We start from the raw sequence: 71,404 nt of genomic DNA on the forward strand, positions 1-71,404 counted from the left end.
GTGAGAAGAAACACAGAAGAAGAAATAGTCACTAACTTCAGAAAATTTTTAGGACATGAGTTTTCAGATTGAAGAAGTCAAGTGCCCAGGAAAGGGATGATTGTAGATCCACATCAGTACACTGCACTGTGGAGTCCAGAATGTGATAGAAAAGAAGCAAGGTCACATACAGAGGACCAGAGGACCAGAGCTTTCTCCACAGCAACCCAGGAAACTGGGTTGCATCACATCCTGAATGCAAGTGTTTCCTGTTAGACTTTCACATCTAGCCGAAATAGCAAACAAAAATGAGGTAAAATCAGGATTATTTTCAGACGTAACAGATTCTTCAAAAAATTTACCTCAAATATATACCTTATCAGAAAGCTACTGTAGGGAGCCCTCCAAAAAAGGAAGGGGTGAATCGGGAGAAAGGGAAAATGCAGCCCAGGAAATAAGAGAGGCAAAGAAATCCTCAGATCACAATGATGGGTGAGGCCAGGAGGCTCTCCAACCCCCTAACGTTCTGGAGAGATGCCAGGAGTTGACCTGAAATTCAGAGCATTAGAAAAGTAGAGAAGGGTCGGGCTGTAATTAGTTGTAAGTACATAGAAAATGAGGGTATACGAGGACAGCTGTGAACTCCAGGAGCCCTGGGCAGCCAGCGAAGGGAAAGCAGTCATGGCACAGTGCACAGTGCCCATGCTCAACACCCACGTAAGTCAAGCTGGTAGAAAGAGCTTCAGAGTCGGCACCGCCATGTCAGGAGGACATGCAAAGCAAGAACAAGCTGGTTCACATCTTCATGAAGGCGTTCAGCAAGTCAGGGCTAAGGTAAGACTCCAAGAAGGAGCAACCTAGACACTTTAATTTAGACACATGGAGATAAATACCTTTAGAATAAGAAGTTGAAAATGATCATGTCTGAGGAGGGTAAATGGGAGCAAGGGAGGCAGGGAGCCCTGTGCTTGGCACAAGTGCTGGAGGAGAGTGAATTCACACTTGGACTATACATACACCAAATATTTTATAAGAATTGGAAGTATAGAATTAATTGGAGTTTACCAAGAAAGTGAGAGAGGGATGCCACTCAAAACAGCAAGAAGGAGCAATGTGGTGTGGAGAGGGGATTTTATGGGAGTGGGAGTGTGTGTGTGTGGAGGTGAGAAAAGGCTGTGAGGGACAGGACTGTGGGGCTGGACAGAGGCCCTCTAGAGGATCTTGGATTCTATTCTCAGGAATCTGGACCCCATCCACGAAGACTGGGAAAGTGACTGCACATGGAACCACAGTGCCATCTTAGTTACCAGGGCCGTCCTGCTGGTAGTATGGGGCAGGCACTGAAGACAAGAGGCAAGGTAGGTGGGAGGCTGAGGGGTTTAGTTCTGGGCAGAGAAGACAGTTGGAATAGCTATCGGGAGGAGTATACACTGAACTTGATGCCCATCTTGATTGGGAGTCTGGCTGGGTATGAAAATCACAACTGGAAATTGGGTAGAGAAAAAGCAAGAGAAAAGTGGGCCTAACTCAGTCAGATGATCAACTATATGAGGGCAGGGCTGCACCCCTCCTGTTCCAACTGCGTCTCCTGTAGCTGCGCTGGGGCCTTGCACAGAGAAGGAGCCAGGGAACGCAGAAGGGCTTCACCTCCTCCCTGTTCTCCACTCTCCAGAAGGGAGACATCCTGGTGTCTTTGGGAGCGAGCTTGTGAGGCAGCAGAGCACGAGATGGAAAGGACTTGGGTGCTGCCCATCAGGCTGGCCACAGTGCACCGGCTGCCCCTGGAAGAGCACCCACAACCCAACCCAAGGAGGCTTCCCAGGAGAAGCCATCCTTCCAATCAGAGCACTTTGTTCATGGGGTTTATGGACAAGGCTAGAGCTTCAGTTCCTTTACTTCTCTGTCTACATGTCCCCAGAGGCAGCCAGCATGGAGGAACACCCATAGCACATCAGCTCCCACCCAGCTCCAAGCACCTGAGTCCCTCTTCTTCAAGCAGGACATTCCTGTGCTGCTAAGACAGCCCACACATCTGTCTCTGGCCACACCCACCCTCTGCATGCTCACAAGGCAGGGCCAGGTCCTGACCTCCTCTACCCTTGAGGCCCAGGCTCACTCAGGGCCTGTCTGTCCTCAGCTCACCCACTGGGTTCCTCTCAATCTTTAGGGTGGGTCAGGCACAGCTTTGGCTCAAAATGCAAATACACTTCTGGAAAAGGCCAACCTAAGAGAGGCCTTTCTATGCCAGTGAGTGTGTTCAGATGCATCTTCAAACACGCAAAGGCTTACTTACATTTTAATATCACGGAGCTGAATGAGCAGAACAAATCAACTGCTCTGTTAGGGCCCGATCTCCCAAGGCCTCCTGTCCCTTTGCCTCCCAGGCCAGGTGGGGAAGGCTTTCCCAGCTTCTGCTGAGCACCACTGAGCCTCAGTGCCCTTCGCCGGCTGATAGTCTAACCAATGATTCATGGGCTTGAGAGGCCTGAATGCTTCTGAGTGCCGAGGCGACTCCAAGGGCACCTGTGCCAGACACTCTCCATACCAGCATCCCTTGCCCTCATCTCTGCATGGTGAAGGCAGCCTGTTGTGCTGTTTGTCCTGAGCTCCGTAGTCTCTGTCTTCTGCAAGAGGACTCCAGGCTGGGACATTGGTGACCTCTCCTCAGTCACCTGGTGCCTGAGACATGTGCTGCCAAGACCCACATGCTTTCACAGGACTGTGGAGGAACTGGTGGGAGAGAAACCACTGGAAGGTCCAGACGTCACTGCACCATGGAGTGCCAGTAGCTCAGGCCTCCAAGGCATCGCCCCCACTCAGTCTCCAGACCTCTGCCAGTCAGGTGTCACTACAGAACCACTCACCCACAAACCAGCCACTTAAGGATTTCATATTTCACCAGGCTATCTGGTGGGCCCCTGCTGCCCTGCCTGGGCTCCAGTGCAGCCCCTCTTCCTGGGTCTAGAGGCCACTGCCTGGTGCCTGCTGTCAGCTGAGCTGCTTTGTCATTCTCCATATGGAGCTCAGCCCCCAACAGCCAGTCCAGCTTTGGAGCAGTGCCCTAGGGACGCACACCCAGGGCACAGAGGCGGTGACATGGAGCCTCTCAGGGCACAGCCAGGAGCTGCAATGTCACTGCATGACATTCAATTGGTCAAAGGAGGCTAAGGCCAGCCAACATGCAGAGGCAGGACAGAGCCTGCCTCTCAAAAGCAAGACCTGGCTTTACAAAGGGGCAGTCAGCCCCGGGGACAAATGCAGCTTGGTCACCTCTCTGATCTCTGATCGAGTTCACACCTCCCTGAGACCCAACCATGCTCCAAGGGGAGAGTGGGTCTGTGATACAGAGGTGGAGGACCTTCCAGAGTGTCTGGGAGCAACCCAGAGGCCTCTTTCAGGAGCAGGGCCTCAGGAAGCCAGGGCACTATGGGCACAGAAGACATTCATCCTGGGCCCAGGACATTGTGGGGCTGGGCTGGGGCCACACTGTGTGCATTTGCACGGGGAAGAGGAACCCGTGGAGGGGTCTGCAGACATGGGAGGGAGAAGGCAGCAAGGCGCGTGTGCTCCAGGAGCAGGGAGAGCCTGCCTGGGGCTCCGTGTTCAGTGAATGATGGGCCCCACGAGGCTCCGCCATTCCCACCACCCAGACACTGTGCTTTGGGAGGGTGGAGATCCAGCACAGACCTGAGGCACTCTCAGAGCTGCCAGGGACACAGGGAGGAAGGAGCACTGGCCACTCGTTGATCAGACGCCCTGTGGGCAGTGGAGGGGCCCCTGCTGAGCCCAGGGAGCTTCCTCTGCCCTCGGGCCCTTCTCTTCACGGAGGCCCGTGGGCCCAGCTCTTCTTACTCCACTGGCTAGAGTACCTCCTCTGATCCAGTCCTCTGGTTGCTCTGTCAGATACCACTGGAATAGGCGCCTGAGCCCAGGTTTGCCTCTGGATCCCTCTAGCAATGCAAGGTGGACCCCGAGAGGGCACGGCAGCATGGCATGTCAGGAAGGTCAGGCTCCGCCTGAGGGCCAGGTCCAGGGCTCAGGAGGGAGCGACTTCCTGCTGAGCAAGGACCTGCCAAGCCCCGTCCAGGACAGTTCAGGCCTTCACTCTCCCACTTCCGCTGGGCTTGACACAAACCGCCATCTTTCACTGTCCCCAGGAAGTCACCTTCCGTCTCTTCTCTCAGGCTGCAGCCTCCTCGTGTTCACTCATCTGCTGCACAGTAGCCCCAGTTGCCTTCTCCAAGAGGAGGACCTGACCATGGCCACTTGCTCTCCTGCTGTAATGGTTTCCCTTCAAAAACACATGCAACACACACACAAGAGCGGAACCCAGGAAGCGACTGCCGTGTTGCTTTGGGAGGTGAGAGTGACACCACACCTGTGATGATGGGGGCTGTCCAGGTGTGGAGACGCCCCAGCATGCCTGTTGCAGTGACCGCCAGGTCCTGGGCCTTTCCCTCCTCTGCTGGCCTCTGCCTCAGGGAGCTCATCTCGGCTTGGCTTGTCATAGCCTGTGGCAAAGCTCGAGTGCTCAGGCTGAGTCTTGAGCAGCTGGGAGCAAGGGCCAGGTGAGAGGCGGGCTGAGCAGAGGCTGGTGGTGGGTGTGCAGGTGCAGCCAGGGACTGAGCCACGCCCTGGGACCAGGGCAGAGCTGTGGACCACAGCTGCCCATGGCCAGGAGGCAGCCGGCCTGGGGCAGGTGGGCCAGCAGAGCACAGGAGCTCACAGTGGACTGGGAACAAACTCGCTTTGAAAAACAGGTTGCCTCTGAGGGTCAAGATGACCAGGCCCAGGACAGGACCTTGGATGGACAAGAGGATGGCAGGAAACACCTACATGGCCATAGAGACACCGAGGAGACCCGGTGTGAGGTCAGAGCTGCCCCTCCACCCTGAGCCAGCAAGGCCACAATCGGAGTTGCCGTTTTCTCTGCTAAAACCAAGGGGCATTCCGGAGGAACATGGCCACCTTATTTCAGAGAGTTTAATTTCCTCTACCAGTTGAAAACTTCTGCCTGCAGAGTAATTAGTAAAGGAGAGAAAAACAGAAAAGGGGTTAGACTGTGGCCCACAGGAGATGCCCCATCTGTGGGCACCAGGATCACTGTGAGGGTTGAGGAGGTAATGGGGTCTGGGAAGCACTTGGCTCCTCCCGTCCTTGGGTCACTGCTGACCAAGCCAAGGAGCAAGCACTCATGATGGACTGGTCTAGCATGAATAATGATGGGGGCTGGCGTGCAGCAGAGCACTGAGGTCAGGAAGGTCAGCAGTGCCCAGGGAAGACCCTCAAGAGCCCTCCCCTGCCACCTGCCACCTGCTACCCTGGGATCTTCTCAGAAGCAGGTTCTCTTGGTCTCTTTCTGCACCCCTCCCGGGTTCCCTGACCCAACAGTGGACTGGCCAGCAGTAGAAGGTGGTGGGTAGAGCCCAGGCTCCAGTGGCTGAGTGGTTACCACATCGTTTTAGGAAAGGGAAGAGGGACAGATGGCTTTCCAATGTATCCAGGAATGTACTTAGTGAGTGGTAGGCTAGCCTTGCACCTGCCACAGATCCAGCCAGCTGGACACCTGCCAGGGACAGCGTGTAACACCTGGCCACAGACCAAGAGAAGGGATGGGGTAAAGAGGAAGATTGCCAGAAGGCACCTGGGTAAGGACTGGCAAGGAACAGGAAGATGGGACATGGGAGGACACAGGGAAACCACAAAGCAAGCTGGGGACTGAGGTCTTCACAGAAGCAAGCAGAGCCCAGTGGTAGTAGGAAAGCTCGCTGCAGACCTGGGATCCCTTCCTGGGGCCTGCTGAAGGCCAGGGCAATTCAGAGAGAAGCTCAGTTAGACACGTGAAGAGCAGAAAGTGCAGAGAGCTCCCATGGTGACCAGAAGTCCTGCCACACTCACGCAGCATGGGTCCCTGGCAGGTGCTGGAGCATTCAGGGTAAACTGCATGTCAGCTGAAATGGAGGGTCCCCAGACTGTCACTGAGGCACAAGAACCAAAGCCTGAGACGAATGGACCCAGCTCTGAGGAGGTGAGTGTGGGTGCAGCCTTTGGTGCAGGACACTGTGCCAGACACGAAGCACTAAGAAAGACAGCAAGGCCTTTCTAAACAGGTACGGAGTGCCACCACAAACCCACGGGACCTGAGTGAGGGGCACAGCAGGGGTGCTCCTGGCATAGACGTGCAACCATACACGCAGTTTGACCACTGACAGAAAAGCTTCCCCAACGCCGAGGAATCCCCACTGGTTCTTTACTGCTATAAAGCCCCAGACCTCACTTGACATGTTCTAGAGCATTTCCGGTGAGGAAGGACGGTTCTCCCTGGTCTTGCACAGTGAGAGCTAGACCTGATGTTGGCAGAGAACTCCAGCAGAGCTCAGATCTTAGAAACACCAAGTACAGCCAACAGAGAAACTAGACTACAAATTTACACATTTCAAGTCCTAGAGTGAAAATACATATGCATTTAAAGATAGAGAAAGGCTGGAAGAATGTCGAGGAGTACTAGTGAGCCATGGCTGGAAAGTCCAGTGAAGATGGACAGAAAACAAATATGTATTTAAAACTTTACCACAGCTGGGTGTGGTGGCACATGCCTGCAATCCCAGCAACTTGGGAGGCTGAGGCAAGAGGATTGCAAGTTCAGGGAGACCCTGCCTCAAAATCAAAGGGCTGGGGATATGGCTCAGTGGTAGAGTATCCCCGGGTTCAATCCTGGTACCCAAACCACCAAACTTCACAAGGGACCTGTGTCCCAGATGGAGAATCAGTGGCCAGTGCTTTCCTAGCTTTGTGAGCACCTTGCGAAGAGCAAATTCAGCATGTGACCCTCATTCCTGTCACCCATCCTCATCTGGAATCAGAGGATTTGGAAGGCAGAGGCACAACTCCTGTTAATTTCAACAGGAAGGTTTTCTCCTCTGCCCCTCTCTCAAACAGCAAATCACAAAGAGCCAAGAAATGTGAACTGTGGTGTCAAGGTAGACAGTCAGCAACAAAATAATACTAATATGAATATAATGAATTTCTATACATCAGCAATAGTTAAAAAGCTGTTCAGAATAACCACATGACATAAAAACAAAAGTCAATAAACATGATGAAAAATACCCTTTATCCAGCAATATGTTTACTGAGGAAACAAATGAAATAAAAGCATTCTATTCCTAGATGAACAATCCGACATATACTGTAAGGATGTCAGTTCTCCCCAAATTGACTAGCAAACAAAAGGAAATTCCCACACACACAAAAATCTTCCTGCATAGTTTTGTGAACTTCATTAATGTATATGAAGCGGGATGTGGAAGTTCATATGGGTAAGGAAACAGGAAGGCTGATTTAGTGCCAGAGAAAAGGCAGAGTTCAACGGAGCAAAGAGAAAGCCAGATTGTCCTGCCCTTTAATGTAAGGCCACTTGCACCTTAAATTGGTGGAGACAGACTGAACCAGAATAACTGCTCAACTATAAACAGACAAATACATTGGACACATAGTACACTACATATCTATATACACTCCAGATGGATTACTACAACAGCAAAGTCATAAGAAACTATGGAAAGAATATTTTATACATACATATCTGGTGTGGAAACAGATTTCTGTAAACATGATATCAATGTTGAAACACTAAGGACAAATTTGATGAATTTGGCAACCTAAAATTTCCATACCATTTTCATGTTAAAAAATAGGAGAAAATGATAAATTGGGGAAAATACTTAAAACATGCAATATCAAAAGGCTGTTAATTATCTCAATATGTAAAGAGTACTTGTAAATCAATAGAAAAAAGGTATCTCCATGGAAGAAAGGACTATGGATACAAATAGGCAATTCAGAAAAGACTAAAGCATCCCATCACCGTATGAGAACTATTCAACCTCACCAGCTGCCAAGAGAACACAACCTAAACCAGGTGCCATTCTTTAAATGGTCAAAAAAGCAGATTTTCAAAAACAAAACACAACAGTTGTCAGCTGTTGCTAGGAATTAAATATCATTTCCTTACCTCTCTGATGAGTGTGTCCTTTTGTGTGAAATCTCAGAAGAGCAGATCTTCCATGGATCAGGTGTGTCCTAGACCTTTACCTCTTTTGGATCAGCAATTATAACTCCTGATTTTTCTCCTGAGGAAACAATCAAACAGACACACACTAAGATTTGGACCACCAAGAATGTGAATTGTAAGTTTTAAAATCAAACCTGGGGAAAACAATGTCATCAAGACAGTGATTTTAAGTGAGTCAATTTAAAAGTAGTGACTACATTTACATAAAGGGCCTCTGTATAAATCCAAAGTCCCTGTAGTAAAGCATCTAATAACATGGGGACATGCTCATGGCATAATGCTAAGTGGAAAAGATAGGACTCAAATTCACAGATATTGTGATCTCCATGTCATCTTGTAAAAATGAACTTTGTCTTAGAGCCACCCTGCACTTCTTCTTCCAAATAAAGTACTCATGTCTAACATAGTCTGAACAAAGAACATAACGGAGGCTGCACAGAAGCATCCGGACCAGGGACAGTCTGACAGGTGGCTTGGCTTAAGATCTAAGTTCAGAGGAAGCCTTCCCCTCCCAGCTGACCTTGCAGGTGTGGTGCTGGGCACCTGGGCCTCCACCTGTCTGTTCACCTGTATCTGCTAAAACTCACTCTTCAGAATAAGGCCTGAGATTTTGCCTAGCAAAGCAGCCCACAGAGGGTGATCAGAAAGTATCAGGCCGGATGTGCTTTGATGATGGCTGAACAGTGTTAAGATGCGTAGGCACAGAGAGGGAGCCCACACAGAGAGGAGGTGTCTGGGCAGTGGGGCCACAGGAGTCCCAGTGCCTGTGGGCAGGCAGGAGCTTCAGAGAGGGGCAGAGCACCTGCCAGAGATTGCTGGGCCCCTCTACTGAGCCAGTAGAAGCCCAAGGCAGTGCCCAGATGGCTTCTACTGAGCTGAGGCTGAGGTCCTGTGCTGAGTCCCCCTGGCATATCCCAGTGTTGGTGAACACAGGTCTCTCTACCTTCCCTGGTAGAGAGCTCACATGCTCACAGGTGGGAGTGACTGTGTGGCTATTGCTCCTCAGCAGTGAGGTCAGTGCTGATTTCCCTGGCACCACTGGGATCTGGAAGGGCATCTCCCAAGGCTATCACTGTGCGTACGTCATTTCTGATCTCAGTACAAACTCAGTGTTTTCCAGAGGCCCAGCCTCTTCTTTCACCCATGTAGAGGGTGCAGCTCAAGACTCTGGGGGACAGAGATGCCAGCTGCATCTGGGCCCAGGACAGGCACTCCCCAAGGTCCCTGGTGACACCCGCACCCTGCACCAGTGTCAGGCATGCTCTGTGCCTCCCTGACCAGCAGTTCTGAGGCTCTGTGTCCTTGGCAGGACTCGTCTTCTCTGGGCAGGAGGACTGGCCAACCCTCCTCCTCTCTTCTTCACCTGCCCATCTGATCTCCCATTTCCCACCTGGCCCCCTCTTGGGCCAGATCAGACCTGCGATACGTCCAGGTCCTGGCAGGGGATGGGGTCCAGTAGAGAGGGGTGCACCCCTGCCAAGGGCAGTCAGGACTCACTAAGGATGGTCGAGAGCCAGCACCAGGGCTTGGCCCTGGACTGCTTCATGCCTCCATCAACAGAGGCCTCCAGACATGGCAACAGGGCCCCAGCATCCCTAGTGTGCTTCTGTGGGCTTGGGTCCCTGGCTCCGTGCTCCAGGGCAGCAACTGGACAGCATGCCCAGTGAGGGACAGAGCATGGTGGGACTGGGGCACACTGTACATTTTCAGCTCACAAAGGCACATCCAGCTCACTCAGGATGTGCTCACAGAGGCAGTTCTCACAGAGGCCATGCTCACAGAGGCTGTTCTCATAGAGGCCATGCTCACAAAGACCTAGCTAACAGAGGGTGGGCTCATACAGGCCTTGCTCACAAAGGTCGATCTCACAGAGGCTGAACTCACAGAGGCCTTGCTCACAGAGGTCTTGCTCACAACATCCCAGCTCGCAGAGGCGGTGCTCACAGTGGGCTAGCTCACAGAGGCCTAGCACACAGCAGGCTTGCTCACATAGGCAGGGTCACAGAGGCCGAGCTCACACAGGCCGTTCTCCCACAGGCCATGCTCACAGAGGCTATTCTCATAGAGACCTTGCTCACAGAGGCTCTTTTCCCATAGGCCTTTCTCACAGAGACCTTCCTCACATAGACAGTGCTCACAGAGACAGAACTCACATAGGCAGTGCTCACAGAGTCTGTGCTCACAGAGGCAGTGCTCACAGAGGCCTTTCTCACAGAGTCCTTGCTTAAAGAGACCTTGCTCATAGAGGCCTTGCCACAGTGTCCGAGCTCACAACGGCTGTGTTCAAATAGGCCTAACTCACAGAGGTCTAGGAACAGAGGACTTGCTCACATAGGAAGCGCTCACAGCGGCAAAGCTCAAAGAGGCCATTCTCACAGAGGCCATTGTCACAGAGGGCTTGCTCATATTGGTGGTGCTCACAGAGGCTGAGCTCAAAGAAGCTGTACTCACAGAGGACCAGCTCACAGAGTCTGACCTCGCAGGGGCTGAACACAAAAGACGCCTTCCTCACACAGGCTGTGCTCACAGCAACCTTGCTCACAGAGGCAATGGTCACACAGGCCATGCTCACAGAGGTGCTGCTCACAGAGGCTGTGCTCACAGAGGCGTTTCTCACAGAGAACTTGCTCACAGAGACCTTGCTTACATAGGCCTTGGCCACAGAGTCTGAGCTCACAGAGGCCATGTTCATAGAGGCCTAGCTCACAGAGGCCTAGGAACAGAGGGCTTGCTCATATACACAGTGCTCATAGAGGCCATTCTCACAGAGGCCGTGCTAACAAAGGCCATAGTCACAGAGACATTGCTCACAGAGGCTGTGCTCACAGAGGTCAAGTTCACAGAGACCTTGGTCACAGAGGCCATGCTCACAGAGTCCTCCTCACAGAGGCCTTGGTCACAGAGGCCTTGCTCACAGAGGCCTTGCTCACAGAGGCCTTGCTCACATAGGCCTTGGCCACAGTCTGAGCTCACAGAGTCCTGCTCACAGAGTCCTGCTCACAGAGGCCTTGCTCACAAAGGCCATACTCACAGAGGGCTTGCTCACAGAGTCTGAGCTCACAGGGGCCGAACTCACATACGCCTTCCTCACACAGGTCATGCTCACAGAGGCCATGGTCACAGAGGCCATGTTCACAGAGGCCAAATCACAGGGTCTTTCTCACACAGGCCGTGCTCACAGAGGCCTTTCTCACAGAGTCCTTGCTCAAAGAGACCTTGTGCATAGAGGCCTTGCCACAGTGTCCGAGCTCACAGCGGCTGTGTTCAAATAGGCCTAACTCACAGAGGTCTAGGAACAGAGGGCTTGCTCACATAAGAAGTGCTCACAGCAGCCAAGCTCAAAGAGGTCATTCTCACAGAGGCCTTGCTCACAGAGGCCATGCTCATAGGGGCCGAGCTCACAGAGGCCTTGCTCACAAAGGTCATGCTCAACGAGTCCTGCTCACAGATACCTACTCACAGAGGCCTTGCTCACAGAGTCCGTGCTCACAGAGGGCTTGCTCACATAGGTGGTGTGCACAGAGACTGTGCTCACAGAGGCCTTTCTCACAGAGACCTTGCTCACAGAGACCTTGTTCTCATAGACCTTGGCCACAGAGTCCAAGCTCACAGGGGCCATGTTCATAGAAGCCTAGCTCACAGAGGCCTAGGAACAGAGGGCTTGCTCACATAGGCAGTGCTCACAGAGGCCGAGTTCAAAGAGGCCATTCTCACAGAGGCTGAGCTCACAGAGGCTGTGCTTACAGATATCTGCTCAGAGAGTCCGTGCTCACAGAAGCCGTGCTCCCAGGGGCTGTTCTCACAGAGGCCTAGCTCACAGAGTCCTTGCTCACATAGGTGGTGCTCATAGAGACCAAGCTCAAAGAAGTCATCCTCACAGAGAACGAGCTTACGGAGAACTTGCTGATAGAGGCCAGGCTCCCAGAGGCTGAGCTGACAGGACCCATGCTCACAGAGGACGAACTCCCAGAGGCCTTGCTCACAGAGGGTGTAATCACTGAGGCTATGCACACAGAGGCTGAGCTCACAGTGGGCTTTCTCACAGAGGCCTTCCTCACAGAGGTCTTGCTAACAGAAGCTGTGATCACAGAGACCTTGCCCACACAGGCCATAATCACAGAGGTCTTGCTCACAAAGGTCGTTCTCATGAAGGATGAGCTCATAGTGGCCTTGCTTCAGAGGCTGTTCTCACAGAGGCTGAGCTCAGAGGCCATACTCATAGAGGCCGTTCTCAGAGACTGAGCTCACAGAGGACTAGCTCACAAAGGCTGACCTCACATTGGCTGAGCTCATGGAGGCTTAGCTCACATTGGCTGAGCTCATGGAGGCTTAGCTCACAGAGAGTTTGTTCACATAGGCGGTGCTCACACAGGCCAAGCTCACAGAAACCGTACTCACAGAGGCTGAGTTCACAGAGGTCTTGCTCACAGAGGCTGTTTTCAGAGGCTGACCTCACAGTGGCTGAGCTCACAGACCTTACTCACAGAGGCTGTTATCACAGAATGCGAGCTCACAGAGTTCGAGCTCACAGAAGCCAAGTCACATAGGCCATGCTAACAGAGGTCAGCACGTGCTCACAGAGGCCTAGCTCAAAGAGGGCTTGCTCATACAGGCAGTGCTCACAGACGCCAAGCTCACAGAGGCGTTCTCACAGAGGCCAAGCTCACAGAGGCGGTGCTGAGGGGTCAGGAGGGCAGGCACGGAAGAGCATTCCCCAAGATGGCAGGATGAGAGCCAGGCAGCGGCCAGTGGTCACAGAGACCCAGACTCCAAATGCTCCCTGAACACTGCAGTAACCTTGACCTTACAGCATTCAGTGCTCAGACTTAGCCACTGCTTAAAAACATCTTAAGTTTCAGGAGACCTTCTGGTGCGACTTGCAGAGAGAGTTTGTTATGTAGTCTGCAGCTCCCAAAATTCCCGGCCCAACGCCCTGCACCTAAAGCAGTTGTCCCTGTGGGTGAGGCTGGCGTCTGTGTGAAATACCCCAAAAATCCCTCCAACCTCCCAGAAAATATAGCCAGGTGGCTGTGCATAAGCAATCCTCGGTGGCCATGGGCACACACGTGTGCACAGCTGGGGCTGAGCAGTGTGCTGTCTGCACAAGGGAGTTGAACTGAACCTTGACCTAAGTGGAAGAGGAAGATGCCCACAGGGTCAGAGGAGCTGCATCTGACCTGACAGCGCATAGTGCCAGTGACACAGTGGGAGTTCCAGTGTCTATCCAAAGACCAGGAAGTGCTCTTCCCTCTTCCATGCCCTGGCAGGGCCTGGCACATGGGCCACAGTGAGGGAGATGTGGTCATTGGCAGTGAGGTCAGCTCCCCAGGGGTGGTACAGAACCCCTGGCCATGTGTTCCCTGCGGCAATGGCTCCCTTCTTTCGCTAAGGGTCCCATTTATCCCCGGACTCATGGCTCAGCCAGAAGGCTATCTCCTCCATCGGCACAGGATGTTCAATCTACATTCAAATACTCTCCAGCACATCCCACCACGTTTGCTGCCCATCCCTGGCCCAAGCTACTGTTCTCCGACCACTGAGGATTTCTTGCTCACCCTGCTCCCATCTCATCTTCACACAGGGGCTGGAAACAGTCCTGAAGCACAAATGAGACCCTTCCCAATGTGCTCCCAGACCTCCAACAGTCTCACCCAGCCTTCAGGCTGACATCCAGTCTTTTAAGTGACCTGCAAATCTGGTCTTAAACACCTCTACCTCCCCTGATGCCCACCACACACTGCTCGGCCAGCTTCCCTCGGGGGCTTATTAACCCAACTCCCTCAAGTCCCTGACACAGGCCCTTTACACATGTCATCCTCTGCTCCTGGATGGCTTTCCCTCCAGGTCTCTGTGAAGGACTTCATGTGGGCAGGTGTAGGCTCAGCCATCTGCTCCTCAGGGACTCCCATTTGCCCACCCAGCCCAAGGCAGCCCCAATTATGAAGTCATGTGACTGAGCATTCGGCATGATCTTGTCTTGTGTTAATTCATGGCTTCACTGCCCGTCTCCACACCAGAAAGTGGAAGGGTCTCCCCAGGCCTACCACAGTGCTGTCACAAACTAGGCCCATGACACAAGCGTGTGGGTGGAATAAGTGAATGAAAGTGGCCGTGGAGTGCTGAGAGGGGTCTTCATTGCTTGGGCATTGTCCCCTGGAAAACTGGTGAAAGGACGTGCCCAGCAAGACAGGAGATCAGGGGTTGCCCCCAGTTTCAGAGGTGACGGGCCCACAGCATGGACCCTGGCTCACAGCCCACTTACCTGCAGCTGCTTGAGGGCTTTCTGGGCTTGCTCTGGCTTCCAGTACTCCACGAATTCAAACCCCATGGAAAGCAGCACTCCTGGTACAGGGGACCCACCACGAGAGGGAGCATGGAGTGAGCCAGGGCTCAGCTTTGGATCCTTTCCAGTTCCCTTTCCAGCCCCCACATGGCCTCAGCTCCTGGCTTGCCATTTACGACTAGTTGCCCCAGCAAATCAGCTGCAGAGGTTCACTGACTATTAATTAACAGATGACTGATGTGATAATTAACTTCCTAATAGGATCCTGCCTTCATGAGGGAATGGGAACTGACTCGGGGCTGACCACTGTTCTCCAACAGGAGCCTCTACCTGGACAGCCCTGCCTCCATGTGGCATCACAAGCACCCAGGGCCGAATCCAGGGGACATTTCTGACCCTCGAATTCGGCTCCTGGATTTCAGGTCTAAAGTTCTGACATGGAGGTGAAGGAGCCCTGGCTCTGCCTGGTTCCCCACTCCAAAGCAACAGGAGGTCAGAGGGCAAGAGCAACAGCAGCCTCTCCAGCGGTGCTGCTTCCTGACAGTGTGTGTGCGTGTCTCAGGTATAAAGGGGTAACACTGGGGAGTCCCATGGTGCACCCCAAAGCACAAGGTCTCTAACTGCACCTCTGCCTCCCCTGCAGAGCCCTGCACCTGTGTTTCTATCCAGAGGCTGAGGGACCCAGGGCCAGGCACGCTAGGGAACCTTGTGAACAGCCCGAGCATGGCTCAAAACTGCAGGGGGCAGGCAGTCCTCTCCCATGGTGCCTGTCAGTTTGCTCTCTGAGCAGAGTTTTTGTTTGAGGGCAGAAGGCTGGGGGTGGTTGTTTGGTGGCATCTGCACCTGGGTGTCAACATACTCCTTGTCAGGGGCGGGCTCTGAGGGCCCCAGAGCCACACCGTGGCCTGATCTCTAAGATGGCGCCTGGCAGCTTGCCAGACATAGCTGCACTCATATACAAGTTTTAGGAAGTAACTCTGGTTGGCTGTTGTACATGAGGCGATCCTGGTATCTGCCTGGAGACTGTTCCTTGATAGGCTGACTTTCCTGGTAGTCTACTCTCTGATAGGCTGATGTTCTCAATATAAGTCTGAGACTTGTGGAATAAAGTCCTTTTGGTTCCTGTGATCAAGAAGAGCGTACGCGTTGTGATTGTCCCCACGGGCGGTGGGCGATCATAACTCCTGAGAAAGAGGAGCTCACCCAGCCTCCGACACAGCAGGGACATTCTGCCTGGGAGGCTGGTGTCTGCCAAGAGCAGCACCTGGCTTCCAGCCTCTGCGCCCATGGGATCGGCCCACAGGAAATGCCGACCTGGGACTGCAGGAGAGGGGCACATGCTGGTGCCAAGGACCCAGCTCTTCTGGCCCCCCATGTGCCAGTTCTGCACGAGCTCTGCCCACCATCTCTCCTTGTACCCCTCAAGGGTTAGCAGTATGACCTGCTGCACAGCCACCTGCAACCAGCTGTCCTTCACGCCAGCCCCAGGCCGAGTGCAGTCTCATCCTGCTGCACATGGCTGACCAGATACCACCTAGCTCTCCCCAGTGCCTGGCCAGATGGCAGGCTCCCGAAAGGACAACAGACACCCCAAGAGCTGCTTCCAACACCTAAGACAGGGCGGCAAGGCGCTGCTGAGTGCTTGCAGGGGAGGGGTCAGGTTCCCAGAGGGGCAGTGTCCCTGTGGCCTGGTTTATCTGCTGCCATGGCAGCATGAGCAGACAGAGGCAAGGGAACTCTAACTTCATGCACAGAAGCATCTGCTTAAAACCCTCGGTGGTTCCCACCAGACCACAGTCCAAACCCCTGCAGTGCATAAAAGTCACTTCCTAAGCTGGAAATTGCCTCCCTTTCCAGGGCACCTCCTACCTTGGCCTCTGCCACCAGGCTGCTCAGCCTCCCTGCCTCTAGGCCCACTCTGACTTTAAAAACCTTCCACAGCCCTCCTGGTCCTGTGCTGAAGCCACCAGCTCACATGTCCCCCAGCTACTGCAGGTACCTGGGGACAGGGACCATATCTCTGGCACTCACTCCTTGGTGGTCTAGGCCAGTTAGGGGGTGAATGAGCAGTGGTCACTCTTGACTTGTGCTGCACCCCACCATGTCCATGAATCAAAGGGCTGCTGAATGGGGTACGTGGCTGTGATAAAGGACAAAGGACGTGTCCTTGCTCATATTCTGCAAGGAACCAGGGCATGAATGAGCGGAGGCCAGGAGGGTCAGAACAAGACCCGGGGCTGAAGGGAGAGGCCAGGTGGTCTCTGCCTGCCCACTACCTAATGGCCAGGGAGATGAAGATTAATGACCTGGTGGAATGATCTAGAAGTTCTATGTATGGGTCATTTCCCTTGGAACTGAAGTTGGAAAGCCCACAATCAGTCCTTCTTGCTATGTCTGGAAGGAATGGGGAGGAGGGAGACCCCGGGTGCTGACAGTTCCCTGCCCGCCCACTAGGTACACAGCTCCAGGACCATGTGAGAGCCTGCAAGGCTCTAGACAGCAGGACACGTGGGCCTCTTTGACTGCGCAGCAGGAGTCTCCATGAGAGAGGAGGGGCTGTTTCAGACAAGCCTGCCCGTCCTCCCTGCCCACAGGTATGATTTCTTCTGGAACCACTTCCTTTCAGCAAGATTTCCATGGGTACCTGCTTTGCTCTTCTTCTTGGAGACAGAACAGCTCCTCACAGTACCCACTTTGGAAAACACCTGGACAAGAGAGGATCATGCAGCCCCCAACTTCTGGGAGCATCCACCACCTACACGGGAACCTCTCCAGTCACCATGGTTCCAGCTGTGGGCACAGGAAGCAGGAGGCACGCAAAGCTGACCCCAGGAGCCGGCTCACCATGCACAGGTCTGTGCCAGGCCCCACACCATCCACCCACCTAGTGACCCAGAGACACCCTCAGATGGGCAGCTGAAGGCAGGGCTCAGGAGCTGGCAGTTGGGGTCACAAAGCTGGACATGCTGGACCTGGCCTGGGCTGCTGAGCCAGGCTCTGAGCCACTGTGCAGCCTGCCAAACTGTCCTCCCACGTCTGCCCATGGAGATCCTGGGTCATTCGGAGGTGGTTAGCAATGGCCTGTACCAAGTAAACTTGCCAGTCCCCCAGGCCTCTCAAAATGGCAGCTGGGCTGCTTTCTTGCTCCACTTACATAGGGAAGAACTAGGCCTTGGAAAAGCTGAGAGTTCTGCTGCAGATCCCAGAAGCTGGGGTCAGTTCAGAGGCATGGAGTCTACTGACCCCGGGCCCAACCACGTCACTATCCTCTGTGCTTAAAGCCAAAATAATCCTAAAAGATTGTAAGTCACAACCTACGTTTCCCCTCCCTTCCCCTGTCTCCCTTTAGAGTCCAGCTAAGGCACACTCCACGTGACTCTGGCTGTGGCCCTGTCTTCAGCACCAAAGACAAACAGGTGCTTAGTACTGTCCACCAAGTGAGCGACAGGCAGCAGGAGGAGCGGAGACCCTCACACACACTGGTGGCAGACTCGTGCTTCAGGCATAGGACCCTCTACCTGGAGGATCTCACTCATCCTAGTCAAACCTTCAAAACAACCCAATGGGAAAGTTCCACTCACGTCTCTATGACAGTCGGAGAAACTGAGCCACAGAAAGGCTGCAGGGCTTGCCCATTAGTAAGGACTGAGGCCAGGATCCAGGCCTGGGAGGACTATCCTCTGATCATGGCTCCACATTCAGGTGCTGGGATGGGGTCCTGTGATCTGGGTGTGCTTCCCCACAGTGCTCTAATGGGCTGTGTGAGCTCAGGACAGTGAGGCAACCTCTCTGAAGCTCCATCTCCCAGCTGAACTAGATGATCCTAGCTGAACCTTCCAGCTCCAGGGCCTTCAATTCTAAGGACACCCTTGAGCTGTCGTTTGTGCAACTCCGGGAAATGCTGATCCAATAGTGATATCCCACACCACGCCAGGAGTGACAAGGACAACACAGGACCAGAGGCTGTCCTGACAGGTTCAGAGCAACCTGCCTTTGAGACACTGCTAGGGTGCGCCTATAAAACTGAGTCACATGGGTATCAGGGCTTCACCAGGTGCTCCAGGGCCCCTGGCCATGCTGCCTGCTTGGGTCTGGGCCTCTCCACTGCTGTGGCTGTCCTCCTACCTAGGGACAGTCACAGCACAGAGGTGGGGTCAGTGGATAATGCCTCTTCTCTTGAACCCTCTATAGAATTTTAGAGCTCAGGGGACATTTTGAAAGGTAGGAGATTCAGATTTGCATCCTCTGTCCATCTCCCTTCGAGGACAAGTTAACGGCTGTGAGTTGTGTCACTCATCCATTAAGCAGGAAATCAGGTGAGCGTCTGTTCTGTGCTGCACTCGAGTCACCAAAAGCAGTACCTCTGCTGGGGAGTCCCGTTAGGGGAGGCAGGGAGCTCGCAGACCCCATTCTCTGAGCAGGAGGGGCCCCTCGCCCATCCTGGCCCTGCAGTCCATGGGCTGCCATGCTCACTGGGCATCTGCCAATATCTGCCTGGAGCTCCCTACCCTGCCCCTCCTGCTCTCCTCCCACAGGTGCAGACTCACCCCATCCAGACATGCCAGGCGGGGACACCCTCACTGATGAGTCTCCTGCAGGCTCCATCAGGCCACGCACAGTGGTGGCACTGACTTCTGGGCCGCTCACCACAGAAGCAGTTGGGGAACTGTTTTTAAGCACGTTTGGAATATGGACTCCCGCACCAACAGCAGGGGTGTTTGCGGAAGGGTGGGCTGTCCACCACCTGAGTCGGGCTGGACCCAGAGCAGACGCACTGCCCGCATCGCAGCCTGGAGCGTCCCCCGTTCCTGGTGGATACTCACTTCCCTCAGCGTCTCCTCTGTGGTGCTGAAGTTGAGATTTTTAATAAACAGATTGCATCCTGGAAGGCTCTCGTCTTCCTCCTCATCTTCCTCCTCCTCTTCTTCTGCCCTTGACTGTGGGGGCCTCTGCTCCTTCCCCTCCTGGTTTCTCACCTTCTGGGGTCTCACCGTCAGCCACTAACCCCATCAAAAACAAACAACCCCATTAAGTAACATATACCCACCAAAGCCAGGGCCTAAAGCACGGGACGCTGTACCAAGGGGCTCTGCCTCTGTGACAGGGTCAGGATTGACTGCAGGTGTCAGCAGTGAGAGAGCCAGGGAGAGAGACAAAGTCCCATAGTCTGCCCCTGTTGTATTTTTTTTTTTTGTACTGGGGATTGAACCCAGGGGTGTTTACCCACTAAGTCACATCACCAGCCCTATTTTGTATTTTATTTAGAAACCAGGTCTCGCTGAGTTGCTTAGCACTCCCTTTTGCTGAGGCTGGCATTGAACTCAAGATCCTCCTGCCTCAGCCTCCCGAGCTGCTGGGATTCCAGACATGCGTCACTGCACCCAGATCCTGCTCTGTTTTAAAGAGAATGTGACAGAGATCCAAACCTACAAGCCCCAGATAGGACTAGGCCACACTCATTTTAACTTCAAAATAAATTATGGAAACTATGTTCTTGAACCATGAACCTAGCAAAACGTTATTTTTCCTTAAAAAACAGCACTAGTGAACTTTCAAACTGAAATGCATCTTAAGAGTTTTGCAAAAATTACAGAATGGGAAAACTTACAGCATTCTAAAATCCCTTGAATATGGATTTCAAATACCCCTTGAACATGCATGTGTGTCAAAGTGGTTTTGTTTATACACGAGGAAGTCATAGAATTTCGTAATAGTGGAAATTGGGAAAACCCACCACAGAGTCACGGACAGACCAGCAAGGCCACCAGAGGCTGGGATGGTAGGTCACCAATGAAATGCTGTGCTGAGGAATGCTGAAGGGCGCTGATGGACCAGGGGAGCTGAAGGTGAAGACGAGGAAGGTGGTGTGTGGTTCCATCAGTCTGCTCGAGTGGGGAAAGCGCACATGTGCATGTAGCCGTGAGAACAGAGGGCGGGGCCGTGGCCGCTCCTGCAGCAGCAGACCCGGGCGACTGCACCAGTACCTGTCACCACCGCCCCTGCACTTCACCCCCTCTGAAGGAACAGGTTCCAGAGAGAGGGAGGGCAAATGTAGCCTTGCCAGTTAGTGGCGGTGCCCACGGGCACACTGGACAGAAGGGGCAGGGACATGGGTGGTTGGCCAGGGCCCAGTGTGGGTGTCTGCCCTGGTGAGGGTGGTGGTTGCTCAGGCTCAGGACCACTGGAGAAACACTACTTTAGGGAAATGCGCTCAGATTGGTTCAACCTCCCCAGTTTCACCAGGTCCCAAGAGCTTGGCCTGGGGACAAGCCCCTTCCCAGGAAAGGTTCAACAGTGGGATAACCACAGCCCCAGGGGGACAGCCCCAGGGTGGGGATTCCTCACCCCAACCCACCTTGGTGCTGAACAGGTGACTACCCTGCCCCAGACTCCAGCCCTGCCCCCCAGGCTGCAGAAACTCCCGAGGTCCCGAAGTCGAAGAGGAGCCCATGGGCTTCTCCCCAGCACACTTCCCTGCAACAGCTCCCACCTGTGCAGGGCCTAAGGGGGCTTCTGGGTCCTCAGACCTGTCCTGTGCTGTCATGCCAAGCTCCAGGGTCCTGTTCCCTGCCTCTTGCTTGTGGCCTGAAGCTTTCCAGTCCTGATTAGTTGTCAACCGCTTAGCCACTGAACAAGACATTCAAGTCTCACAGAAACAGCTAGTGACTGAGCTGGATCTCTGCCAGGGCCCAAAGGACAACTCCAGTCCTCCAGCTTCCTGGGCCCCAGGCCACAAAGAGGAAATCTACATGCAGGCTCCCCCGCACCCAGGAAACAACCAACAGATCCAGCAAGGGACTCCAGGTGTGGCCATCAGTACTCAGAAGCCCAATCAAAGGAGAGAGGAGGAAACGGCCTACTAAGGACACAGCAGCTCAAACTCCAGGTTCTGGAGGAGAACTTCAATCAAAGTGAAAGTCAAAGACTGTCAGTGGGAAGACCTTCTGGGTCTCCTGGTCATCCCGCATCTCAGAGGTTGAAGGCCAAAGAAAGAATGGGCAGTAGATCTCCTGCCACGTGCCAGGACCTCAGCTGGGTGCCTTGACTACCTGGACTCAACCACAACCACAGAGACAACATCACAAACACAAACAGGTGGCCTCGGGAACATTCAGCATTCCAACACTAGATGCCAAGCAGCTTCAGGAAGGCAAGACAGGTTCCCAGAATACTGACAGAAACTTATAGAGGGGAGAGGCTTGGGGATGATGGTGCCCCAGAAGGTTCATGGCCAGTGCAAGGGGTAGCCTCTTCTCAGCAATAGCCAGCTTCTGCCCCTTCAGTATGACCTGAAGTTCAGAGTTTTGAAAAGAAGCATAAAACCCAACTTTACATGGGAAAACCCAGTTTTTCAATCTTGGCACCTTAATTCAACGGCAGGAGGCTTTTGTGCCAGGCCGGAGCTGGTTAACTGACCAGCAAGCAGACACCTCCCTTTTACTCAGAGAGGGAGGCAAAGACTGATCACCTTCCCTGCACTGTCCCAGGAGCCTGCTGGGGTTCCAGGAGTGGGAGCCTCCCAGGGACACCCTGGGGAGCCCAGGGCTCTCAGCAAGGTGGAGTCAACTCCACCCGAACCCAGTCCAGGAGCCTGGTCAGGTGGTCACAGGTATTTGGGTTTAGTGAGAGCCGAGCTGAGCTGAGCAGGCTGGGTCAGTGGGCACCTCAGGAACTGTGCTCAGGAACGGTTCCTCCCCAGGCAGGTCAGCTGCTCTCAGTCCCACCCAGGAAGAGGCACTGGGAAAAACAGCTGGCTGGAGATGAAAGCCGTGTTCCCGTGTGCCCAGCCTTTCCCCAACAGCGCAGGCCAGCTAGTTCCAGAGACTTCCACTCCCTAGCCCTTCACGCCCATGACAACATCCCTGCCCCTGGAGTGCCCGGATCCTGAAATGCTACGAGAAGAAGGCATGGCAGTCTTTAGAGATCTGCTAACCCCAGGGATCTGGAGACAGTGGTCAGGAGGGGCAGAGCCGTGGGACACACAGGCAGGAACACAAGGCTGTGGGCCTGTACTGCTGGGCTCCACTGTGTACCACCTATGCAGCCTGGGCCAGTGACAGAGCTGCCCCTGCTTCCGCATCCCTCCTGCAGCCGGAGTAAAACCACACTGACATGCGCGCGCGCGCACACACACACACACACACACACACACACTCTCTCACTCTCTCTCTCTCTCTTTCTCTCTCTCTCTCTCTCTTCTGCACTGTGTTGAGCTGTTAAGAAAAACAAGTGTCCACTATTCATCCACAGGCCTGGTTACTATCACCTGCCATAGGACAACAGAGTGGCTGCCCTGCCAGTGGCCTCATTGCCTCCTCCCAGTTTGCCAGCTCCTATGACCTCATCCCTGACCTCACTGGCCTCTTCGCTGATGCTCAAGCCTGCTAGAGCCATGCTGACCACAGAGTCTTTACACTTGCTACCTCCTGGCCCAACCGTCTCCCCTCCTGTCTTCCTGGACCTGGTTTCTGCTTGCCCAGTGTCAGTCCAAACATCCTGCGCTCAGACAGCTCTTCCTGGCCACACTAGTAAAAAAGGCCACCATTCCCTAGTGTCCTCTTTCTAGAGCCCCTAGCCTGTTCTGAAACCACCTTCCTTACTGGTTACATCTGGGTCCCCAACTAAAGGGGAGTTCACTGAGGACAGGACCCAGCCTGACACAGTCACCCCTGCACCGCCAGCACTGGCTCAGAGAAGACACTCCAAAAACATCTGCAGATGACCAAGAAGCTGAGTGCTCGAGGGGAGCAGTGGAGACGGGCAAGGGCTCAGGCCTCAGGGCTCACCACTGTGGGGCACATCCCCACGCACTCCACATGTGCAACATCCAGAGGTCACTAACTCCGCGGCTTCCTCTTTTCCATATGTGAGTGGGGACCATGGCCATAGCTGCCTGCAAGGTGACTGGGAGATGAACATCGAGGCTGTGCGACAGCCCCTGGGCCTATCCGACACCCCAGAAGCAACCCTGCACCATGAATGCTGTCCCTGGACCCTGCATGTCCAGCTGGCCAGGCTGGCACCCAGGGGAGTCCATGATCCCCTCTGAGGGAAGGCGGCTGCAGGGGAGCCCAGCCCTCCTCCTGCAGGTTCCAGGCCAGACCTCTGGGTGCAGGGGATAGTGTCCCTGCTGGCCCTGAGGACAGGACCCAGCCTGACCCAGTCACCCCTGCACCTCCTAGCACCTCTGAGCCACCAGACCAAACTCCACCGCAACCCGCATCCAGATCCAGGCAGGTCCAGATGTGGCCCAGGGCTGAGGCCACCACCCAAAAGTCTTTATAAGAAGTACTTTGCTGCCGGCCTCAATGGGGAGACAAAGGACGATGGGAAAGAAAAAATAAATGACTGTGAAACTCAAGCAGATGTTTGCCAACAGAATCACCAGGCCCCGGCAGGAAGAAGCAGTGGAGGAGCCGGCTGCAGAAGCAGGAGCAGGAGCCACTGGGCTGCAGGCAGGAGGCTGGGAGGGGCTTCCGCCATAGCCCCACAATCAAATCCAGGCACACAGCACCACACAGCTTTATTATAATCAGGCTGCGCCACTCCTCTAGGCTCCCACGCTGCGACCACTGGCAGACTGTTATCAGTTGCAAACAGCTTTCCAGGACCCCCCCCATCCAGATTCCTTTATCTAGAGGTGAGGATTTTGGTTGTGGGGAGATAAAACACACTGGCCCCTCCCTGGAGACTGGCAGAGAGCAGAGCAGAGGGCTGCAGAGAAACGTGGTCCCTCCTGCTCCCCCTGCCCAGCCCCAAACCCAGGGCCTGGGGCTGCTGGGTACCCCCACCTCCTGTCATCCTGTGGAAGCATCTGAAACAATGTGCAGAGGGTGGGTGAGGCACAGCAGGAGAGAGGGCACAGCTCAGGGGACCAGGGACTGGGACCTGTGCAGGCAACATGGTCAGTAAAGGAGATCACCTCCCAGAGGCTGCGGCGAGCCCAGTGGGGCTGGAAAGACCTCAGTTCTGAGGCCTCTTGTCAGCCAGTGAGCAGACACCAGCCCCTCCAAGCCTGTCAGGACCCTCAACACTAACCTGAGCCTGGGGACAGAAGAGCGTTCTAACAGGGTCCAGACCCTGGTGCCAAGAAGACACTGCTTGCACCCCAGAGCAGGTCTGCACCCAAGTCCCTCCTCGGATGTGGCCGTGACCAGCCCAGGAGCTCCTGGGAAGTCTGGGCCATGTCCGTTGTGGTCACCCTGGACAACAGTGGCAGATGTGTGCTCCCGCTGCGTGGGGGTAACAGTGGTCAGCATGGCATCTCCCCCATCCTCAGGGCATTGCCTGGGCGCCACCCTCACTGTTCAGGACCAGAAACAGCCTGAAGAGAGGCACCTGGCCCAGCCCCAGAGTGGGCATGGGACAGGGATCCTGCCCACCATCACTGGCACGCATGACCTCCTCCCCAGAAGCCGCACCTCAGTGTGAGGACATGGAGAGCTTGGCGCCAGCAGGCAGGGAGCAGGCCCCGCTCTGCCCTGGGGCAGCACCCTCTCCACACTCCCAGGGCCTGGCACTCCGCAGGGTGCATGGTCAACGAGGCAGACGAGGTGCCTGCTTGAGAGGGCACCATCTATTTCAAACAAAATCAACCCAGTCAGATGGAGGCGGACCCCCAAGGAGGCACTGTGCCTGATGCTCCTGTGCCATGCCTGTGCCCGAAGCAGGGAGGAAGAAGCCAGACCAGAGCTGTATGCAAGCCTCCTGACCCCGCCAGTGTGTGTGCTTGAGAGGAGGGTTCAATTGGGTCAGAAATCATCATCCAGGTTCACGTGCAGCAGCGGAACTGAAAGCCAAGGTGGCTGGCAGCTGCAGGGCGACAGCTGCTTACGGACACAGGAGGACCCCACGAGGGGAGAGGTCCAGAAGTGCAAGCAGGGTGGAAAGGACCCCACCACAAAGTTGACCTGGGCGGCAGCAAGGAGGGACTGGAAAGGTTCGTGCCTTTCACCACCCACATAGCAGATGGGGTACACTCCATTCACAGAGCAAAGGGATGGGCAGAACGCGAAGGGATGGGTGCAGCTCCCAGGCTAGTGGGTCCCAAATGCCCTTATAGATGGCCAGTCCTGAAGACCCACAGGCATGCTGACGTGAGCCGCAGGCATGGAGGAAGGCCCCGACCAGGCAAGGCCACAGATTCAAACCTTACAGGGGCGATCGGAGGCTCCGCCACCCTCTGCTTTTTTTTTTTTTTTGCCATAAAACACGTTTTGTGTAAATATATGAGGACAATGGAGATGGTAGACAAGGGGCTTATCTGTCTTTAAGAAGAAAATTCTCATTTTAGTAAACTGAGCAATTGGTAACCCTGTGTGTGGTAGGCCGAGGGGTAGAATCTTAACACCTGGGTCAAACAACCCAGTCCGCAGGAGGCTCCTGAAGGTGTCTGACTACAAGGTGTGATTGTGGGTCCCTGGGGAACTGCCTGTCTCCTGGGGCAGCGGTGGGTATGGGGTGGGTCTCAGTTCTCGGGCATCCTGAGAGGGGTGAGGTTCAGGAACGTGCCAGGTCCTGCAGTCTGCACAACAGTCCTGACAAGGAATGCTTACCCTGCTCACAAGCCCACTGTGTGGGTCAGCCAGGGGGCTGGGACCACCCAGGCTGGGGTGGCCCACCACTGCTCTTCCCTTTCCTGTCTGTGCAGTTGCTGAACACCAGGGGGCGCTGTGCCAGATGCAAACAGGGCTCTCCTCCCTGCTGCCAGCTCTCCACACCTACCTAGCAGGGACACTTTTCGACTGTTCTGAGTATGAAGAGATCTAGGTTTTCTTCCCTCGCCCTCAGCTGCTACCTTACACTGTGCTCACAATGCTCTATTTGGTACCAGGGGTTGAACCAGGGGTGCCTAACCACTGAGCCACTCCCCCAGCCCTATTTTATATTTTAGAAACAGTCTCACTGAGTTGCTTAGTGCCTCGCTAAGTTGCTAAGGCTGGCTTTGAACTCACAATCCTCCTGCCTCAGTCTCCCGAACTGCTGGGATGAACGGTGTGTGCCACCATGCCTGGCTCTGATGTTCTATTTTTCAGGGATATTTTACACACCTATACAATTAGAGACCGAAGTCCGTTGGTGTGCAAGATGAACAAAGTGTTAAACCAGTGGCCTCATGAACACTTCCGTGCTGCCCTGCTCTCCTCCCACCTAGACCTGTTCTTACCCATTTCTGGCTCCACCACGTTCTTTTCTGCAGATTTCGCTGGTGCCTCTTGGCGCTCTTTCCTCTGTGGGGCTGTGCCGGAGAAGACGCCAACTGGAGCCCACTCGAGATACAGCGGGATGTGGTGGAACTGCAGAGGCAAAGGTGCCAACCTTGTGGGACTCCATCTTGGGACATGGCTGGAGAGGGACTCAGTCCCACGTGCAGATGAAGAGTCTGAGGGTCAGAGGAGATGGTTGCTCCCCAGGGCAGAGGAGTCAGAAAGAGAAATTCAGCCCAGAGCCCCAAGAGAAAAACACTCCGGCCCCTGGGCTGTGCCTCAGGCTGCAAAGGAGCACCCACGCCTCTGCTGCCTTGGACAAGGGTGGAGTCAAGGCACCCCTGCATTTTCTCTAGTCATAGGATGAAAGGGGGAGTGTGACAAGGGGAAGAACTGCTAGCAAGGGGCCGCTCCAGCAGGAAGTCAGTGTGGTCACCCAGAGAAGCGCTCTTGTTCCACATACATGTTTAGAGGCAGTTTCTTAACCAAGGAGACACAGATGTTGCTAATGGCTGCCTCAGTAGAAGGCACTGGAAGCTGCAGGGCCGGGAGGAAGGAGACTTGTTAACTTGGGCCCTCTGGGACTTTTTTCAAATTTCACAATGCGAGGTTCGCAAGTTAATTACAATCAGAAAAAAAACCACAAGCAGTCAGGTGCTGTGGGGCACACGTGTAATCCCAGCAGCTCTGGAGGCTGAGGCAGGAGGATCGCAAGTTGAAAGCCAGCCTCAGCAACTCAGGGAGGCCCTAAGCAGCTCAGTGAGACCCTGTCTCTGATAAAATATAAAAAAGGGCTGGGGATGTGGCTCAGTGATTAAATGTCCCTGGGTTCAATCCCCAGTAAAAAAAAAAAAAAAAGGGAAAAAAGAAAACCCATGCACAGGAGCCAGACTGGGGAGCAGAGTTAGCTGTACCATTTCTGAGCTGGGTGACTCAGGGTCACTGGGCCTCAGTTTCCCTATGTGCAGAAGAGGAACGTGGCCTTGCCTGGGTGGGCCTTCACCACCCTTCACCTGATGATGATTCCTTCCCACAGCAGCAGGAGGAAGGAAGAAGGGCGTCTGTGGTGCTGGCACCGGCACCTGTCTTGTGGGTCAGGAGCTCACTGACTTCCTGGCAGCACAGTGGGCAGGGTCCTAGCTGGGGATGACCACAGAGGGCAGTGGCTGTGGAGAAATGACCTCCGCACCTGCAATGCCTGCCCTGAGGATCACTGGGGGACCTCGGTCTGCAAAGCATTAAGGTGCCTGACAAAGTACTCGTGGTGGGTTAAATGGTGGCTCCCCAAGAGATGGCTGTGCCTCCACCCCAGAATCTAAGGAGACATCCCATGCAACTGTCACCAAGATCCCGAGGTGGGATGTCCTGTGTTATCTGGGTGGGCTGTAAACCCAGGAGGAGATTTGGGACCAAGAAGGTCCAAAGATGGGGCACAGACGGGAGTGGGAGGGTAGTGATTCAGGGAGCTGAGGGACGCCAGGAGCCCAATGGTGGCAGAGACAAGGACAGGTCCTCCCCAGAGCCCTCAGAGGTGCTGGCCACACCCTGGACTTGGACACCTGCCTGCCAGCTCTGCCACAGTGACCTTCTGTTGGTCTAAGCCAACATGCCGTGGCTATAGATAGTCTTAAACAGCCCTGTGTAGGGAACTCAGCTTATCACGGGTACATGACAGCAGAGAAGCAGACAGTGAAGGCTCAAGTTGAGGCAGGAAAGGAAGCCAGGGAAAGCGGGGGCAGGGCAGGGGGCAGGGTGCTTTCTGCAGCTGCACTGTGGGAGGGCAGAGCTCAGGCTGAGCGCCCTCCCACAGGCCCGCTCCCTCTCCCCTAACTGCGCTGGGGCAGCCCTACCTTGGAGTAGGCCAGGTGTCAGAAGGCCCTGCGCTCCTCCAGGGGCTCCAGGAACTCCAGGATGATGGCAGTGACGTTGCCCTTGGGCAGCAGCACTCGGCCCAGGCTCCCGAAGCAGCTGAAGGTCTCCCGCAACTCAGCTGCCAGGATGCCTGCAGGGAGGTTCTTGGCCAGAATCAGGGTCCTGCTTCACTCTGCTGTGGCCTGTGGAGCGGACAGGACTCATGAGGGACAGCAGCAGGGGTCCAGTCTGGCACCAGCACTGTCTGGGGCCCCAGGGGCCAGGCGCCTGGGAAGCAAACCCAGGAGGCGCCACCCTCTCCAGCAGGCCACCTGCTGGCTCCACAGCTGGGCAGCTCTGCTGAGGGGTCAGCCCCCATGCAGACCCTGACAGAGAATGACCAGCCTGCTGGACCTCCCAGGTGCCCCAGCCACTGTCCCACTGATCAGACTGGCATCTCAGTGTGGAACTGCAGGCCACCTGCCACCACAGGCGTGGAGAGAGAAGCACCAGGCGCAGCCTGTCCCTGCAAGGGGCTGCGGAGCAGTGAGCCCTGTTTTGGTTCCAGTCACCACAGGGCCTGTCGATACACCCCCAGCCTCCCTGGAGCCCTGTCCCCAGCTCTACAGCAGCCATCAGTCAGGGCCATCAGAGTCCATGGAGAGGGCAGTGGGGACCCACCTGGCTGAAGGAGTCCAGGCTGACCCCGTTGTGGAGAAGGAAGTGCCACAACTCTTGGACCAGCTGGGTCTCCCCAAGGGTCACACAGACAGCCATGCTGCCCTTGGTCTCCTGAGGGAGGGAAGAAAGTAGGCCCGTGGCCATCAGGTGGACCTGATCTGCTCTCTCCAGCCAGCAGCTGAGCAGACCCAGTGGAAGTGGGTTCAGCGGTGCCCCTCACCCAGCCACACCCACCTGACCCCCTCTGGCGCTTTCTCCAGCCACATGTCCCCACACCTACTCGGGCTCTTCCCTTCTCCACAGTGGGCAGGTCTGTGGCTCCTCTTGCAGCCCCTGGGGGCTTCTGCAGGGCTGACCCTGACCCTGACCCCTCACTCTAAGCAGTCCTTGCTCTGTCACCTCCCTGAACATCCCAGACTCTCCTCTCTCCACCTGTCTCCACTAGGAGGCTCCAGAAGGCACCAGAAGTCTCTAGAAGGCAGGACTGTGTCCTGGCACTGCGAAGCCCTGGTGCTTGGGGTACTTTTGGCACCTAAGCCACTGCAGCTGTCCCTTGTCCCTCCCTCCAACTCAGGCCAAGTTACACTGCCCAGCATGGCAGCCATGAGCCATTGGGCACCTGAGGAGTGGTTCGTTCAAATCCACGTCCTGCTATGCATGGAACTCAGTGGCCTGCGTGTAACAAGGGAGGAGAAACACCCTATGACTACGCTGGACACAGCGAAGCAATGATCCCTCAGATGCATTAGCTGAAGACAGCATCTGTTAGAATTAATTTTCCTGTTTCTTTTAAAAATGTGGTCACCAGGCCATTCAGTTACACACGGGCTTGCTGTCCACCTCCACCGACAGGTTGGCCTCCAGTGTCTTAAGGAAGGCCAGAGGACCGAGAAAGCAGTCAATGGGCAGAATCAAGGGACATCCCTTGCCAAATGGCTGAAATGCACTCCTGGTTTTGCCCAGAAAGAACTCTGCAGGGGTCCAGACATATTCACCAAGAGGGTCTGCGGACACGAAGCTCGCAAGTCACGGGCCACTCAAGTGGTCAAACACTTGGCTCTTGGTGGCACTGTACTTCTGTGTGATGGCATCAGCCATGGTGTTGGGCCCCATAAACAACGTGTTCCAGTTGTGGGAGCTGCGGGCAGGGGCAGAGCAGGACAGGCCACGCTGGGACCCACAGGTGCTCTCTCAGACACAGCCTGTCACAAGCCTCCCCGCCTTCCTAGCCCTCCCACCAGCTTGCCTGTCCTGGGTGGGCTCCCAACCTGCAGGCAGAGGGGCTGACAGATCTAACCTTGGCAGTGCCGGCAGCTGGCCTGTGCAGGGCCCAGCAGGTGGCAACTGTCCACTCATAGTGGACGTGATACCTCAGAGCATAAGTGAGCATAGCACCGCTCTCCCCATCTGCAGTGGGGAAGCGGGCTCAGAGGTGACGATGAACCTCAAGCTATACAGCAAAAGGGACCAGGCGGTCGGGAAAGGTGAAGAGGGTGGCAGAGCCTGGGTAGGGCTGGCGAGGACCTGGAGTTGCTGGCTTTGTCCTTGGGCACCTTCTTCTTCTTGTAGGAAGAGCCGGGGGTGTCGGCATCCTCACTGGCTTCCTACCTGATGGTGGACGGCAGCACGTGCAGCATCCTGCCCTGTGGGAACAGGGAGGAAGTGGGCGAGCTGCCCTCCTGCCCTCCAGCCCTGCCCTCCAGTGGGGCCTCCTGTCTAGTGGGGCCTCCTGTCCTAAACATGTTGGACCTGCAGGAGGACAGGGACGGCAGCCAGAGCAGACACTCAGTTACTCTCAGTCCAGCTGGTGCTGGGGGCCCCAACACAGCCATGCCAAGGGAAAGGTGCCCCTCACACTGTGCCCCCAGGCCCTGCACAGGGAGAACATGAGCAGCCATGGGTGGGCCAGGTCTGGCCTGGAGCCCACAAGGTCCATACACTGTGAATGAAGGTGCACTGGAGGGGAGGTGGCCTGGGCACATCGCAAGGTGACCCTGAAGAGCAGAGCTCCCTGCATTCCACAGGGCCATCCCTCCTCTGTCACCAGGCTCGGTGACCCTGGTGGGCTCGTGAGCAACCTTACCTGGAACACCTGCCTGTCCACTGTCACATAGGCCTTCCCTGCGTGCTCAGGGAACATGAAGGTGACGAAGACAAAGCCCTTGGGTTCCTTGGTCAGCCTGTTGATGGGGTAGTGGAGCTCTGATAGGGGACCTGAGGACAGGAGAGCATCAGTCGCCTGGGTTTGAGCTGGGCCCAAGCTTAGGGGAAAGTGCTGGGCACTAAGGGTCAGCCACACGAACATAGAACAGCTGCTGTGCACCAGCCACATCCACTCAGTCCGAGGGAAGGATGGTGACTGCCAGCCACGAGACCCACCTCCAGGTCAAGGGTGTCATTTCCCAGTCCCCTCGTGCCCACCCTAAGAGAAGCAAGGAAGAAGGTGCCAGGCTGCATCTGGCTCCACGGCCTACTGCGCACAGCCTGTCCTGGGCAGCGGCCTCACCCACACAGGCCTCCTCCTCTCACCTGTGAATGGCACAAAAGTCGCCCCACACACAGTGGCCTCAAGGGTCCAAGAGTTAGTGTGCAGTCGCTACCCAGGGCCTGCTGCAGTTAGTGCCACATAAGTGTACATGACACCGTCCCTCTCAGAGGACACTGTCTGCAGTGGTTCCACTCTGAACACCAGGTGTGGCCACTTCCCAAATGCACACCTGCAGTCTATGGTCAAGCCCCCTCCCATTCACCCAGCACTGCCGTGTGACCAGGACACCAGCCCGTGGGAGGATCTGGGGAGCAGGACAGCGTGGACAGACCTTTAGGTCCCATCACCTGGCCTGCAAGCAGGTTCCACTTGGGACCTCTGTGCTGTCCTAGGCCCAAGTCACTCACACGGCCTCCCTGATCCTCCACACCCAGGTCAGCCTCCCAGGAGACAAAGGCACTGGCAGCATCTCCAGAGCATAGATTCACCTGCACTATGAGCCCACCTTCCTCCCCTCGACAAATGGCCACTGTGACCAAGCTCAACTACAGGCCTGCAAGTTCCCAGCCCAAGAAGTAACAGCAGCAAAACCAAAGACGGCCCTGGTTGTTGCCTCTTCTCGGAAGCTCGGTTTGCTTGGGAAGACTTGAGAAAGGAAAGCATCCCCAGGCAGGAGCATGGTGGGTGGGGAGGGCTGGGCGGCTGCTGAATTCCAACACCAGAAGACAAGGAATCTCAGGAAAATGCCTCCATCACTCCCGCCCTGCATTTGGATGGTGAGAGCTAAGGAACCAAGTTCTGCTGGGCGTGCTGGCTATGCCTGTGGTCCCAGAGACTTGGGAGGTTGAGGCAAGAGGATCAAGGCCAGCCTCGTGGACTTACCAAGACAGTCTCGAATTAAAATTAAAAGAAAATGGAGATGTAGCTTGGTGGCAGAGTGACCCTGGGTTCAATCCCCAACACTGTTAAGAAGGAAAAAAAGGAATTCAAGTTCAAGGTCAGAAAGCAGAAGATGCCACTAGATCTGTAGTGGGGACAGAGAGCCCTGTTTTCAGATGAGGAGACCAGCTACAGCCACTGCCCAAGGTCAAGAGCAAGTGGGAGGCAGATGGGGCTGACCCAGGTAAGTGGGAGCCGGGCGCACCAGGGGCCTACGTGCATGACCAGGAGTGGAGACCTACCATTGGGGGAGAAGAGCCCCTGCAGGTCCTCCTTGGTACTGGTGTAGGGCGTGTTGAGCACAAAGAGCCTCCTGGAGTCAGTCAGGTCCTCCTCCTCCTGGTTCTTTCCAAGCAACCAGACTTGCCAGGGCTGCACACTGTTCTGCAGGGTCCCCTTGGCTGTGGGCACGTGCTTCTCCCTGAACACCTTGATGTAGTGTCCACCTGCAGGAGGAGAGGGTCAGGGCTCTGGGGAGCCTGGGACTTGATGCACCTGACTCGGGACCCAGGCCCTGGCTGCAGGCTACCAGATGCTCCAGCTGGGAAAGGCAATGGGCCCAGCAGCAGGCTCTGTAGCAGGGCAGCAGCCTGAGCCCCTGGGACCTCGCTCAGCCTGCCAGCATGGCCTTGGTCTTTGGGGCCTGCTCCCAGTATCCCAGGCCAAGTGACAGGTCCTCTGAACTCTGAGCCCATTCTGGCACTGCTGGCAGCTCTGCCTTGGGAAAGGTCTCATGTGACAGCCCGACCCTGAACAATCACCTGCTGGTGAGCAGGTTGCAAAAACCACCCTGCATGTGTAAGGAGGCTGCAGGGATGGCCTGCCTCTGCCCGCACTGCAAGAGCTTGATGGATACCTTCCCCCAACCTGCCAGCAGGACTCCCAGGAACCCCCGTATACCCTGACACAACGCAACCCCAGGAGTCCGTGATTGGGTGCAATCGCCATCCCTGCCAGAGAGGGTGGAGGACCACGTCCCAGCTTGGGGAAGGTGCCCTTTCTGCACCCCCACCAACCCTGTCCAGAGGCCAGAGCCTGCTCCTCACTCCAGGAGGCCCAGTAGCCACTCTGCCAGAGACCTGCCTCCTCCAACCCCAGCCCTCGCCACTGCCCTGACCACCCCGTACTGCCCAGGGCCATGGGCCCGCTCGTGGGCTCCAGCGCTGCCTGCCTCTCCGCAGCCCCTCTGCTGCTGTACCCTCAGAGCCCGCAACGTAGGGTGGGAGGAAAAGCTGGGCACAGACGTACATGAAGGAATTCACAGGGAACAAGGAGCCCGAGGGGCCTTGCCAGTGCCCCCTTACCCATGTACGCCCTGTCGCACTTCAGGGCTTTCTTCACTTCCTCTTCGCTGCTGAAATCCACAAAGACGTACCCTGAGGGGGACCAGGACAGAGGTAACTGCAGGCCCTGCAGACATAGGGAGTCACTGGGGATGCTGCACCCGGCTCGGGGCAGAGGCTGGAAGCCTCCAAAGCACACCTGCCTCCCTCCCCACCAGGTCAAACTCCCTTTTGAGGAGCCCTCCACACCAGCCTGGCTTGGCGGGCGAAGGCGGCCAGATGCCAGGAGTCAGAAACAAGGGCCTTTCTGCCTCCCTCTCAGCCTCAGCCCTTCCCTGACCAGGTTCTGCAAAGGAGAAATGCTCACAAAGGCCCCGTGACCCGGCCTAGCACTGGGGGGCTGGACTCTGCCACCACCCTCCCAGCACCAACTTCCCTCCAGCCATGCCCCCTGCCTCTGGGAAGCCAGATCCAGGGCTCCAAGGCCAGGGGTGGAGGCTCACTGCCAGAGAGGACACCGAGGGGCAGTACCACGCATGCTCAGAGTAAAGCACAGCCTGCCAGCACCACTCCTGGGGAGCAAGAAGCCACGACTCACACAGCACCAGCAGGTGGGGAGTCTTTCCTGATCATGGGAGGCCTCCACAGCCTCAGACTCATGGGGCCTCTACCCGTGGAGCCTCAGAGCAGCACCCTGTCTACGCCACCATCTTCCGCCAGCATGAACTCAGCCCAGCAAACCCAGAACTGCTGACCTCTATCTAAACAGATGGGGGAACTCAAGAGCAGAGGCTGGGCAAGGAGAGACAAGTGAAGATTCTGACACTGTCCAACAGGTTGCCAGAGGCAGGAAGGAGGCCATCAGAGCAGTGTCCTGACCAGGGTAGAGTGAGGACCGCCACCCGGAGAGGAGACATGCCCCACCCCGTGCCGGCCTCCCCGACTAGGCACAGCTCCCAGACCTCACCAAACTTGTTCCCATGTATGTTCCTCATGGCCTCTGGCTTCAGGGGCACCAGGAATTCCATGACATTCTTCTACAAGGAGAAGTTTGGTCCCTGATCATCAGCGCAACAAGAACAGTGCGGCCCAATAAAGAGAGGAGGGGCAAAGTACTGAATCAGAAAAGATAACAGGGTGATTATGGGTCTGCTTTCAGTTATATTTGTCTTTCCTCCGTCGTAAAATAGAAGAATTGGAAAATAGAGATCAGAGAAGAAATGCCTAACAACTATAGAATAGTAACATCATCCCTGCTGTTTTAAAGCATTGTATCTGACATTTTTTGAGTTTTTTTTTTTTTTTTTTTTTAAACTTGGGGTCAAATCTAGCTTTTCTCACTTCACTCTACAGCATAAATATCTGTCCATGATACTTCATGTTGTAAGGAGACACTTGTATTGTTAACCATTCTCTTCTCTGGATGTGTATATGACTAAAACACATATTTCAAAAAATACATGAACAGGCAGGGTGAAATCACGAAAATGCTGAAAAGTGCAAATCAGAAAACAAAACCGACTCCTAATTCCAAGGGTCAGCTCTTCCTTCCTGGCTCCTTCTACAAAATAAAAGCAGTGAAACCAGTTTTAATCTGGGCACTGGGAGCTCAGAGGCCCCCACCCTGAATACCCTGTGATACCAGCCACCAGACGAAACTAAAAAGCATTCCAAACAAATGAAGAAGTCCAGCAAAGTAGGGTTTTCACACTGCTGCTGCCTCTTTCCTGATGATCAGATTCTCTCCAGGAGCCTGGCCTCGTTCCCGGTGCCTGGTGGGACAGCCAGCACGTGCACCACATGCAGTCAGGTGACTCTTGGGATGAACCCACCCGCTGTTCCACACCAGGCTTTTTCCACTTGCCACATCACACTGAGGTCTTCCCTGTCACTGCATTCTTCATGTGACACCTCATGTTCCCCCATTTCAATGTGCCCTGTGAGTTAACCCAGGCACTGGTGACATTGTGGACTTGGTGATTCTTGTTGTGGGCACTGTCCTGTGTGCAGCAGGGCATCTGGCAGCATGCCGGGTCTGCCTACTAGATGCCAGCAGCAGCTCCTTCAGAGGTGACAACCAAGAGTTCCTCTGGACATCCCCACTGTTCCACAGGAGCATATCATTCCCTTCTGAGAATCATGGATACACGCCTTCCCTAGAAATGGAGCTTTGCTTTTCTGTTCTTATTGATGATTATAAATCAACACATTAAGTTTAATAACAGGAAGGTTGCAAAGAACTTTCTTGAGTTCAGACTCTGGTGTGCTCGGGGGATCCACTTGTGGGGCAAAGCTCAGCAACAGCTCAGCAAAGGCCTGAATGTTCCTAATTCTGCTTGACACTTCTACGTTGTCCTCCAAAAGACATGAAAATGTTTATTACCAAATGTGAAAAATGTATGCCACTTTGGCAAGTGAAAAACATGAACTTTCAGTTTCGATTTTATTTTTAATAATTATGAATAAATTCAAGCATTTGTACAGGCCACCTGAATTCTTTTTCTTCAAAAACCTCTTGTCCTTTCTCCATTTTTCTGTTGGGTGGGTCATGTATCCTTCATAAGAATCTCTGTAAATTAGAGAAATTGGCACCTCTTGTGTGCTGTTTGGGCTATGGATTTTGCGGTCCACCTTTTGACCCCATGGCAGTCCTGGCCTTACAGGGTTTCTGGCTGGTAGGCAGTCAACACATCCATTTTTTGTTTTTCCATCAAAGTTTGTGAATTGCTTAGAAAGAAATTTGTTCAGCTCAAATCCTTGATGAGTCTGAAACTTTTCTCATTTTGAGGAGTAAGGCAGGGGTTCATCTTTTTTCCCTAAAAAAAGTTAACTAGAATGGGCGTGGTGCACGCCACTCTTCCCAGCAGCTTGGGAGACTAAGGCAGGAGGATCATGAGTTCAAAGCCAGTCTCAGCAACTTAGTGAGACCCTAAGCAACTGAATGAGACCGTGTCTCAAAATAAAACATAAAATGTGGATCAGTGGTTACACACACCAAGGTTCGATCCTGGGTACCAAATTTAAAAAACAAAACAAAAAAACAACAAAACCCAACTGACCTCGATCGCAAGGAACTGCTTCAGTATTTCTAATAGCAAAAAATTTTAACTCCCATGTCCCATTTAGGAGACCAGGAAAGTGTATCAAAGTGTCCCCAAGCACAGAAGAACATGTGAGAAGGAAAATGGCAATGTCGCAAGCCAGTCCTACCAGAGGGATGCGGAAAAAGCAAACCAATGGCAGAGGTCAGCGTCAGTGCACAAAGAAAAGGACACTTAAGAAGGTTCATCCCGAATGTCAGGGGTTGTCACTGGGTGGGACCCGGGAATTGGGGGAGGGCAGCCCAATGTGCCGAGGACAATAGGCACCTGCGGATCACCTCCAGTCATCAGACCTGCAGTGATCACACCTGCATCTTGGCACCCCCTCTGGTTACGCCCGCTCATGGTCACTCACATGGTCATCCCAGTTATAGGTGACTTTCATACTTTTTATTTAGCTGTGTCTTCTATAATCTCATATGGGGAACAACTGTTGCAAGGGGGGCATGAGAACAGGGTCCTCTGCTAAGGCAGCTCTAGGGCCAGCCAGCTGCAGCCATGGTGCCAGCTGGCCTGTAGCCTATTTCTGAAAACAGCAACCCCTCCACACTCACACGCACCTACAGCAGCCGCCCGCTGCAAAGTGGGGAAGGACTCTCCCCAGGGACCGTCTGACCACAGGCCAGCCCTCTGCTCCAGCTGCCCACCCACCCTGCTGTAGGTGAGGGAGCAGAACAGGCCTCCTCCTCCTCAAGGCAGCCATCACAGTCCCTCCTTAGTGATGCCCAAGATGCCATCCGTCAGTCTTTTTGGTCTGTGATTCCTTCAGCTCTCAACCCGAGTGGCCTCCTCCTTGCCTTGTCCTCAGAGTACACTTCTGTGACACTGAACAGGGTTCCCTGCAGCTTCATGGTGTGGGGGGTGGTGGGCTCCTTCTCTTTTGCTGGTTTCTCTGAGAACAAAGAGAAAAGGCCACAGTGGGTTCCCTGAGATGGCAGAAGCAGGGACAGACTGGGAATCACAGCTCCAGCCAGGGTGGCAGGAAGTGCTGGTGCCTGTGCCTGCCACAGACTCAGGGTCTGGTCAGTGCAGACGCAGTGGATGCAAGGTCCCCATTTGCCTCTGAAGTGAGAGCTGCAGTCAGATCAGCACACCATAGGCAGGTGAGCAGGCCCCTGGCCAACAGAGGGCCAGGGCAGAGGGAGGAGCCGAGGCACACACCCTGCAGCGTTGATCCCAGCTGGCTCCGTGCTGCACGCTGCGCCCAGCATGCAGAGGCCAGCCTCCAACTGAGCCTCTAATTCCACACAGATTCTGAATTCAGCACTTTTGCCTGTAATTCTGGACTCCAGATAGCTCTGCACAACCTAAGTTTTTGGTAGATCCTTTGGTGCTAAAACCTGCCCAGCTAGCACTCACTCCCCAGCACAGCCTGCCATGAGCCAACAGGTGCAGCACAAGGTCATTTCTAGTCCCACCAGAGAAACGTCAATGTGCTGGGAGGGTGGCTGCCCTGACCCTGCTGGACACGGTGACCCCCAGGGCCACCCTGAGCACAGGGGTTCAGGAGATGGCTGAAAGGATGGGCACTGCCAGGATGTCCTCTGCAGATGAGGACCAGAGAGGCCTGTGGGCTGAAGCATCCCCCCAGGCTCAGCAGCCCACAAGGGTCAGAGCTGAGACTGAGCCTCGAACTCCCAGACTCCCTGCAGGGCACAGTAACTAGGAAGGAGGGAGGAGGAAGAGGAAAGAGAAGAGGAGGCAGAGGGAGCCCCTTCCTCTCATTGGGAAGTGAAAGATTAGTTGCTTCCAACTCAAGAATGGGGACACACACATGTCCAAGTGCCCTGTGTCTGGAGCAGAGGACTCTCTGTTGGGGGACAAGGTGGCCATCCTCAAGGGTCGTGTCCACCTCTATACTCTCAACTTCAAAGCCTGGAAGACCCGGGCTGGGGCCTGACCCCATCACGGGAGCCTGTCACTTCCCTTCTCCAGGCCTCAGTTTCCTCACCTATGAAGTGGAAGAAGAATGGCCCCAGAGACAGTGATGACATTCTGTGACGGCAGGTGCATCACCGGGCACGTAGGCGGGGCTTGACTAATCTCACCTATCAACGATGGCCTGTCCGTGTCCACCCGCCTTGTTACTGAACACCACGTGCAACATGGACGCCCCCTTCACTCCTCCCAGAGCCCTGATGGGTGGCTGGCGGCCCCTCCAGGTGTGGCAGACAGTGAACTCAGAGGGGGCAGTCTTTCCTCCATGTGGCACCCCAGCAATGGGGCCTCAGGGACCAAGTGGACATGCACAGAATCCCTCCCTGTCCCCTAGAGACACGCACCTAGGCTCTGGGCTCCTGTGGCCTCCTATTCCCAGGCAGAGCCCCTGTGCTCCCTCGAGCCTGCTGGGTCTTGGTGGCGGAGGACTCCTCTGCCTCACTCCCTTTGTCACAGTTCACTACTTCATCCTAACTCTCCTCCTCTGAGCACGACTCGGCGGCCACCATCTTGGACTTCAGGGACACCATGTCCGAGAGCCCCTTCTAGGCAGCTGTCTTTGACTCAAGGCCTTGCTCTGCTGAGAGAACCGGGGTGGCAGAGGGTCACCTTCCTGGGCCACTGGAGACCTGGGCAACACAGGGCTGAATACCTGGAGGGCGGCCGAGGTGCCACACCCACCACAACCAGGGCCCCTGTGCCCAGCAGCCCCAGGAAACCCTGTGATGGGCAGCTCTGTATGATGGTGAAAGGCCCCAGCTCCATGCCTTGAACCCTGAGTCGGGGCTAAGCCCCGCTCCCGTCCTTGACGGATAAGGTCTCCAGGCAACCGCACATTCCTCGGACAAATATCTCTTGGCAACCTTGGTAAGCACAGGGGCCCAGCAGTCCTGTTTGTTCTTGAGACAGTTAGCAGCACAGATACCACCCTGCTCTCAACAGCACGCCCTGCCCGGAGGCCGTTACACTGATAAACGGGAACTGAGAAAGAACAGAATGGTTGGGAAAGTACAGAATATCGAGTCGAAACAGGAACTGATAAGCAGGAAACAACCTTACCCTTTAGGTGACCTATGTGCTGGATTCAAAATAGCCAATAAGAAACCTGTTGCTTACCGCGCGCGAAACCTGCCCCTTCACCCTATAAAAACCCTGTGCCCCAAAGCCCGGTGTGCCAGTTTACCAAAGCTCCGGCTGAGGTTTTGCTGAGCACCCGCAGGTGCCTGTGTATCCATAAACAGCCTCTTGCTATTGCAGCCGATGTCTTTGAGTGATCTTCCTTGGACAGGGGGACGGAGGGTCTTTCATTTGGAGGTTCCACCGAGATAGGTGTTCTTGCTGCCCCAAATCCCTGCCCAAGGAACTTCTGGAAGAACTACTGGGAGGTAAGCTGGCCAGCTCGAGCTCGTTGTCGTGTTGTCATATTTCTTGAATCTCTGCATGTCTGTTTCCACGTCTCTTGAGCGCAGCGTTAGTATGATCATGCGTGGTCACTTTGTACTTTGGGCAGCCCGAGAAGGAGTTGACGAACTCAGACTTCTCCCCTGCCACCCTGGGAGACGTCCCAGGGCACCTAAGTGCCCGATTCATCGGGATTTGACATATATCCAAGGGATACGTCACCTTGTTTTTTGGCCGGAGGGACTTACGCTCTCCGACACCACTTGGTACTTTCGGTTTGTGCTGAAGATGCGCAGCGTTTGTGATCTGTTGTCTTGTCTTTGTTCTCTTGTGCCTGTTCATTAACTTCCTTTCCGCTAGCGAGACTAAAATGGGGCAATCCATGGTAACCCCCCTGAGTCTCACCCTCGACCATTGGCAAGACGTTTGAAACCGTGCCAGCAACTTGTCGGTCGAGGTCAAAAAAAAAAAAAAAGAAGTGGGTAACCCTCTGCACCTCTGAATGGCCAACCTTCAATGTAGGCTGGCCCAAAGAAGGGTCTTGGGGGCCCCAGCGAGATTTACGCCAAGGTAAGTAAGCTTCTCTCTCCACGCACCCCACATCTGTTTGAGGTGCATCTTTCTTTCTGTCTCTTTATTTTTGGAGGGCAAAAATGAGCACCCGTCGGCTACTTAAATGCAGTTAGTGCAGCCGCCATTCTTAAGACTCGGGTGAGAGGTTTCCTGGCCCAGGCAAGTTTCCAATCACCTGCTCTGTAGGCATGTTGAACTGTGCTGAAGCCGTTTCCTACTTTTCTGTCCAGGCCCGGAGCGCAATTGCCGCAAGTACACAGTGTCCCTAGTCCTGATCTGCCCAGGATGCGTGGAGGTAAAAGAAAAGTTGGAGCAACTGCGGGGTTCTCGGCCTGGGCTACTCTCGGGTGGACCCCAAAGGTTCCTTCTCCAGACTCCCCCTCCCGACAGCCCTAAGGGGTATCCAGGGTGATCGGTAGACAATGGCACTAAGGGAAAGTGCCAATCACCCTTGCCTCCGTATGGGCTGTACAGTGCACAACACTCCCGCACATCCACTCCCTCCTGGATGCTCCCCTTCCTTTGCCAGTCAGACATTAGGAATTCAGACTGTAGAATTAAAGCCTGGAATGATTAGTATGAAAATACCCAGGTTCCCTTTGTTTGCATAGTTAGCCTTCACTAGTCTAGACACTAGAGTCTCCCCATTACTGTTCCCATGCTTAAATGTGCTCACTGTGTTCTCTTTAAGCTGCAAGAGGGAGGCATTTAAAAACCCCTCCTGTATGACCCTCCAAGCAAAGGGTGTTATACGCCTAACAACCAATAGGTGTCCCCTCACCCTACGGAGATTCCTTTAGTCTACAGGGAAAAAAAAAAGGTAAAAGGCACACTTTTTACTTTTGTCATCACTTTTCATAATTAGGAGTCTATAGTGGCAGGAGGAAAGCAGTAATACCCTTAAATCTGAATCCTTCCAGGGTCTCTAGCACAGAGCAAACTAGGACCCTCCCACTTTGCCGAAGAAGGCCAGAAATAACTTTGGCAAAGCCAGGTAGTGAGAGACGGGTTTTTCTGGACCATAAGGAAGCTCAGTTAGGGAGACGTCCCTAATACTTCTAACTCAGAAGGGAGCTTCTCTCTCAACAGTATTGCCAGGTTCACCACTAGCCTGCATACTGCTAAATTACAAATGATCAAGAAAAGTGCCTTTCATATGTTACCATGCTTGACAGCAATAATCTCTACCATGAAAGGAGAAAGCCTTAAGGAATCGCCCACTAAGGGAGGAAAATTGAGGGAACCCTCCCAACTTAAGATAGGCAAAAATAAATTTAAGGAGGCTTTTGGAGGATCCTAATAAATATTAAGATGTTTCAAAACTTATGCCACGTATTTGACCTCACCTGGAAAATTATGCTATTAACCATCTAGAGAACAGGCAGTTCCCAGAAACCATCCTAACTGGAATTTGAATAATAAGTAGGATGCCTAAAAAAAAACTATTATGCAGCCTTCAGGAAAGTCCTGCTATTTTCATGGAGAGACTTAGGAAAGCAATAAGAAAGCACACCACTCTGAATCCTTAATCCATAAAGGGCCACCTACTTTTAAAGTATAAATTTATCATTTAGTCAGCCCCAAATATTTAGAGGAAATTTCAAAATTGGCATGTGGCCCTGATCAATCCTCAGATGATCTTTTCTAGCTTGCATCTTCCATTTTTAATAAACATCAAAAAGAAAGAAAAGGGAACATATAGGCAAGAAAAAAAAGACTTATTAAAGATCATTCAAACTAATAGGAACTTTTAATGCCTTGCAATAGTCCATGCAATTTGCCCATTTTAGAAGTTAAAAAGCAAACTGCCTAGTCCAAGACCTTAGAATAATGAAGCAGTAATTTCCCCCATCCTGTAGTTCTTAATCCATACACTTTTATCTTGAATTCCAACTGCTGCTTGGTTTACTAAGTTAGATTTAAAAGATGACTTTTCCTGTTTATGCTAGACTCTGAATAGCAATTTCTGTTTGCCTTTGAGGAACCAAATACTGTATCTTAACTAACCTAGACAGTATTGCCTCAGAATTTAAATGGTCCTCACGTGTTCTGGACAAACCTTAGCTAAGAAATTAACAAAATTCAGAGATAAAACATTCTGTGATTGTTCTCCAGTAAGTAAAGTACATCCTTTATGTGCCTCCACCCAGGAGGAATATCAAAAGGCCATTGCAGAACTCCTAAACTTCTTAGCTAATAGAAATTAAAAGATCTCAAAAAATAAAGCTTAATTACATCATCAACAGGTTCAATACTACAGGAAATAGCCACCATAGAACAATATTCTGCCCCAGGAAGGGGCCTTACTTCAAGATCCTGTCCTCAGTTTACCTATGAAGCAAGATTTAACCTGTTTGTCACAAAGGGGGAAATAAATCCTGGATAGGCTGCCATAGGCAACTCAATAACCAATGGCATATCTCGGTGAGAAATTTAGCAAAGTAGCTTCATTCTCAAAAGAAATGGAAAATAAGGTCTCATAATTTTCTTTGACATCCAACCTGTCCTGATGAGATGGCTAAAGTGCCTTAGGCACAAGGTTTCTGTTAAAACCTATTAGATCCTTCCAGATCGCAGTCAAGGCTTACATTGAAATGTAAATAAAGGAAGCCTAAAGGCTCAGTAGGAGACCAGTCTCAAACCCAAAGAAAAAAAAGGTAAAAAAGAGCCTTACCTAAACTCCAGCAAAAGTAAATTTTATGGTGCCTTAATTAACGGCTGTATCATTTTTCCAGGACTCTTGTTTTTTAATTCTATATTTTTTTGAGCTCATGATTTTTTTGATCAATTCTATTTATTCAACTAGAGTTTTTGAACATCTGTTACATTGCAATGGAGATTCACCTATAAAGTTACAAGGCCTTTGATTTTGTGTTATTTGTATGTCGTGCTGTCTAATGTCATGTTTTGTCTGTATCAAAACTGAGCGCTCCTAAAATTAAAATTTAAAAATGGATCCAGATACTTTTAATTCACGTGATTTAAAGGTTCAATTCAAATTGGGTAAACTAATGAAAGTAAAATGTCTTTGAAAATAACTCACAAGTCTCTAGGTGGTCAAGCAAATAAAATATTGATGTTAATAAAATGTCTAATATCAATTGTTCCTAGGGCTTTTCTTCAACAGGAAAGAGACAGCAAATACTGTTCAGGACACTTAACTGCTTTCTTGGTTTTTACAGAATAAGTAAATTAAAGTTAACATGTATGGGACTACTCAAATGTGTTTGTTGGTGACATCTGATTAATTTGCAAAATTAAAATGCTCATTGTTAAATAACATCAGGTACTCTTAACTCCTCAAATTCCATGGGGTATCATACTTAAACATTATTGGTGTTTTCATAGGTTGGTAAATAAAAGGGTTTAAACTTGCTTTGTGTCATCACTAAACTAAAAACAAGGTTACTAAGAGTTATGTCTTAACAAGTGGAATTCTATATACAAAGGGTCCCAAAAGTTTCAACTGTGTTTCAATTAAAGTACTATAAACAACAAAATATTTAATCTTATTAAAATAGAGCAATTTATCTAAATTCAGAAATTTCATAAGAGTCATTTCAGAATGTGAACAAAAAGGGGTCAATAAATAGGAAAGAGAAAATAAAAGGTTCTGGGTATGGAAATATATTTAGTAAAAGGAAAAAGAAAATGTTTCTGGGTAAAAAAGTGCTTGTATGATGAAATACATGAGGGTCTAAGTAAGTGCTAAGAAAGTCTGTGTGTGTAAGTAAAGGGCAAGTTTCAACAAGTTTGCGTGTAACTAAGTTGGTTGTATGTATGTGAAACAGCTAAAGCTATTTAAGGTTTTTCCTAAGGTGAAATACTAATGTTCTGATATAAACCAAAGTTTAATCTATATGGTAAAAATAACATGGTAAAATGACAAGGATTTCTTAGAAACACTAATTTACTCTTAACTTTATGTCTATCAAGTTTTATTCTTTAGAACAATTAGTCTTAAAAATTGGGGTTTATACAATTATGGTTAAACAACTGTTAGAGTATTGTACTATGTTACAGAGTCTACATTTTTCTTTAAAAACTGAATTTGGTAAGATAAAAGTGTCAAGGTAATTATAAAATGGTCACTAGTTGTATATGAAATGTGTTCACATTTTTCAGGTACACAAGTTTTTAAAGCAAGGAATTTATTAAGCTCTGCTATTCTCCAGATTAAACTTGTCTGTAATGGTAATCTTAAACTTATAAAAAGTAAATTTTCATTGGGGATTTATTTCTATCATTTAATGTTCTATTATAGAACCTGCTATCAATGGGGTACATGTAAAACTTGTTACTTTTTTACACTGAGATAAAGAACTTCAAATATAAATGTATTTATAAAAGTTAGAGCCTAACTTGTTTAAAGGTTAATTTTGTGAAACATGAAGGTATTTTGCCACTTTATCACACAAAAGGAGAGTTAAAAGCTCTCTCAGCCTTTCTTTGATTCATATTTTAGATACAATGTTAAATTGTGTTAATTATAAAGTTTATATAGACTCAGGAAACAGTATATGTAGACTACTTAATGATATTTAAGGAAGAAGCAAAGATCAACATCAGAATTAGAACACTTAAGATTTGTAAGAAGCCATGCCTTACCTGAAATAAGGCTCTGCCTCCCACCTTACTGCATGTTAGAGTGACTCCAAAATATGTCAGACTTCAGCTTACTTAAAGTTATAATCAAAAGATTGGTTTTTTATTATAAAATTACTATGATCTCAAATAGGGAATATAATGTGGTTCTCAGTCAAAATTCAAGATAGCTATTATACAAGCAGAATATATTTTTACTCTTACTAATTTCATTTTGTAAAACTGTTACCTATTAATGTTTTGCAGAAGTAGCTGCTTCAAGAACACGCAACCTAGGTAACTTTTGATAATAAGCCATCACCTAACAGATAGTGGTAACAGATACCAGAACAGATAGTGGTAACTTCCAGAACTAATGCAGACTCCAGTTAGATAAAAGTGTAAATAACTGTAAAGTTATAGACATTAAAGTTAAAGCCCAGTACTCTTACTTTATAACTGGTAAAACTGGCTTGCTGAATGGTTAAGATCAAACTTAGAAATTGGAATTAAATACAGAAGGCAAGATAGACCAGTATTTGGATCTTTTGCCCTCAGTCAGCCTGAACCCAGGGAATAAGAGGACTTCTCTAAGGAGTGCTGCAACTCTGGGTCATACAACCTCCTGATCAAGGAGATTGTTGAGACTAGAGGATGAGAATCACTCAGTGCATCTGCTGCAGAGGAGAGTCATGGAAAAAGGGAGACATCCCTTAATGCTTCCAAAGAAAGTCACCTCATCAAGGAGACCCTGCCTAACCAGTGGCACTGGTGGAGCTAAGAAGCTGCCCTTAAGTTCTCTACAAGTGGCCCCTGTGGGAACTCAGCTGACTCTTTAACAAGACAGGAACCAGGTCAGTTTGACCAACTTGATCTTAGACACCCAGCAAAACAGTTAAAACCAAAATATAGCCATTCTTGGGCATTTAAAAGAAATAATATTTAAATGTAACTTAAGATGTACACTTGTATTAGCCCACTAGAATAAAGACTGGAAGCTACAAATAAAAGAAAGATTCTTCAGCAAATGTGCCTAATAACTATCAAGAGAAACTGCCTGAGTCAGAAGTTTTTAGTCAGTTTAAGGCCTGCAGACCTTCCTAAGCTACACAGGTAGACTTAATCTATGTTTGCTCGTATGATTACCTAGCCCTAAGTAACAGAAGTATAGAGCTCTCTACTAAACACAGGTTATACCAATAAAGGGATATTTTACAAAATCAGATGACTTAAGTAGCTTAACTATATTTTCTGGGGACATCTATAACATTAAGAGTTAAATGTTGTGTTTACATTCCTGATAACCTGGACAATGTTAAAGTTCCCAAATAAAGGCCTTGTCCTCTCCAGCCTTTTGCTAGGCCTAGTTATGGGAACAATTTCTCAGTTCTTCCACCGCCTGGTGAGAGATTGACTTCTATCATTTTCATGATACTCGGTGGCATGTTCCAGATGCTGCAACATTTACTTTGTACTAATCTCATTTCAGTACTCATGTCTTTTTGTTCTCCTATCATAGAAGTACCCACCCCCAGATGACTTTACAACCTGCTATTCCCCAGCCAGACTTCTACCTTGGACCCCTTGATTAACCCGATTTTTAAAAAAGGAACTCCAAACTGCTTGCCCCTCGCTGACCCCTTTCAGCTTCGAAGCAGCCAGAACGATCGGCGCCCCCTTTTCCTTAAAGCAGTTGGGAGTTCCTATAGCTAAAGGGGGGAATAAAGCCAGAATTAAGAACAGGTAGTTAGTGTAGAAATAGGGAATCCGGTCAATTCGAGAAAATGAAGCCATGAAGCCATCTGCCTTTGGAAGTTGGAGACTGCCCCTGGAAAAATGGAATGTCAAGGATCTCCAGAGCCCATTGATTACCAAATTTACCTGCCTTTATCAAGGAGTGCAAGCATGGAGCTGCTAATTTATGCCCCCTGGGCCCTTACCTGCCTGAATCACCTTGGCCCTCCCCCTGCCCATGGTTTCTCACTTAATGCAGAACCAGGCCTAGTCACGTAGGCAGGAAGGAGAAAGAGGTAAAAAGGGAAAAAAACTAAAGAACAAAAGAAACTTTAACCTATAAAAGATGTAGGGTGCGCTCACTTCTTGGAACTTTTAGAATATCAGCCACGGCCCCCTTCTCCCTGCCGGAAGAAGTCTGTATTATTCCCTTTAAACAATCCAGAATATGGTCCTTACTCAACAGTACCAAATGATTAAGCAAACTGATAACCGAGGCAGGATGGACAAATGGATATAGGATTCTATCCATGATAAAGAAAAAGGGGGGAATGAAAGGCCCCAGCTCCATGCTTTGAACCCTGAGTCGGGGCTAAGCCCCGCTCCCGTCCTTGATGGATAAGGTCTCCAGGCAACCGCACATTCCTCGGACAAATATCTCTTGGCAACCTTGGTAAGCACAGGGGCCCAGCAGTCCTGTTTGTTCTTGAGACAGTTAACAGCACAGATACCACCCTGCTCTCAACAGCACGCCCTGCCCGGAGGCCGTTACACTGATAAACGGGAACTGAGAAAGAACAGGATGGTTGGGAAAGTACAGAATATCGAGTCGAAACAGGAACTGATAAGCAGGAAACAACCTTACCCTTTAGGTGACCTATGTGCTGGATTCAAAATAGCCAATAAGAAACCTGTTGCTTACCGTGCGCAAAACCTGCCCCTTCACCCTATAAAAACCCTGTGCCCCAAAGCCCGGTGTGCCAGTTTACCAAAGCTCCGGCTGAGGTTTTGCTGAGCACCCGCAGGCGCCTGTGTATCCATAAACAGCCTCTTGCTATTGCAGCCAGTGTCTTTGTGTGATCTTCCTTGGACAGGGGGACGGAGGGTCTTTCAATGGTGCCACACAACCAGGGTGCCACAGCTTTCCCCACAGCCTGGCTCTCCCCTGGACGGCCCTCCACAGTCACTGCTGATCCTCCTAGCTGGGTTACATTCAGGCACGTAACGTGTTAGAGAAGGCGTAGGTACGACCAAGGCCTTACTACAGAGGAACGCACTATGGCGTCTGTCACCACAGAGGGCCGCCTGTTCCATCCTGGGAGGGGCAGCTCTCATCCATCTGAACAGCAGGATGGTGCCAAAGCACCTCCAGCACATCACTGTCAACGTGCTGTGTGCTGCGCTCTGGACGTCCCCATCCTGATACCTGATGCTGGACATACTGTATAACGTACGAGGTACACTTGGTAAGACATCAGCCACTGAGGAGCTATGAACGGAGAGCAGGGGAGGCCAAGGAGTGTGCAGGGTGCCCCCGTGCTCGTGGGCTGCTGGGACTGTGTTCTAGCCTCTCGTGCCCGGCTGGGAGCCCTGGAGGCTGAAAGGGAACCTGCCTCCCCTCCCAGGCCTGCGAGCCCAGCACCTTTGGCTCTTCCCTCCCTGCTCTCCTCGGCCTATCCAGGGCCACGTCTGCCCCTGCAACCCCTGCTCCCCTCTCCTGAGTCCTGACATGCTGTACCCTTGTCTGTGACCCCTTCTCTCCCCCTGCTACTGTGTCCCCCCAAGTCCTACGAGTCCTTCAGATTCCAGCTCAGATTCCTGTCAGGGCTACAGCTCACGCTGCATCCCCGTCTTCATCTTTAAACCAGCCCTGACTCAGACCCCCAATCAGAGCTATCAACCTGTACTGCAACTGTTCACTTGCTACCATTAGCTGCCCCGCACTGATCCGTGGGGACAAAGGCTCGCCCCCAGCAAGACCTTCCTGACGGCTCCCCTTCCAAGCCCTCCTGTCCTCTCTGTCACCAATGATGTGATCCAGGGGTGCTTATCTGCTATTGGTTCTTCCCTCTCACCAGAAAGACAGCTGACGGCTCCATGGGGGAGGGGTGCTCTGCCTCCTGATCGCTGCCATGTCCTCAGTGACTAGCACACAGCTGCGCTCAGCCAATCCTGTTGATCACTGACTGAGCAAGTGATCAGAACAGTCACAGCAGACTTGCCAACTAAGAGAGCTCAAGAGCTGCACTGGGCTAGTCCATGCCTGGGGTCGGGCAGGACAGGCCACCTGTGCCTGCAAGCAGGCGTGGTGAGCATACATGCAGGGCAGGCAGGCTGGAAAGGACACAGGCGCACAGGCACAGAGGCCCAGGCCTCACCTGCTGGCTCCTCAGCTGCCTCCTCGCTCTCCTGCCCAGAATCAGAGTGGAAGTTCAGGTAGTCACTGGTTGGCTTGCTCTTCCCTATCAGAGACTCTGTGTTCGGGCATCATTTGCCCACATGGCCACCTGGATCCGCTTCTGGTGAACTGACAGAAATTCCTGGAACTCACTATCTTCCTTCAGCTGGTGGCACCAGAACCAGAGTGGCAGTGATATGGGGGGAGAAGAGGTGGAGGCGGCTCAGGTGTGGCCCGGCTGTCCTAGCTCTAGGCAGGACAGGCACCCCCCAGCCTCGGTGCCCGGACCTAGGGCACCAAAGGTCTGCAGGTCAGCAAGGAGGCAGAGTGAACTCTGCAGGATGAGGCGACCAGGAGTCCATGGGGATGGGGACAGGGACAGTGGAGAGTGTGGCACTCTGCTTCCTGGACCAGCCCTCACCCTCAGATCTGCTGTCACCAGCCCTCTCCATCAATGGGACACTCACCTTCTCCAGCTCGTTTGGGACCTTTCTTTTCTTTTCATCCTAAAAGAAGAAGGGGCAGATGATGAGGGTCACACAGAAAGCAGGGAGGTGACCCTGTAGTGCCCACAGCCCCCTCAGAAGCTGCCCAAGAGCGAGGCTCAGCTCCTTCAGGGCCGCCTGCATACTTTGTTAATTTGCGGGGGGACAGGGCCTCGTGCGGGCTGCTCAGGCTGCCTCAGTCTCTGGGCACGTCTGCTCCAGGCTCAGGGCTTCGTTGGTCACCAAAAGACTTGCAAAACTCCACCTGCAGGAGAACAGGGCCATTTTCACACCTGACGCAACAGCCAGCAGCCCTTCTGGTGACCTTCAGCGCCTGGGGACCTGGGCTTCACAGAGGCAGCTGCCACTGACTTGCTGAGCTGAGTGAATGACTACCACCCCAGCCTTGGCTGGTCCCATGATGTCACTACACTTGCTACCATTTACTGAGGTGTCCCGCACACAGGCACCCTCAAGTGCCCTGCAAGGACTGACCAGTTGAGACTTCAACAGTGGGCAGCAGAGCTGTGACTCTCCCCAGTCCCCAGACCAGAAACCGGGAGCACAGAGATGTGAGGGAGCATGGCTGGGTGACCAGGTCGTACGTGACAGAGATCTCAGATGCCTGCGGACCCAGGAGCCTGAGTTTTTAACCATCCATTCCAAAGGACGGCTTTGAGGACAACATAAGACGCAGGCTATGTTCACAGCTGGGCAGGGGCAGGGATGAGCGATGGCTGCGGGGTCACTAGTGAGTGCGAGGCAAGTGCCACTGGCCTTGGGGAACAAGCATGGGTAACAGGGAGCCCAGGGCAGGCACGGGGCATGGAAGGGAGCTGAGCACATGGACCTCTCCAGACCCAAGGTCACACTCAAGGTGACCGTGGAGAGGGCTGGTCCTGCTGGGAGCCCAGGGTGACAACTCCCAGACAGTCAAGGTCACCCCGGTCACCAACTCCTCCCCTGAAGAAAAAGCCCGCCATCTGGATCCATCCTGCTGTGAGGATGTTCAAAGCAGTTGCTCCTATAATAACGGCAAGTCTGTGGTGCAAAATCCAAATACCAGAAAGTGTCTGTGAAGGTTAGAGGGAAATGACTCCAACTGCTGTCATCAGAGAGGCACCGTCAGGCTCTGGGTAAAACCCATGCCCACCACACGACAGACCACAGGATGTGGTTGCCTCGATGGGATCTCGTGCCCATCACTGTTTTCTCTTTCTCAGCAAAGCACTGGGGACATTTTATCATGTCAGTGAACACTTCATCATGTGGGTGATGTGAGTGGGACCTACTTCTCCAGGAGACCTCCTGAACCCTCCCTGGCCAGGGTGGGTCCTGCTCTGTCTTCCCAGGGTCTCTGATGCACTGACCACCCTGACCACAGCAGCCTGTATCTATCAGTGCTCTGCCTGTGCAGAGGCAGCAGGCTCGTGACGACAGGGACCAGGGCACAGCTCTCCGCAGTTTCCCAGCAGTGACCAGGAGCTCCTGAGAGCGCGCTGATGGGCAGGATGATGCCCACCTGTGGCTCTCAAGTGCCCTCTCAGCAGGCAGCACAGGTGCCACCCGAGGCTTCAGACGTGCCTGTTCTCACACTTGACAGCCTGCACCAAGTCGAAACTCAGGACGGGCAGCCACAGTTTGACTCCTTCTCAGGAGATTCTTAGAACACAGAAGAGCAGGACCTGGTAAGCTGGACAAAGACCTCACAGCCTGGAGGACAACCCTGGGACCCACGTGCTGGGCGAAATGTGGATGGTGGGTGTCGCTCTGGAGAGGCAGGCAGGGTGAGCCTCCCGGCCACTCACTGTGATCCAGGATGAGTCGATAAAGCTCTTGTTGAAATGGCTCAGTGTGGTCTGAGCCTCTTCCTCAGACTTGAAGCTGATGAAGCCAAACTTGTGAAACTTGCCATCTTTGGTGAACTTGAGGCTGCAGTCGGTCAGGATGCCAAAGGCGGAAAGCAGCTGTCTGAATCGCTCTTCCTTCATCTAGGATAGAAGGTGGGGAGGAGCTGGTGAGGCCTTACAGCGAAGGGACAAATGGCTAAAAACCCGGGGCTCCAGGATTCTTTAGGGGTGGCCAGAGACGAGGAGGTGGCAGCATGTGCTTTGCTAGTCAGGTCAGCTCTGACTCTAACACTCACTGGCTATGTGCTCTCTACTCACATCACTGGTGAAAAATGAGAATCCCAAGGGCCACGTGATGTCATCATACCCTGTGGGGCTGCTACGAGGTCAAGACCAAGTACAAAATCACCATTATGGCACTGCTTAGGAGACACTTAAAGAGGCTGGTCAGAAGAAATGAGAGAGTGGGCATGCAAGCTCTGTGTGCCAACTGTGGTGGAGGATGCCGCCGTCTCCCAAGGCGGCCACACCCTAAGCCCTGGAACACTGGTCACACACCACACAGGGCACATGGGATTTTGCAGATGTGATTCGATTAGGAGTCTTGAGATGGGGAGGTGATCCTGCATTATCCAGGTCCAAAGTAATCACGAGGGTCCTTACAAGAAGGCGACGGGGGGGTCAGAGTCAGAGAAGGAGGTGTAAAGACAGAAACAGAGGAAAGAAACTGGAAGATGCTGTGCTACACTTTGAAGACAGAAGTTCAAGGGTGTGGCTTGGAGTCCAGGGAGGCAGGCAGGCTCTTGCAGCTGAAAAAGCGAAGGAACAGATTCTGTCCTACATCCTCCAGAAGCATGGCAACCTTGATTTAAGATGTCTGACCAACACCCTGATTTAAGATGTCTGACCTCCAAGACTGTAGGAATAAATATGCATTGTGGAACCTCCGAGGTGTGGAAGCTGCTACAGCAGTCATGAAAATCTGACAGGTTGACGTTGTTACAATCTTGTCAAGTGGCCCCCATTCCAGGCAGAACTGGTTCCTGGCTTCCAGCATCCTCACGACCCCAAGACCACCCTCACAACCCAGCAGAGAACTGTGTGGGTGGTAGTGGTACTAAGAGGCACCTGGGGGCCACAGACAACCAAACCAGCTTGAAAACACAGAAACCCATAGGCACTGGCGGCCCAGGAGGAAGAAATTTTCAGAGGCAGCATCGTAGTAACTCTGATCTCACCCAAATCCCACACTCATCAAGTTAGGAGTTTTTATGCACATTTTAGAGAGGAGAAAATGGAATACTTGGAGGATAAATGACCTGTCCAAGGTCTACAGAATCCAGGGCCGTGTCAGCTCAGATGTGTAAGTGAACTCATGCCCCCATTGCACGGGGGGCCTCACTAAACTCTGACCCCATCATTCTGCTGCAGGGACCGCCAGCTCCTCCCTGTTCCCACAGGAAGCCTCTCCAAGATCCCACACATGGATCAGTAACCAAACCCCACTGGGCTCCCACAGCACACAGCACATACTTCAGTCCCTGCATTTTGATCTGGTGTCTGTTACCACTGCTACCCTGCAAACTCCATAAAAGCAGGGACCAAGTCTTGTTCACTTCTGTCTATACTGTCAGCAACACCAGAAGCACTCATTACTAAATGTTCATCTGTTGGAAAATAATTAAGTGCATGCAATTACGCCAAGAGAGACAAAGGGGTACTGGTCAGAATTGCCAGTTCTGGAACCACACTCCTCAATTCAGTCCCTGTTGTATGAATTATTACCTGTGTGTGATTTCAGGCCAATAACTTTGCCTTGATATGCCTTGGTTTCTTCACTTTTAAAATGGATACAAGAGTAGATCCAGACTTGCAGGCTTATGTGAGGATTAAATGAGTTACTGTACCTAATGCATCTGGAACAGTGCCCAGACATAGTAACTCTTCAAGGGCTAACTCCTACTGTTACTGTTTTTGTTACTAATTCTTTCATTCATCAGGCAAGATGAACAACAGAAAGAAGCCGCCACGCTGAGGGGCAAAATGAAACTAGGAGAGAAGAGTAGCCGTGCTGAAATTCTCATCCAACTAAGTGAAGCATCAGGAGATGCTGTTTAAAGTTGATGGATAGATCAATAATAAATATCTTAAAAGTATTCTACTTAGGGTAAATAGCAGGATAGTTAAAAACAAAAATACTTAGAAGTTGGAGGGAAGGAATAGATTATCTAAGGTCCTCCTCTTTCGTAGTAGAGGGAGTCAGCAGTTAGTCCCTGGGATAAACTACAGGGATGAGCAAAGTACCTGGGTCCACAGAGAAGCTTATGGAGAGCCCTTTTAAAAACAAACCATTTGAAGATGGGTACACCCACAGAGTTGGAGCAAAAGACTTTACTTCTCATTTTATATACAACTGTCCTGTTTTAATTTTTTAAATCACGTGGCATAAGTCCCTTCTACGTGACAAAGAGGAAAAAAAAAAAAAACCTAAAACACCATAATAAAAGTGAAAGGGCTCCTTGAATTCTCTTTCCAGGGAAAGAGACTCCCCAGAACAGAGGCGAGAGTTCAGAAGACATTCTCACACCATCCAAATGGCTCTCTTTGTATTGGGGCCATGCGATTCCTGGCCATGCAAGTGATGTGGGTGCTCTCTATTCAAGAACTATAGTGAAAGAGGAAAGATGACCACTTTGGTCCATTGTATCCAGAAAGACACTGCCACATCCATTCATCCATTTCTTCACTCACTGGTCAGGCAGTTTCATCAGAAACCTACCAAGTGCTGGGTTCTGTGCTAGGCTCTAGGGAGACAGGAAAGTGCAGCTAGGATAAATGGTTTAAAGTCCTTGGCGATATTCCTACCTGTCCCAAGGGGGATGGATGAGGGTGGGGATTGGAACACAGGTCCTCGGAGCCATACTCCCCACAAGCCTCCCCAACAGACTCCCAAATGGGAGGGCAATACAAGTACCGTGATGGTTCAGACACTGATCAACAAGAAAACGTGATTGATTGAGAGAGACTGGGGAGCGGCACGAGGAAGAGGTTGTCATTTCCCTAAAGAGAGGGTTGTCGGGTTTGGAGTCAGGTACCCACTGACCGGCTGGGAAACTTTGGGCAGCCGCTATTTTTCTTTCCCAGCAGTCAAGTGGGGATAAACCCAGGATTCTGCCCCTTTAGGATTTCGGATCCGCCCAAAGTCCCACCGAAGAGCGGAAGCCCCTCAATTTTCTCCAGCCAACTCTTCCCCGCAGCTCCCAGCGGGTCCCACTTTCAGAGTCCCCAAACCTGGCTCTTTCCTCATCCCATTAGGAGGTTCTTCACGATCAGTCGCGACATGACGCAAGTCCCGCTGTCTTGATTCCAGCACCAACGGAGGCGTCTTCCCACAAGCCTCACGCTGCGGCCTTGGGCTCAGTCGTCTTCAGCACGCAGGAACAAAGTCATGTGGCCTCGATCTCCACCCGCCCACCGGGAAGTAGCATGGCCAAAGCCGGACCTGCCCGAGGAGGTCACACCCCTAAGAGGCGGGCCTGTGCGCTTGCATTCTGTGCAGGCTCAGGATCTGGAGCGGCTCCTGGAGGCCGCAATGCGGCGGTCCAGTCGGCAGGGGGCGCTGGTTCCCAAAACCCGCGGGGGATTGCACGGGACCTGCTCTATGCGGAGCGCTATGCAGGACATGTGGTTTTGTGTCCCTTTCATATTTTATTTTAGTGTTGACTCCTAAGACAGCCCTGAGAATGGGGGCTAGATTAGGGCTCCTTGCCTCCCTTTGGAAGATGGAGAAATAGGCTTTCTAAGCCCTGCAGGGTCAATGGTGGAATGTGCACATTGGAAACAAAGTCCCGTTTTGCAGGTGGTCAACCCGGGACCCAAGGAGTGAAGCTATTCCATAGAAGAGCGGAGATTGGAGGCAGGGGCCGCCTAGGACCTCGCAGTGAGCACCGGTATCTTCGACTCCAGTGCCATAAGTAGATGCCAATTCTGGCTGAGCTTCTAAACCCTCACCTGCCAACCTTCTAGCAGGGAGTTCTTGACCAGACTAACCGTGGGTCTTTGCACTTACTTCTGTAAAATTGGGGTAGTTCTGTACTGTGCTAGGGTTCAAGGAGGTAAGAAGGGTGCGGGTCCAGGGTGTCATTCTACTTCTCTGAGCATCCTCGTACCGCTGTTGGAGGGAGGAGGAAGGCCTGTGAAAAGCCGCCATTTCCAGAGTGACCGGCACTTCCTGGACACTTTCCACAGTGCCTTGGTGTCCCATGCCTTGTTTCCCCAGTTTTTGTGATTTTCTTCACTTGAAAGCCCCCACATCCTTTTGGTTGTACAGCTTTACTGCAGTATACTCCACACCCTGTGCAAGTCACCCATTGAAAGTCACAAACCCTGGTCTTTGTAGATTTGCCAAATTTTGCAGGCGGCAGCGTCACCCTCTATATTGAAATGTTTGTAAATTCCCCAAAGAAACCCTGCACCCTTCAGCTGTCATGGGCCAATTCCTGCTCCCTCCAGGCCCTGGCAACCACGGGGATTGACATTCTGTCTACACGGAATTGCCCACTGGACATTCCACACAATGGGATCATGCGACTTGTGGTCTTTTGTGACCGGCTTCTTTCATTTAGCACCGTGCTTTTGAGGTTCACCCGTGGGCAGTGTGTGTGAGTGCTTCCTTGCGTTTCTTGCTGAGGAATAGCTCCTGTGGATAAAGAGAATTTCCTCATCCATTCCTCCATGGACCGACATCTGGGTGGTTCCTACCCCATGGATAACGTTGCTATGAACTTTCCAGTGTTTGTGTGGAAAGGTATTTCCATTTCCTGGGGGTAGATTCCTGGGAGAGGCATTGGGGAGCCACACGCTGACCTTTCCAGAAGCGAGCTGTTGTTCACGGTGGCAGCACCTTGTCCCTTCCTGTCAGTAGCACATGAAGGTTCTGAGCCTCCATCTCCTCTTCAGTTCTAGCCATCCCAGTGGGGGAAAAGCCGTGTCTCACTGTGGTTTGGGTCTGCAGTTCCCTGTTATCTCCTGTTGTTGAGAATCTGTTCCTGAGCTTTGGACTGTTTGTGTATCTTTCTGAAGCAACCCCCATCTCATTCTCCAAGACCAGCTCAGACACAGTGTCCTTGAACCCCCTCTTCCTTGATGAGTCCCAGATGCCTGGAGCTCGTGCGTCTGCCCTACCATGAGCACGCAGAAGTCGCTACCAGAATGCACTCGGCTGATTCAGGGCTTCAGATGGAGCCCCCTGGTTTTTCCATGTCAGTGCCCAAGAGGTCTGAGCAGATCTGTCTTTGCAAAATGTCACAGCAGGCACCAGGAGAAGGCAAGCGATCATCAGTGAAGGTCTGTAGATTCCTGGGGTCCATGCAGCTGGTGAGAAGAACCAGGTATGGATCCTCGAAGGACACACACCAATCAGCATGAAGCAGCTGTCTTCCACAAGGGGACCTCCATGGACACAGTTTCAAGAAGCCATGCTTTAGAAGAGTGAACAGTGGGAGAATGGAGTCCCCGTCATGACCCCGGCACCTGTGACTGTCATCCTACTTCCTGTTTCCTGTTGGGGCCACCCCTAGGCTGAGCCAGCCAGAGACCAGAGATAAGGAGTGCCAAGGAGCACACAGGTGGCTCCCAGGCACACGGCAGGGCGAAGAAGCAGGGACGGTCGGGAGACTGCTCCCTAGAGAGTGACCGGCGCCCAGGACAACCTTCAAAGGAAGAGTCAACCCATGTGCAATGAGTTCTGTCACTGGATGGATGGGGAGCGGGGTGTGGGGTCCCTGTTCTTGTGTGCTGGGGCAGCCCTACCTTTGGGAATGGTCCATGGTCAAGGTTGGGAGGGTCGTTCCCCTGGGAACGGCCAGGGCGAGTCTGCCCCTCCTGTCCCTGGCCTCCTGAGGTCTGTGGGTGCTCTTTGGTGTTGCCCAGGTCATAGATACATCACGTCTTCGTGCCCACAGAAGCACCATAAGGACAGCGGTCATGTTGGCCCGAGCCGTCCTAGCGAGCGCATGTCAACCTCACCATCCTATCTCCAAGTCGCGGTGTCACGAGGGGCACTGGCTGTTAGGACTCTGTCCTCTGAGTTTGGGGTCATTCAGCCCACAGCGGTGACATAAGCCAGGGTCGTCTCCAAGGCCCCCAGGGAAGGGGGAGGGCACCCAGCAAGTGGGTGTCTGGCTGGAGGGATGCACCCTTTGTGTTGAGTAACCTTGGTTAATTCAATTTTTTCACCCCAGAACTCGAGAGACAGCACGCATGGCCCCGTGGCAGCCACGCTGTTGCAGTAGCTTTAAGTGAAAGGGCTGTAGGGTGGTGGGTTCCCGGGAGCTGCTGCTACAAATGACCAGAAACCGGTTCTCTTAAAATAACAGAAATATGTTCTCTGACAGTTCTGGAGGCCAGAAATCCAAAATTCAGGCTGTGGGCAGGGCCGTGCTGTCTGAAGTCTGTAGGGGAGGGATCCCTGGCCTCTTCCAGCCTCTGGGGACTTCAGGGCTCCTGGCCTTGTGGCTGCCTTGCCCCAGCCACCCTGTCTTGTGGCCTCTCCTTGGTGTCTGAGTCCACCCTTTGTTCCTCCCTGTCTCTGATTAGACATCTGCCACCGGCTTGAGGACACTTTCAACCCAGGACGATCTCATCTCAAGATCCTCAATTCCATCTGGTAACGTTCTTAGCTGGGGGTTAGGGTGAGGACCCGCCTGCATTGTAGCGGGTCACTCTGAAGACCAGACCTCACCCTCTCTGTGTTGTGGATGTCTGTTCCTTTAACACACAGGCACACCTAACTGTGCACCCCTCACAGTCTGGTAGACAGCAAGCATCTATTCTGAAACAGCCAGGGGAGAGGATTTTGCCTGTTTCCAATACAAAGAAGTGATCCATGTTCCAGGTGGTAGATAAGTCACTTATCTGATGATGACCTTGTCAAAAAGTACAGGATGACCTCATCAAAAAGTGCAACTCTCAGGCTGGGGAGATAGCTCAGTTGGTAGAGTGCTTGCCTTGCAAGCACAAGGCCCTGGGTTCAATCCCCAGCACCACACACACAAAAAAAGTACAACTCTCCTGGGTCAATTAAAAAATTAAATTTAAAAATATACCCTTGACCCTGGCAATGCAAGGGGGGTGTCCATCATTTCAAAATCATTCGTTTATTCAACAGCCATTTTTATTTATTGATACATCTTTAATTAAGTGCCTGTGGGGGGTTCTGTGCCCCGTGGCCCCATCAGGGTGCCCTTGGGGGCCACTCTGGGCATTGGCCTTGGACTAGGGCGGTGGGGCTGCCCCAGGACCTGGCTGACTTCATAAGCTCTGTTTATGATTCTCTTGAACTGCCTTTATTAAAACCTGCAACTAAATATAGCCTTCCCTGAAGACATTCACGAATCAGAAGGAGTTTTAAAGGTATTAAAAGAAAATGGAAACTCTTTATGAATCTCCACATCCCAAGCCCACCCAGGGAAATGTGGCCGCTACATGTGGCCGGTGGACAGTCCGCTCCCACTCCTGGCCCTCATTAAGCCCTCGCATTTTAGAGCATTCTTATTATCTCACCAGTTCCCCTGACATCCAGGGGTCCCTGGACACCCGCAGGCCAGCCTCTGGGACTTTGCCTGTGGACCAAGTCAGCCATGGAGGTCTGAGACAGCTCCCGCCACCATGGAGTGTACCGAGGTTGGGAGAAGTCAGGGTCCCCCAGGGAGCTAATGTCCCAGCCAGGGAAAGGCCCGTGGTGGGGAGAGATGATCCCAGGTCTGGGAGGAAGTGGAGGCAGAGATGGCCACTGTTGACCTCCGCCACGGGTTGGAGGATGAACAGGACCACCGTCCCCCAGAAACCTGGGCACTGTCCCGAGACCCTCCCGACCCCTCACTGTCCCGACCTGTGGGACATCAACGAGGACGGCGAACCTAAGAGAGAAGGAATGAAGGGACAAGAGACACAAGGAGTGACAGCAAGACAGGTTCTGATCAAGCTGCAATTTTTTATTGTTCACACAGGGGTATTTATATGCTGAGGGAATGAGGGATATGACAAGGCGCAGGCTGGTTGGCTGTGTTCTGCTATTGGGCTCCTGATAGGGTGCAAGTTCACACCGGCGGGAAGGTAAAATCCCGGAAGAGAAGCAGGGACGGCGCCATATCGTCAGAACTATTAGCTGGGAGCGGGGAGGGGGTGCGCCATATGAAACTAGCCAACCACAAGATGTTCCTCAGACTATTTCTCTGTAAAGGTCAGGTTGTTCTTAAGAGAAGAATTTCCTTTTAGTCCCTGACACAGGACCACTGTCCCCCAGAAACCTGGTCACTGTCCCGAGACTCTCCCGACCCCTCAACCCTTTGAGTGCACCAGTCACAAACTCCTCCCCTCCCCATCTTCTCGGTGGTCACTGTGACCCAGCCCCATTGTGGGAGCCTCGCCCACAGATTTAGTGGCTAAAAGCTATGGACACCTAGGACCTTCAGTTCTCCAGGGCAGAACCCCAGGCCAAGGGGTGGGCAGACTGCTTCCCCCTTGGCTCCAGGATGGCCAGGTGCCCGCCTTTCCCAGCCTCCTGGGGTACCCGCCCTCCTAGCTCCTGGCACCAACCTCCCTCTGCAGAGCCAGCAGCGAGGGAGCTTTGAAGCTTTGATGCTCTGCCTCTGTCCTCTCGGCCCCTGCTTTTCACTCTGGTGCTCTTACAAGCACCCTGTTGACCCCGCTGGGATCAGGAGGAGATGTCTTTGGGGGCATTATTCAGCCCATATTGTCCCCACAGCATCCTCTTTGGTCTCCCTGTTTCTTCCTTCTGTTTCCAGTCTTGTTAAAACCAAAGCAGGAACTGTGGCTTCTCTGCCTAAACCTTCCAGTACATCCTGTGTTGGACCCAAAGCAGAAGATCTCACTTATTATTTCCCTTGGTTGCAGCCACTCCTGCCTCCCAGTTGGTCCTCAGTGCCACCAAGCAGCCTCCTGCCCCAGAGCCCTTTCACTTGCCATCTCCTCTGCCTGTACTGTGCTTTCCGGGGCCCCTCCTCACTCCGCTCAGTCTCTAATCCAGGTTCTTATAGCGAGACCCTCCCTGGCCATCCTACATGAATGGGCAGTCCCAGCCCATCCAACCCCACCCCTCAAGGACACTAGGGGACAGCTAAGGGAATCCACATAGACCCTGGACCTTTGTGGCCAACAATGCAGTTGCACTGGTTAATTGTGATGAAGAACCAGAGTAATGCCAACGACACTGCACTCAGGGCATACCAGAACTTTCCATCCCATTCTCACCACTTTGCTGTAAATCTAAAACTTACTGATGCACGGAGTTTGTTAAATGTTCTCAGAAGACATTTTAAGTGCAGGGAAGGAGGGGCACAGTTGATCTGTGTGTCTAGATGTGGATGAATCGCCAAGGAACGTTTTGAGCCACCACCAGGGCGGACTCTGCACCTGACCTTATTTTATTTCCTGACCAGTTGGCTGATGAGTCTTTGGCTGTGACGTCAGCTCATCTCCAGGGACGGTGAAGACTTCCATGGGGTGGTTGAGGGGTGTCTGCAAGGCTCTCTTCTGTCACACATTTTCCCCTTTGATGTTTGTGAGTCACGCATGGGTTTTTGGAAATTTTGCCAGTCTTGAGGAAGTCTCGGAGACTGTCACATTTGGATTTTTTAGGTTCAGAGAGATTCCCAGGGCAACCTTCTTCCTGCCCATGGACACACAGGGGAAGAGGCTCAGAAGGAGGGGAACACTTGGCCAAGACCACACAGTGTAGACCTAGGCCAGGCTCAAGCTGGGCCCCCTGCCCTTTCCTACCTGAGGCCACGCTCTGGGTCAGGAAGTAGGAAGGGTGGAGACAGACACTGGAGATGGTTGTTCTGGGGTGTCACCACCTGACACCATCAGTGTGGCCCAGGACTTCCCTGCCCACCACCCTGGGAGGCCTTCTGAACATTAGTCTCCTATTCCTGGGCACCTGTAGTTCTGCCTTGAGGGGTCCTGGTGGCCAGGACAACTTGTGACCAGCTGTGTGGAGATCAGGCTGCTCACCTGGGGCAGCTAAGCTTCGACCTCCCTACAGGCCCAGCAGGGGCTGAACACTGAGGTGGGGGGCCCTCCTGCTCTTGGCAGTAAATATAAATATTCATCTGGAAACTGCAGAAATCATCACACAGGGTGTGACTGGGGAAAAGTCCAACTCATTCATTTTTTTGGCACCAGAGATTGAACCCAGGGGGGCTCTTCTGCTGAGCCACATCCCCAGCCCTTTTTATTTATTTTTTTAATTTAGAGACAGGGTCTCACCAGGTTGCTTATAGCCTCCCGGAGGCTGACTTTGAACCTGCAATCCTCCTACCTCAGCCTCCCAAGCTGCAGGGATTACAGGCGTGCACCACCATGCCCAGCTAAGCCAGACGCATTCTAAGAAGACGAGCGGGGGTGTTGTCCTGGGCCTCGGAGGCTGCAAATCCCAGTGCCTCTGATCCTGGCTGGCTGGGATGGCCACCAGGGATGAGGCAGGATGATCCCCGAGGGTTTGGGGGTTCACCGCTCTTCCTGTTTACAGTTTCCAGCTGCTGGGGCAGATGCCTCTGTCCATCCATCCATCCATCCATCCATTCACTCAGGTATCTGTGGAGTTCCTGCCCTGTGCCAGCCACTTCTGGCACTGGGGAGATGGCAGTGGTCAGGACAGACGAGTCCCTGCCTTCGTGGGTGCTAGTCTAGTGGACGAGCCTGAAGTTCAGACATGCCTCTAGGATCCTCATTGAGTACGTTGATCATGGGCCAAGTGCTTCATCATGGTGGGCACCACACTGGGAGAGAAGGCGGCTGTGTCTCCAAGGTCACATCTAAGGCTGCCCCCTGGCTTTTCTTTTGGAATAAACAATGCCGCCATCTACCCAACTGTCCTCTCCACTCATGCTGCCGAGGTGAACCCTGGAGAACCGTGACACGAACTAGCTACTCCTGAGATCCTCAGGGACATGGAGCCCTGGAAAGAATGTGAGTAGACGTAGGAGAGACCTGGGTTCAAATTCCAATGCTGACATTTTGTGCTGTGTGACCCTGGGTAAATCAGTCACCTTCTCTGAATCTCTTGACTCATTTGTAAAGCAGGACTAGCAACACCCACTTTTGGGGTGGTGACGAGGATTAGAATGTATTGGTACTGTCCACCACAGAGCCGGTAACAGTAACCATAAAATCACATTTTTGTTGAGCCACAGAAACCTCATACCAACCCAGTGATATGGGGACAGCTATTATAGATGAAGCAGCCTGAGCACAGAGAGAGGAGGTGACTTACCAGAGCTCAAGGAGCTGGGGATGGCGGGCAAGGGTACCTCCTGGCTGCTACACCACAGTCTCCAAGCTGCTTATGGAGTGGACCGGTCAGTTGCACGCCTCTTTGCTCACTTTAGGTTTTTGTCTCCACTGCAACCCGCAAAGACCCTTCTCTTTTCTCTGCTTCTGATTGTCCAGGAGGCATCTAGACTTGGACCATCTTTGCACGTTAGGAAAGCGTCCTGCAGTTCCTCGCATTGGTCAGCAGGAGGTGCCAGAGGATCGCGGATAAGCCCAGCAGAGCCTCAGATCCAGGACTCCTCTGGGAGGCTGAGCCTCGTGCCCAACCTGACCAGGTCACAGTGGGTGAGGCTTATTCCTGATTTTGCCCCTGTGGGGAGACAGAACCCTGCTCCCTTGCCAGAAGGGCTCTGCTCAACGTGGCACCTAGCTGCATAGTTGGTAGATATTTCTGCTTAAACGAGTGGATTTGGACCTGGAGCAGCCCAGGAAGTGTAAGAGCAGGTAGCTCAAGACAGGGGCCTGCAGGGAGACAGTGCTGCTCAGGGGCCCAGGCAGGGAAGCAGCCATGGGGTTCTGGGGGACGTGGCTGGAGGATAACCCCAGAGGCACAGGCAGGGTAAGGAAATGCCAAGGCACAGGGACCTGGGACGGTGAGCCCAAGAAGTGGCCCCCATAGGATGTCCACGCCCTAAAAATGGTGTCTTTGTGGATGTGATGAAGTTCAGGGAGTGTGTCCTGGATCGTCCAGGGGTCCCTGGAGACTAGATCCACACAGGAGGACGCTGGCCATAGCCCAAGGGAGGTGGAGCCTCCTGAATTGGGAAGATGCAGAGGACGTGAGAATATAAATGGTGTACCCTCTCCCCTCTCTGGCGGGGGATGCCCAACGGGACTCAGGATCTCTGGGCTCTCTTTTTAGGGTTAGGTCCCTGCCTTTTTGGGGCAAGGAGGAGGAAGCCATTAAATTGCTGTGATGTCACCAAGCCTGAGAATTGAGTCTCTGGGCTCCTTGGGGAGAAGAGCCAGTGAAGCAAGGCTGGGGGATGTTTTCCACTTCTTGGAATCCACTGTCCTCACAGAAGGGTGTCCTGGCATCTCAACCCTACAGGGTGGTCTGCCTTCTCCACCCCAGTGGCCTCCTGAGCGGGTGAAGTTGATGAGGCTTAAGGGAGGCCTGAGGGCACAGAGCAGGTGACCAGAGGAGCTAGAACTGTTCAACACTCAGCAAATGCCCATCCTTCAGGGCAGTGGGCAGGGACTGCCCAAGGGTTGACTGGTGGGAGAGGAACCCTGTGATCCTGTGTGATAAAGGGTAGAAGTGGGCTGAGCAGAGCTGAGGCTCTGCCGTGGCAGTGAGGGTGGTCTAGCCCTTGGTGGGAATGTCCGAGTTGGTTGGAGGATTGCCTCCAAGTTGGTTTTGGGGGGTTATTGCTCCTGCCTGCTAGCTGACGGAGATTCTGACTGTCAGGATTGGTGGTTTATGTGACAGCTCTGAGACTAGTGAGCCTCAGAGGCTGCCACTAGTGAGGGAAAAGAAATCAGGACACCTATGAATTGGGCTTCCTCTTGTCTTGGCCCTTCTTTTCCAAAGGCAGGTGACTTGTGTCATGTTTGACTGCAGGAGATAGAAAAATAAATGGGTTTTCTTTAACATATTTCCATTTTCAAACCTCTGCAGTGGAGAAGATAAGAGATCATGAGCTTAAAGTGCTTGCTCAGCAAGTAGAGTTATGATTCTCAGATTCTCAGCTACATGGTGCAGCTCTCAACTGCGGGCCCTGGGAAGCAGGTGTGCACCCCGCATTCAGGGATAAAGTTAGGGTTGGGACCTTTGTTTAAAGCTTACCTGTTTTGCTGGTGCACACCTGTAATCCCAGGAACTTGGGAGGCTGAGGCAGGAGGATCATAAGTTTGAGACTAGCCTCAGCAACTTAGCAAACACCTGTCTCAAAATAAAAAATAAGAAGGACTGTAGGTGCAGCTCAGTGGTAGAGCACCCCTGGGTTCAACGTCCCAGTGCTGGGGAGGGGGAGCTTGTCTGTGTCAATGTGCTGGTCATTATGCACTGTCTGGTTGAATCAAATCATGCCACACATCTTCAATACACTCAATTTTTATTTGGCAATTTTAAACAGAGCTTTTAGTATCAGGAGAACAGGATCCAGTTTACACATTTCACATAAAATAGAATGACCCATTGCTGCGCAGGTGAAATTTATGTTTCACTTCTCTGTGTACCAGGAGGGTTCAGCACTGGGTGGCTTGGACGCCAGACTTGGAGGACAGTGTGGGGCTCTTCCTGCAGTGGGGTGATGGAAGTCCACCTAGGCCTGAAGAAGGAGAGAAGGTATTTTGAGTCCTGACCCCCTGCAGCTGCGGAGCATGCTGGTAAATGCTGACCAATGGTTTTCCAGGGGACGGGGGCGTATGTGTTGGGATCGGGGGTTACTACTGTATTCATCAGCCTTTTTTGCTGCTGTGACCAGAAGACCCAACAAGAACAACCTAGAGGAGGAAGTTTATTTGGGGCTCATGGTTTCAGAAGTCTTAGTCCCTAGATGGCCGGCTCCTTTTCTCTGTGCCTGAGGAAGGAACACTGCTCAGGACAGGCCTCTCAGGAGGCAGAGAGACCTCCACTCCGTAGGGACAAGCTATCCTCCCCAGAGGCATGCCCCAGTGTCCTGCCTCTTCCAGCCACACGCTACCTGCCCAAGGTCATCCCTGGCTAGTCCACTCCTCTGGATTCACACACCAATTAGGTTAAGGCTCTGGTGGCCCGACCATTCACCTCTGAGCTTTCTTGGGTGGTCTGACACACAAGCTTTCGGGGGACATCTTGTATCTAAACCACAACCCTGCAGCATAGCGATCGCCCTTCCCATGGTGCCAACACGCATGCTCTGGCCAGGCAGGTGCCCGGACAGGGAGCTACATCTCTGGCCTTATCTGTTAAGGTGTGATCATGACCATGTTCAGCAACTGACTCTGGAAATTTCTGAGCATTCAGTGAGCTGCCGTTAGGAGCTGGTGGGTTCTTGCCTCAGTTCCTGCACCCAGAGAACCCCGGACAATTCTACTTTCCACAACTCCTGGTGTACAAATGGCTCGGCAGAGACACCCCAGAAAGGCAGCTGCCATGATCCCTGGGGCTAGTGGGGCGGGGGACACCACCCTTCAGCACATCATAAATTCCCCTTTTGCCTATGGGAAGCAGAAACAGGAGGAGAGACTGTGGGTGGATTTTCCACCCGCCAGTTAGCTCGCAGGTGCTGGGCTCCAGGCCTGTTCCAGTTTGGTATCAAGCTGTCCATCACCTCTGGGACTGTTTATATAGTTATATTGCATCTGCTAGAAAGTCAGTGTCCAAGTAGGCATGCTTTTAAATTTTTCTCCAATTAAAAAAAATTTAATAAAATTCACATATGTTAATTTTTCAAAACTAAGATAAACCTCTTTCTGGAATCCAGTAAACCTTGAATACATCTTAGGTACTATCATTTGAGAATCTGCCTATAAATTGTGCCAAATTAACCAATGACAGGCTCCGCCACCATATTTACCCCTGTAGGATCTTTTTTTTTCTGTCTTCTGTTCTTCTGATGGTGTTTTAAAGATGAAATCTCATGAGGTCATCTCATCTACACTGCTGGGTGCTCTGCTTTTTATATAAGTGATTGTAGCAGGAAAGCTGGCCCTTGAGCACCTGGGAGGTCAGGAGAATCCTGGGGGCGTGTGACCAGAGGGCATGCTCACCACCAGCGAAGCTCTGCTGGCCTCCTTGCCCACCTCCAAGGGGCTGCCTCTTGGTCAGAGGCTGTCCCAAGGCCCCTGGATCTAGCTGCAACATGTCCTGAGCTGAACACCGGTTTCTCTGCCATGAACAGGTCCTCCTGAGACCTGTAGCAGTGGGCAAGGGCCCTGAGCCCAGCTGACTCCCTCACACCACCCAGTGGAGCCCCACCCAGCGAGGCTCCTTATCTCACCCCGTGTCTGTCCCACCAGGCTCCTGCCCTCTCCAGAGCATCCATAATGGTGTGCTCTGGGGAGGGTCCAGGCAACAGCTGGCTTTGATCAGCCCAACATCTGGACTGCCTGGTGATCAAAGATGGGAAACCTGGGGCAGCCCAGACTCGGCAGGGACCCAGCCTGGCTAAAAGCACTGGTGGGGGAGGGGAGAAGAGGGTAGGGGTGAGGCTGAGGAGGAAAGGGGATGCAGGGCCAGGGCAACCCACCACAGCCCAGGAACCCGCCAGGAAGGGCAGCAGCTAGGAGCACAGACCGTGTTTCTGTGACCTTGATTCTTCAGGCCTCAGTTTCCTTTTCTGTAAAATGGGGATAACACTGTGTCCAAGTGGACAAAGAAATGCAAAGTGCTTGTGACAGGGTCCTCTGTGGTGTTACTGATCTTTTTTCTCGAGCTGGTTGGGAGAGAAGGGCAGACGGTGGTCTTCCCAGATGCTTCAGTGCCAACTAATTTTGGGTGAACCTTCCTTCCAGGTCTCCATTTCCCCACCAGTAACACGGAGAACCAGAACATACTTTGGAACCAGGCAGAGATCATGTCTTTCCTTTCAATGGATGGAGGAGGTCTCGCAGGGGGCGATCGCACAGTGAGAAACCAGCTCAGCATTTACCCCCCTGGGAGTGGCACCCCATTGTAGACCTGAACTCTTGCTCAGGGGTGTTGATTGATCTGGGGCTCCAGGCTAGGCCGCTGGAGTCTTGGCATGAGGCAAGAACTCCTCCAGCTTTTCCTACAGCTTGGAATCGATTCCCTTGCTGAACAGCAGCAGCAGGTGATCTTCTATTTTGCAGGTAAAAGTTCTGTTAAAGAATGCCACGCAGGAAGAGTCCACACAGCCACCTTTGAGTCAGAAACTAGACACGCCCAGGAGCCAGATGCCTCAGTGAAGGACTGAACATGCCCAGTCCCCTGACGCCCCTGGGTGCTCCCCTCTGGTCACTGCCCTCCTTGCCATTAGGATGCCCATTGTATAGTTGAGAATACCAAGACCAGAGCATAAGCCAGTTGCCTAAGGCCCTTTGCTGGCAGGTGAGGCTTCAAAGCTCCAAGCCCTGGCCACAGGTCAGGAGCACCTGCTCATTTAGGGCTCCTCTTAGACTGGCACAGCCCCAGGGATGCTGACCTTATTGGGATGGGGCTCCTGGGAGAGTAGCTTTGCTTTTTTGAGGAGGAACCACCTGTTAGGGAAACCAACTTGCAAATAATAGCTGCAGAAAGCCTTGGGGCTTTGGGGAAATAGAGCTACTCGGTGGCCTGGGGGGGTCCTCTCAAGCCCTCAAACCCCTAATCCATCTGGCTGGCCCCCAGATCTCAGGAACCATGAAGCTGCTCCAGCCCCTGCCCCCTTCCTCTCCACACCCTCCCAATCCTTCCCCTGGAACCTTTCTTTGTTCCCATGGGAGGTTGGAGGAGGTGGGATGTGCTGTTGGCACCAGGCAGAAGCCCACTCCCTTTCCCCTGTGGAATTGCCCAGAAGGTCTTAGCTCGAGTCTGAAAGCAGAGCCTGAGGCCAGGGTTCATGCACAGAGAGTAAACTTAGGAACTGATCCACTAAGCAGGACAAAGGTCAGGGTAGGAGCCGGAGGACTGGCCACAATGCAGGCATCTTCTCAGGACCTCAGGAGTCCTATGACATGTGTCTCAGAACCGTCTGCCAGGGGTCTGAGGAGGGGGATCCATCAGTTGGCTCCCACCACTGTTGGTCAAGGTGGCTATTGATCTCCCCACTCCTAGGAGGAGTGATGTCATGGGTCTTGCCTTGTCCAGGGTCTCCATAAACCTTGGGACAGAGTCATCACAGAGTGGCCACAACACAGTTGGGCTGTTACCTGCAACAAGCTGGTGGCAGCTGACCTGGAACCCGGGCCACATCTGTGTGTGCATGTGTGGTGGTGATGGGGCTGTAAAAGGCTGGTGTGAGCTGATAGGAAGAGGTGCACAAAAGGATTTGGAGTCCCTGGGCACCACCGGGAGGCCCTGAGGAGGCTGTGGGCTGAGGCTGGCTCTGGTGCACCAGTCAACCTGTCCCTCCATGCTCAGCCTGCCTTCCCCTGCCTTGTGAATGCTCCATCATCATTCTGCACAGCACAGGATGGCAGCCGGTCCTGCCGCGAGACACCCTGTTAGAGACCGAATTGCATTTCCCAAATATTCATCTTCCGAAGCCCTATACTCCAGGGCTGGGAACAGGGTCCTTGTAACTGTAATGCCATATTAGAGGAGCAAGTCCTAAATTCAATATGGTGGGTGTCTCATAAAAAGGAGAAACTTGGGCACAGACACATGCATACCAAGAGACCCCCATGTCAGGATGAGGCAGAGGTGGGGCAAAATGTCTCCAAGCCAGGTCTGCCAACCAACAGCAGAGGAGAGGGAAGAGGCCCTTCTAGCCCTCAGGAGGAGTGACCCTGTGCATGCTATGATCCCACACTTCCCTCCTCCAGAATGGAGAGATGATACTCTAAGTTGCATCCGCCACCCAACCTGGTGTTCTATCGAAGCATCCCTTTTACCAGGTAGGGAACCTAGGGATGCAGCAAATTCCATGATGCCAAGGAGGAGTGCTCTGGTCTTGGCATTTGTTTTGGGTCCTGATCCTCCTGGATAATCACACTGAAAGGACAATTCTCTCTGCAGAGAATGAAGGTCCACAGCAAATTTTGGAAGGAAATTCTGCAGCTCTCAAGTGTCTTCCAGCTCACATGTGGCTTACATAACATTCTGGGGATGGTTAGCTTATCAAAGAGGCAGAGCCGCTGGTCAGGGATTGCAGGAAGAGCCTGAAGGATGAAGCCCAGCATATTGGGTGCACAGATGTTCTTTCTTTAATGAACAACCTTGGAGACATATAAATCACGAGCAGGGAGAGAAGTCTGCAACCTTTTACAAGGCCAGGGGAAGGTATGGTCAAACCAGTGGTGAGGATTTGGGGTGAATAAATAAACGCCCACCAAGGTCACACCAACCTTCTAACTCCTAGTGGATGCTCAACCCACGAGGGTCCTCTGCTGGGTCCGGGGAAGAAGGGACATCTGCACGGGATCTGGCACTTTGCAAATCAGAAGGCACGTGGGTTATTCATTTTAACCAGATTGACCAGCAGATTCGCACTGTTGAGGCTCCATACAGATTCCCTTTCTTTTACTCCTTCTAGGACAACATCCTAGCTCTGTGAGCTCTTGCATCTGTGGCTGCAGCTGTGACTGTGTTTGGAGGTCAGCTCAGAGGCTCCAGGATGCTCTGCCTGCAAGTCCAGGACCTGACAGCGTGGGAGCATCTGGGCCCAGCACCGCTCTTGCAGGGAAGTTCAGCCAATGGCCAATTGGTGCAGGAAGCTCTTGCAGGGAAGTTCAGCCAATGGCCAATTGGTGTGGGAGCCTCGAATGTTGGGGCAGACTCAGAGGTATAATTTACACAGCAAAGCTCCCCTGCAGGATCAGGCTAAGCCTCAGGCTTTGCTGAAATCTCACCCTGGTTAGCGTCTTCTTCCCTCCACATTTGTTGGATTCTCTGGGCGCATTTCCTCAATAAATCATTGGGGGAGGCTCCTGGGGTCAGTCGTGGCTCCTGCAAACCTGACAGAAGGCAGGAGGTTTGATCCCTTAGGAGCATCACAAGTTCCTTCTCAAATATCCTGGCTTGTCTTCTTTGTTCCCAACAGCGCTTGTGTGGTCTGAGGAGAGAGAACTGAGATTTATGGGAAGGAAGCAAAAGGGACGGTGTCTGTCAATCAATCAGGCAATAGGGAAGATGATGCCATATTTCACAGGGGCTTCTCCATCTTGGAACTAGTGACATTTGGGGGCCATCCTGGGCACCGTAGGACCCTGAGCAGAATCCCTGACCTCTGCCCACCTGAGTTGAGGAGCATGCCCCCGGTCACAACAGCTGAAAACGTCTCTAGACATGCCCAGTGTCCTCTGGCTGAGAACCATTGCATTAAACCAAGGCCCATGGCTCTGTAGCCTCCATCTCCAGCTGACTGGCTTCATTCAGCCTAGATTGGATCTCCAGAGAAGGTCAATGAGGCACTGGCAGCAGCTAAGTGGTGGGAGCATTGCGGTTAGAGGGGAGGCGGGGCAGGGGTCAGCATCTTTGACAGTGTGGACCATGTTGATAGGGCTCACCGTGGTTCCTGGCAGGCCTGACAGTATGGACTGATTTTGGCAACTGAATCACCAATATGCTTGAAAAGACCCCAGGTGAACCGTGTGTGTGTGTGTGTGTGTGTGTG

The 71,404-nt window shown here is 52.7% G+C and overlaps 1 pseudogene; it reads right to left on the reverse strand.

The window, feature by feature from the left end:
* Nucleotides 1-12,637: 12,637 nt before the first annotated feature.
* On the reverse strand, nucleotides 12,638-52,905 carry LOC124973077 (probable RNA-binding protein 19; annotated as a pseudogene).
* Between the last annotated feature and the right edge of the window lie 18,499 nt (nucleotides 52,906-71,404).

This window comes from Sciurus carolinensis, assembly GCF_902686445.1.
Source record: "Sciurus carolinensis chromosome 14 unlocalized genomic scaffold, mSciCar1.2 SUPER_4_x, whole genome shotgun sequence".
Lineage (NCBI taxonomy): Eukaryota > Metazoa > Chordata > Mammalia > Rodentia > Sciuridae > Sciurus > Sciurus carolinensis.